Raw genomic sequence first — 72089 nt, forward strand, 5'->3', positions numbered from 1 at the left:
AGAAGACCTCTACAAGAGCTTCCTCATCCTTCAGAAAAGCAATCAGTATTGAACATCTTTTACTTTGTCGATGATTGATACTTCCTCATTTCCCATTACTCATAGAAAAAAAGACATTTGTTTTGTGTGTATTTTAAGAGATGATAGAGGCTGACTATGGATGTCTGAGATATTCATGAAAACTTCATGGCTGCTCCTTATCCAGCTTTGACAGCAGCCTCAAGGAATTGGAATGCCCAAAGAATAAAACCCTGTGGTAGACAAGGAAAATGATCTCTTAGATGAGCGCTTCTGTTGCCATGTAACACAGAATTTTGAGGATACTCTGCCTGTAGAATTTGCTTCTTCAAATCCAGGTTACTTTTAGGAGACTATCAGTTAAATAAGGAAACTTTCTTCAGGATCTTTTTTTTGTTTTGTTTTTAATGTTAGATTTCTTACCATAGATCTGGACTGGTATTCTCACTGCTGAAATCAGTGGGATTTCCAGATGACTGTCATGTTGGAATGGGCATTAATCCCACAGGTATAAAATAAATAGCAATCCTTAAATTTTATCTGTTTGAAAATACTACATATGTTCTCTATCCATATCTAGATGCATATCTAGATATATATGGGTCCAGTAAGATGATCTGTGACACTTGGTGCAGTTACTTTATAACTTCAGGAGTTTTACAACAGATTTTTAATCCAGAATGTGACCGGAGTCAGCAGAATACTCCTCAGTATTGTCAAGCCATTTCAGAGCCTTTAGAAAATGGTGAAAAATGCAATCACTGTGTCATAGGAAGAGAAGGAGACTGCAACAATATCAGGAATTCTCCCTATTGGGATCAGAGTTCCCAAGAAATTCCAAGAGGTGAATGATACCTTTTCTCTTCAAAAGGAAGAGAAGGCCTTTGTGTGTTTAACTGCTTTTCTGACTTGAGGGGAAATTCTCTTTCCATCTGAATGTAGCAATAAGAAAGATAATGAATTAGAATAAGCAGCCTGCTTTTATTGATCTGCATCAGGGATGTTATTCTGTTCTCAGCAGCGTTTTTCCTTCTACACTTATTTCTTCTAAGTATAATAATGTTAAATTGGAAAGTGTACAGCATTGTGGGATGTTCAATTAGTTCCGTGGAGTGTCTGAGCAAGTTAATGCAGTTTGACGAAAGCAGAACTTGAGCTCTCATCTCAGATTTGTGTTCGGTTTTGTTAATTCTGACAGATCGTAGCAGATGTCTGAAAAGACTAATTTAAAATTAAATGGCATGGAAAAAAAAGTTTTCATTCACTTACAATGGTTGAAGAAAGAGATGAAACCATCTTCGTGTTTGCTCGCTTTGGAGTATTTCTGTAATACTTTAGATTGGTTTCAGTGTGTCCCCTCTGCTCAATTCACCATAGAACGTGCAGATTCTAGGCAAGTATATTTTCACTGCAAAGGTTCCTTTTTAATTAAGCACACATTCTAGGTTAAACGTACGTTTGAAGAACATGGTGCTGTTGAATAATCAAAGGAATTGAGTAAAAGGAGTCACAAGATACTGTGCTGGTCCTGTGTGGGCACCATCATGGGTACTGGTTGTTGGATGCATCTGCCATTTCATGTTTTGAAGGAAAATATCTGTTGTTGTTCCAAACACTTGTGCTGCATCTTGAAAATCTATTTTTATGTGATGTTTGGCTGTCAAAAGTGGACTCTGACATGCTAATGACAGCCCATATGCTTTCAAATGTTGTACAAGGAAAATGTTGAAAGTTCCTTGTAAATAGGCTCAATCCTACTGCTGCCAGGAGGTTTGTTAAAGGTTTTCCATAATCTGAGTGTGGCCTCCTCAAAATACTGCTTGTGTTTTCCATCCAACAGTCAAAACTCTTGAACTGTTGAGATTTTCTTCCCTTTGTAATCTCTGGATCATTCATCAAGCAGAATCAACTGGGAGGTTGGACTTGATAATCCCCAGAGGTCCCTTCCAATTCGTAGTGTTTTGTGATTGCTCTATGATCTCAATATATTGGAGGGAATATTAAAGAAATATCTGTAACACCTAAGGCTACAAACATAATATATGCAATTAAATATTAGGTAATAACTACTTAAACTTGCCTTTAATTTAAAAATGAGTTTCCAATTTAAATGGAATTTTATCCAATATAGCATTTAATTTATTAAGGAAGTTCCCTTGCATTTCTTTACTGTGGCAGGTGCACATCTGAGCTCTTGTTTCATACCACTTGTATCAGCATGGTGCCATTTTCTGATTTCTTCATGGGCTGCTGAAGGGATAGGATGCAGTGAGGCTCTGTTCTTCGCATTAGTAGCTTCCTGTGCTGATGCAGAAGGGGCAATGGTACAAAGCCTTTGCTGCTCTCAGCTCTTTGCTGTGCCTCTGGTTTGCTACTGGTCTTATCTCCCCTTTTCTGGATAACTGATGTTGCTGTGCTAACTCTCCATCCATGAAGTTCTGCTGGTAGATGAGGTCATCCCCTGTAAAGGATCTGAAAGAAAACAACGGTGTTGTCCTGGGAAGCACAAATCAATACAGAAGTTGCACTATTCAATATCTGTTGCTTTCTCAGAGACTTAGAGAAATGAAGTTCTAATTGCAAGTAACTTCCAAGATATGTGAAAGGTCAGAACGTGCATTTGTATTTTAAATGGGTTTGTTTCCGTCTGGTTGATTGAGCTATCACTCTTGAGGCTGGTGGAGGTGCCCATGTTTGTCATTTGGGAGCAAGCAGCAGCATGGCTTGAATTGGCTCAAATACTGTGAGCTTAATAGGGTGAGCATACTTTCTGTAATAGAGAATAATGGAGCAGCTTAGATCTACTAACACATTTGTTACTTTATCCAGTAGAGCATAGCATGCTCTGTGTGTGGCAACCAATTAGCCTTGGTTAATTTTAGCATTTAATACAGATGGCATTTTCTTGGAAAGATAAAGTTATGCATCAACTCTACAAACTTCTTGTCATGCTTACAAAGAAATGAGCTCGTGGACCAGGAGCAGCAGGCAAAGGCTGAATTCAAGGAGGATGGAAGTGATGCTGATCAGAAAGGCCAAGTGCTCTTCTTTCAGATGGATTCTGCCACGGCTGTCCAACAAGTTGTCTTCAGCCCGCATGGCTGGCACTCCAAGTTACCAGATGTAATTTGCTCCTGTCATGCTGCATTGCCAAGCTGGGGTGCATGGGACGCGTAAACATGTCTGAAGAGAAATTTAGCTATTCGATTAGCATTTTCATAATGCTTTGAAGTAATTTTCTATCACCAGTGGTGAGGGACGTAGCACATCCCTCCTTGAGCACATTGTATCTGAGGCAATAATAAAATGCATGGGGGAACATAAACTGGGAAATGCAGCTGATTGTACTATAGGATGAAACGAGCACTGCTACTCCTAGCCCTGGGAGTACCTGCAGTTATGCGCTATGGGGCTTAGTCAGCTGATTCCAGCCAGGCCAGGAATAGGACTTTAAGCATGAATGGCTACATGGAAATATGGGGTAAATATTCCTCATACCTGCTTTCCCTCTGCTCCCCCTCCTGAAGGAGTAAGGCATAGAAGCTGAAGTGGACCCTGAAGTCCCTAATAAATACCAGTTTTTATGCTGTAGGACAACTCTTACCTGTACAAGGCAGATATATGGCAGCAATAGTCATTATTTTTAATTTGCATTTCAGTAACCAGGTTATTGCATGTATAAAACTTCAATTATAATTTTAAAAGGCTGTTTGGATGTGTTCCAGTGTGCACATTACTATGTGTGCTGTAAAAGAAGAAATATCCATTGACCCCAAACTATCAGACCCTCAGCAGTAGATGAAGTTTGGTGCAGATGGTATTTTGGTATCAGATGTGGCTTATAGAAAAACAGCACAGCCACCAGGAGGGGATTTACACTTCTCCAAAACAGAGTTGTTTACTAGCAGGGTGATGGAAGGAGATGACTTTCTGATGTTACCCTCAGGATAGACTATATAGTTTTATGTATTCACCCAAGTCATTTGTTACCAAGTGGTCTATTTTTGACATTACGGAAACTCCTATTCATGCTTTATCTCTGTTAGAATTGGATTGTGATTTCAGATGACTGGATAGCACTAAGACCACCTTCCTCTTAAGGCTTAGGGAATATGTAAGGAACTGCTGTTTTCCAGCATGTCTTCCAACTCACCTGATGGACAGCAGAACACAGAGGGCAAGTTGAAAGACACAGGGATACAGGGACGTGGAAGTGCCTTCCAGTGACTGCTCAGGCACCGAAGACTGATATTCAATAAAAGAACAGGTTTGTGGTTGAAACCCTTTGTACCACAGGGAGTACTATCACAACGTTAAACACTCATATATCATTGTAAAACCTGAGATAAGGAAAATAAGTAAATTAACTGCTGCTAATCAGGATCTCATTATCCATATTTCCAGGTGTTTGTCATGGGCTTCAGAAAATTTATGCTGTAGTTAAAGCAAAAGAAAAACACACTTCAAGCATTCCTACCTTGCTGTAAGTACCACCATTAATAAGCTTTTCATGGAATAAATATTGGGCAATTTAAGCCCATTAAGATTTTTCATCAGGTATTTTTGGGCAAGGCAAAAATAGAACTTGAGCTTCAAAGGTTGAGAAATTTGAGATGTTGTGCAAGAAATAACCAAACTTATAAGATTTTGTTGTAAACCAAAGGCTGGAAAGAAGCTGTAAGCAGCAAATCTTCCATTTTTGCCTCCAGCAGAAAACTACAAAGGGTGCATGAAGTAGCACAAGAAGGAGGAGAAGGAAGATTGGCTGTCAAGTATTGCTGTTTTACCTTTAACAAAGTGCATGGAAATGGCTGTAGACAAAGGGCATAATGTGTTGATATCTGCTAAGTTATGTATCCACTGAACCCAGTTACCTTCCTTGCTGGTACAGGAGCACCACCTTGTCCTTTAGGCCACTGCTGCACCAAGCTCTGTTGCTTTCATCTCTGCCTCCCAGCCCAGGGAGAGCAGAGCTCGACATACTGGCTACAGGAGGAGCCTGCTCTCACCTGCAGTCTGTCAGTAGCTTTTCAGGATGGAAAACTCCACTTATCATATCATTCTTCAGTAATTTCTTTGTTGACTTGAAGCACAAACTCCTTTTGCTGTCGCTGCTTTGTGATTAGCATCTCTGCAGGGGAAACGTTGCCAGCAGGTGTGTGTTCACCTTGCGTCTCTGACAGCTCTTGCCATAGCAGCCTTCTTACTCTAAGAGCTCCCCAGAGGGGCTGCATCTCCCTCCCTTAATTTTGACAATTTGGGGGCTCTGGGGGCTGTCTCAGCTATTCATAGGTGTGAAGGGAGGAAAGAAGTGTGTTTCTGCAATCTTACACACGCTTGATTTCTGTTCCAATAACTTGCAGACTGTGTAGGAACAAAAAAAAAATCCAGCCTTGCTTGATTGTTCTTTAATTTTAAACCATATATTATAGAGTACCTCAGTGAATCTCATAATGTAGAATCATATTTTGGAATATTTTAGTTTAAAAGTGTACTTAAGAACTGTCAAACTACTAAAAGTAGGCACTAGAAACTACCAAAACGTGTGAAGTATAAAAAGAGAACACCAATATGGCTATTTCACTTTTGTCTGTCATTACTAGCAAGTCACACAAAGATCATATCCTGACATGAAACTCGGGTTGCTGGTTACCCGTTAGGAATTCATACAGTTGTTTAGATCCTTATCCCAACTGAAAACAGTCATAGTTTGGTGATTGTTCCTCTGTTATAGAGAATGCTTTATTTTCTTTGACATTTTAAAGTAGTCAGAAACCCGAGACAAAGAAAATCCACTAAGGACATACACAAGTTTTGCTTAACATTCAGTGTCGTGTCTGTATGTACCACGTGCACTCCTACCCGAGTTCATCTCTTATAACTGCCAGCTCTAATCTTTGGGCTGGCCAAGTGATAGGTTCATCTGCAAAGCACCCGCTAACTTAACCAGACATGCATCTGCAAGTTTTATACTGAAAGGCTTACATCTCTATTATTGGCATCATCATCATGAGTTTCCAGACCAGTACCAATCCATGCAGATGTTCAGGAAGATATGTTGGAGTTTTATTTGAAATACATCTATTTTCTAAAGGAGTTTTGCTTAGTAATAATGGAATGTTTTTCCATCGGAAGATGTTTGTGTACTCAGACATCTACAAGTAAGGAGTAATATGGTAATGTATGACTCATTCATCCAAATCCAGGCTTTTTTCAGTCACCTTTGAACTATCCGTATATGCCTGGAGGGGGGTGCAAACTGTAGGTGTCACTCAATGCCTGAACTTCTAGCACCAAAATCACAAGCCTGAAAATTCCTCTTTTGATCATTTAATGGAATTGTAGCAGATGGGGAAACTTTTTTGAGTTGTGCTGTTTAAGACATCCATGTGAAATGTGCTTCTTTCTCTGTATTGCTTTTTTTGTTTTCCCTACAGATAATCAGCAAAATGGGCTTATAAAACCCAAACCGCCATCACTTCTGTTTATGAATGTAACAGCAAGCCTTAAAGTGAATGTAATCAGAGTTTTCACAGGTGTCTTTCCTGAAGGGCAATAATAATAGCAGATTTTGAGCAACTTTCATACCTGGGAGCTTAAAATGTCCTTGCTGAAAATCTCCTCAGCTCTGCCGCATGTTTTGCAGCACCTCTGCCAAAAGATAAGCATAAAAGAAAAAGATAGGAACACAAAGAGTTTTGCTCAGTACGTTCACACATGTAGAGAATATTAGTCCCCATACATTTGTGGCCAAATTGACTCCCTGCAGCTTATCCCACCCACCACCTTACTGCAGCTTGTGGTCCTCAGCCCATGTTTGGGCTGTGCTAATAGCAGCAGGGAGCCTGCACCTTTTGAAGAAGGCTTCTTTATGCTGTGTTCTAAATTGTGTCCAAATCGCCACCTTCTGCTTAGCTTAATTAAAATCAGTTGAGATTTTTTAGGGCAAGTGAGATAACAGGGACCTCTTTCCTATCTTCATTTTTTAAAGGCTGTTCCTTCTCCAAACCACCATAGGGGAAAATAAACAACACCTAAGATGCTTTGAACGTGCATTTGCTAGGGCTGATACATTTGGCATGTACAATAATTACCTTCTTTCCACTTGCTCTAAAGGAGCAAGCCAACAATATCCAGGTTTTTTTCTACTCTCATAATTTCAGAGGCAATCCAATTACTAATAAATACCCTCAGCACAAAGCACAGCAATTTTGTGCTGGAGTGACTGCTCTCACCTACCCCCAGGCTGAGTCTCTGTGCTCTTCCAAAACTGAGGTAGTTGGCAAGAAAGCTGTTGTGTTTTTTTTGCTGGAATTACGCAAGTGCAGATGGTAATGGGAGTCCATTATATAACAGTACAAATGTTGGGCATTCTAAAGGATGTTTTCCGCTGATCCTAATCTGTTTGAGAACAAGCAGCACCTATAAGGAAACATTATCTGAGAAAATGGGAGTTTGGGAGAGCTTGGGATATGGTCCTATCCCAGAGTTCCTTTTATGGTGTATTTGAACTAAAAAAGAAGTGTTTGAGTTAACAGCTGTAAAAGGACTATGGAGAGTGGTACTAGAAGATGATACACAAACATGTATGTCTGTAGGAAAACTGTCTTACTCACATATCAAAAAAAATAATAATAAAAAATAATAAATAATAATAAAAAATAATAATAATAATATAAATGGTAACAAAGTTATCTATGTTTTCCTTGTGTTGACTGTGATCTCTCTGTAGGGTTTCTTCATAGAAGCTGAGTTTGCTGTAAGTCCTAGTCTTTAATGTTCACTTCCCATAGTAATTTTACAGTTACAAGAGCTGCCTTGAAAACGATTGTGTTTTAAGTATATTTAGTGCTTTGGAAAGTCAGTCTGTTTTAGCACGTAAATCTGCTAGAGTGTCAGCAGGATCCTTTGTTGGCTAAGGGTTAAATTTTGTTGGAGAAAGCAGCTGAAGCAAGCTCTCCTTCGACAGCTTTAGGACATTTTGTTTCAGTTACAGCTCCTCCATCTGCCTTCAGATCTCAGGCTGCCATCCTTGCTTCTTCCACTAAAGTGTGTGGAACTGGATGGGAGTTAGTGGGTTAGTGGATGCTCAGCTCACACATAGGACAGAAATAGCCTGTGGTTGGTTGGCTGTAGCACTGTGACACACAGCTGGCAGCTCATTTTGCCTTGTCACCTGGCAACATTGGGCTGGAGAGATGCTGATGTACTGTTTGTAGTATAATTGGCTGGTGTCTGCCTTGCCAATGCCTAATAATGAGGAAAAAGTTAAACTGTGGTTTTTGGTTTTTTTTTCGTATGGGAAAGGATTGCTTCAATTCCTTCGGTCTCTAAATGAGCAACTGGTCATGTAAATTAGCTTTTGATTTTAGGGAAAGAAACATATTGGGGGTGTAGAGATGGAAGCTTACAATGAGATGATTTCAAGTCTGGAAGTCTGTGCAGATGGTGCCTCTGTGCATGGGACTAGGGCCATCCTGAGCTGTTCATGGAGGACATCTCTCTTAGTGTGGGTTGATCTGTAGCTCATCTCTTCTATGAAGGAAAAGAAATTTGAGTGTTGAACTCCACTAGATCACAGTGAGTAACGTGTGTGTAGGTGTGAGTGAATGTTACGTGTTTCTGCCCATGTCAGTAGGAAGGTAGAAGATGTTTGATAGTGTTGGCCTGCAATCTCATCACAATTCTTAGTGCGTTTTGCTTAGCTTTCTAAATAGGGAGGCAAAGTGGTTGTTGAACCAGGAAGCAAAGTGGCTGTTGAACCTCAGAGAAGCTGTCAAGCTTAGGGGTGATGGCTTTTCTAAATCCATCCTCATATCAGTGTCTGCTTGTTGTGCTGAGAGGAAGATACGCTGCACCTATCTGGAGCATGAAGGCACGGGTATTTCAGAGAGCTCTGCCTCTGTTCAAAGGAGATGGATCTTCAGAAGTGCTCAGGTCATGAGAGCTCACCCTGTTGAAATCAACAGTGCTTTTTTTTCCATTCAGATGCTTGGATTTTGTGTCATAAGCATCTGGGAGATGGAGCAAGCACTTAATGGTATTAAATTTATTGCCACAACTCAAAATGCATTAGAGATTCAAAGCACACGTAACTCCAGGGTGAGCAATGTTGCAGATTAGCTTTTACCTCTGCCAAGCTGTCATTTTTTGAAGTGTGTGAGGTAAGGAGAGAGGTGGTCAGGACTTAAAATCACTGCCTATTGTCAATCTTATCATCTGGTACATCACACTGCATCCAGTTAGCTTAATGTGATATGACTCATGTATGCATGCATTTAAGCACAGACATACAGCAGAGCTGAACCCATTAAGCGAGGACAGGTGAGCACCCACGAAGAGTACAGACCATAACCCACCTATCCAAACTGCTCAGCATGCACAAAACCCTTAGAAAACATCCTCGTTTCTTAAGAACTGAATATATTTACATTGTCTCATATATTTCATACAACATGAAATTTGTTTTCTGCCTGACTAAAGCACCTGTTGGGAACAGAAATCATTTGAGTGTCCATGCAGTCAATGTATTTCCTCCAGTATTACAAGGCTGCCGTTTCCATGGGGAAGCCCCAGCTTCCTGAAGCTGTTTTATGTATTGTAGCGAGGAAAGGTGAACTTCATGTTGATGTTTCTAGAAGTCTGAAACTGGGAACTGCTGAGAATCTTACCATTTAAAATGAACTTAGCTGGGATAAAATGAATATCAGTTCACCACTGTTTAGTGGTGAGACAGGATGCTAAAAAAAAAAAATCACAGATCAAGAAGTGGGAGTTATTTTCCTTGTATGTGAAGAGCAAAATGACTTAGTAATAAATATTAAATGATTTTTCTAGGTAGGTGATGATTTGTATTCCTAACTGTATTTTCTATATGAATGAAAGAGATAAGAGTTAGCATCCTATGGAGGTATTTTACGTATGTGTTCTTGTTTGCAAACTTGATAAGCAGCAGAAATAAAATTCTCAAACGTGTAAAATCTCCTCTTCATGAATCCATCTTTTAGTCTTATTTTGCAAGAATTTCATTATTTAAGAAAACAGAGGAAAAAAATCCTTGAAATGAATCTCAATTTCAGAATTAGAATTTTTAGTTGGTTTTGTTTTGTTTTTAAATGTGCTCTAAAGAGCAGAAAGAAAATGTGACGTGCCATGAGAATCATAAGAAATTCATATTGCAGAGAGATAAAGAAAGCCTCTGTCAGGTGGGGGTCTGCTCTGCCTCCCTTGGTCCCTGCAGACCGTCTGCTGACCTCTGTGGGCTTAACCCTGCTTTAGATTGTTGGAATTGAGAATCAAATAAACCCCACTGAGTGCTGTGGAGAAAGCTGCGTTAAATGGAAGGAGCTGGATTTTGCATTCCTGCCTGTATGTGGATGTGTTTCAAAGGACATCTTTGTGTATATTGCTTTTGCCTGATGGTGACAATATTCATCCCTAAGTTCAGGGAAATCCTGGGGATTATTGCTCACAGCACAGCTGAATGAATGCTTCTGGCCCCATCTCTGCAGCACATTTGTGTTGCTGCTGCTGGTGTTTCTGCAAACACTTTTGCTCACCTGTGCTTGAGGGAGGTGATTCTGCTTGACCTTTTTTGTGCTGTGTGAGCTGTGCGTACTGAAACCAGCCATGTACAAATGGCTGCAAGAGGACACAGACCTTCTCACTGCTGCTCCTCACTGGCAGCAGCAACAGCTTCACCTATTGTGCTGGTTCTGTATGCTGGGGGTATGCATGGAGAGTATTTGGGGGACTGTTTGTTGCAGTGGTCTACAGAACAGACTGTCTGACACTGAGTACAGCCAGTCTGCTTGCAAAGAGCTCTGCAGATGACTTCTGCACCTTTAGGTTGTGTGGGCAAGCCTGGAGAATTTCCTTGGCTTTAGAGAAGGCCTGGAGCTCAGCTGGCCCAATTATTTTTTGCAGGTGGCACGTTTTCCAAGATATCATACAAGTGGGTGACTGCACACATCTGCCAGCACTTCTGGGATGGTTGGCAGCTTTCCCTTTCAGATGATGTTCTTTGGCTTCATAGCCCCAGGTGAGGATGTGCACAAGCTGCTGGGAAGCTGGCCTGGAACTAGTGGCATTGATTTGGGATTACTTGGGAGATGTTGATTGGTTTTGAACCACTGATCATCTGGAATCCATTTAATTCCTGCCAGGGAGAGGGAGAACAGAGTGCTCCAATTAGTTGATGTTCATTTTCAGCCATGTCAGCTAATTAGTCCAAGACCGACCAGATGGGAAAAGATTGATCATAGTGCTTTCAGAGGCCCAGGACTGGAGGCTGCCCAGCTCACGCATTTGGGAATTAATTCTTTTTCTTCCAGGAGGAGGAAGGCAGGCGGGGAAGGTGGACTCCCAATTCTTTGTTCTCTTATGGGCAGGGTTAGGTGCTCATTAGGCTCAGTTTGCAGCACACTTGCTGTAACCCAGCTGACTTTGCCACCTAGAAGTGGCTCTCATGAAAGAGACAGCTCTGTCTCACAATGGATGTGAGCAAGAAATGAATTCAGTCCTGCAGGCACAGAGGTGTGTTTGCTGGGGAACTTTTGCCTTCCAGGCTGCTGCAATGAACTCACAGCCAGCAGGGCAGGAGCAAGGAGCCGAGCCCTGCCTGGCAAGCTCATAAAGGGGAGCCAGCAGGGTTTTCTGAGGCACATCTGTGAGAAAGGTGCTCACGGTGTAGGCAGCACAGGGATGTGATTTGTGAGTGCAGACAGCCTTTGTTAAGGCACAAAACTTAACAGCCTTTTCTATTCTAGTACAGCCTTCAACTATCTCAGAGAGGGAGCAGTGGGTGCACAGTTGTGTTATGTCCTGGACAATGATCACATACAAATCAGAAGGTCTCATTTTTGAAGTGTCTTCTGTTCAGACAGGAGCATCTGCCCCTGACAGTGCTGCTCATGTCTTGCCTCCCATGGTGGAGGGACTCACCATGTAGTTTCCCCCATCCTTTAATTTTTAGAGAATTTGGTTTGCTATGAGTGGTTTCTGCCCTGCTTATCCTGACGCCTCTCTGGATCCTTCTGCCCAGGCTCTTCCAGGTTGCTCATTTTCTCCAACGTTTTCTGTATTGCTCTCTTGCTCACTACCTCATGCTAACACGGTAGAACAGCAGCATCTTTTTGCAGCATTCATTTTTAATTAGTTTACCTTCCCTGGATCACTGTTTGCTCATCGGTGTTGTGCAGATGCATGTTTTACATTCTGTGGTTCCCCCCACTCACTGTGTGTTAATATAGCACCCACCCCAGCAGCTCATGGGGTTTGTTTGCTGCTCAGGTCGCTGTCCATGTTTCCTCCTCAGCATGTAGAATATTTCTATGTTGGACGATGAAAATTACTGGCGATTCGTAAAGAACATTTTTAATGATGAGAGAGGGGAAAGATGAAGGTGGACAATTTCAAAGCTACTTCTGTGCCTTCAGTACTCTGAGCCCATTTCTTCAAAGGGAGATCAGCATCTGACTCCCATAGATGACTGTCAGGGAGTCTTTCCTTCTAAACATGTTAAGACTGGAAATGGAGAAACTATAAGGCAAATAAGGAAGAGGATGCCACAGTGTAAGCAAGCTTGTTTTTCCTTGTTCTGCTATACCTACATTGAGTAATTTGAGCACCTACTGGGAACAAAGTTGTATTAATTGTGCTCCAGAAGCCTGCAGATCTGCTCTCTGAATCTTTCATGTTATTATACTCCTGTGCAGTGTCTTTGATAATTTCGGTGTCATGTGTTTAGCGGGTAGGGTCCATAAACCTTGACTAATTATTTTTACATTCCACATCTTCTCATTACAGCATGTTTACCTGAAGCCCTGTGCCCGTGCTGTTCACAGCAAGTTTTGTGAAACATATCAAACCATCAGCAGTTTTCCTTCTTGAATTTGTGGAGAATCTAAAACCCGGCAATTCTTTCTCAGTTTGCTTTTTAACACCTGGTACTTTGACTTTGCTTATGTGAGCTGCATCTTTGCCCATTTAATTAGCCTTTTGTTTGTATGCTGGATCTGACAAATTAAGGGTAACCAAAGTGTGTAGTAGAACAGCGGTTGTTTGTAGTTCTGTATGTGACCTGTGTGAACCCAGCAGCCCCTGATCAATGCAGGAGGTTCTGTTTCAGTGGGACAAAACAATGGAAACATTTCAGATTTTCAAAGGGCATCTGCTTGGAATGGATAAGAGAAAGGGCACCCCATGTTCTTTTCTGGCCTTGAAAAATCACCTCTTGTTCCACTCATGCACGTTCAAAATATTTCAGTAATGAATATCCAGTTTCCCTAATCCCAGCACTTCCCACCCCCCTCCAGTGTTCTCCCATTAGCTCTTCTTTGTGCCACAGCAAACATAAGCTACTTGTTCTCATTTTCATGACCTCTCCTCGCTCGATTCTCTCTCAATTCATTACTAGGATGTTGGCTTCATGGCCCAATAACACCAGGAGGCATTGCTCATCTATTACACATCCAGGCTGCTGCATGCATCTCCATTTCCACTGCTTTGCCACTGCTCCTGCAGAGAGCAGCAGCTCATCTTGGGGGTAGTGCTGGGGATAAATATTATGAAAAAAGCATTATGCTATTCATATACACATCTGCTAATATTCTGAGTGCCATAAGCCCTCCAGTTTTGCTTCCCTTTTTCTGGTCTTTGTCCATAACCTTTCTATGGATGGGGAAACTCATATGCCAGCAGCACAGGTCTGTGTCTGCTAACTGGCTCCTGCTGCATGTGGCTTGGTTGGTTTTATTCTTTCATTTACTCGTTTAATGAGCTGGGAAATCATTCCTGTGCTCTTCATGCAACCAGAGAAGAAAGTGATTCTTTTGTAATTAGCTAATGCATCTATTTACGTGTTTCTTTTAACACGTTACTGTTAATCAATTAGCATTGTGGGAGTTGGTAGAGATGCTCCGTGGTGCTAAGCATTGTATATTGATATCAGCTTAAACTGTTTCCCTCCACTCAGCCATTTATTGCAGCGTTAGCCTGCCATGCTGCAACAGGGCGATTACGGCGTGATTCATTGTAATATTTTCTAGCTCCAAATTCCCATTGATTTCAGAAGGATTTGGGAAACAATGAGGGGAGGTTATAACTTAATTTCATGCGTGAATGTCCATACTGGGCCAGCTGACTGGAGAGTGTGTGAGGAGGCCATAGCTTGAATTATTCCTAATGGTTTAAGAAGAAAGCAACAGCAGATCATAAACTGTGCTCTACTGAACTATTTTCTTCATCAAGGTAAATAACATATTGAGGTCCTAGGAATAAGGCAGTCTTGCTTTATTTCAGTTTGATTCAAGTTTTGCTGTTCTTTTCTTGCCCAGTGATGTCAAACATCTTCTTTTCTTGTGTTACTTCCACGAAGAGCAGATGTGAAACCAAAACCTGAGATTGTAATTTTTTGGTTATTTGCTGCTGCTTCTCACAGCAATATTCATCACTTCACTTATTATCCTTATAAGAATGAAGCCTGGAGAGGCACAGCAGCAGTGGTAGCAACAGTCAGAAGGCAAAAATGCCTTCTTCATATGTTGGACAAGAGACAGCACTGGGTTGCTCCTGGGATTGGTCCTCCTCTCCTTGCAGGAGGCAACACAATCCTTATTTAGGTGCAGGATGGACATACCATGGTCCAAAATGGAGCAAACTGAGAAAGGCGTTTTGTTCTTCAGTGTGGTTTTATTTCCTTGCGATGAACCACACTGCATTTTTGTTTATACCATACGTGAGCAATGAATGTGGATTATGTTGGTGCCTAAGGAAGTGCTGTTTCTCCATGAGAGACTGAAAGGCTCAGGAGGATCAGCACGTACCCCTGCTCTTTAAGACATTGTGTTTTTTGAACGTACACTTTCTTGGCAAGTTAATAGCATCAGATATATGAATTGCATTAACTACTGATATATTATCAGAGGAAAGAATGTGCTTTGGGCTGGACTGGGATGTACAGGAAGGTCATAAGATTTGTTAGAAAATGCAATTCTTACATCCTAATGTCTGAAACTTAATTATGCCAGAAACCCCCCTCACTGATAGCAGCAGGATGACTTGCCTGGCTGGCATGAAGGTGGCTTTATCTTAAGCTGTGTTTTTGGTACACTTTAATAGAGTTCAGAATAGAAAAGACTGCAAGAAGACAAGGAATTAAACAGTTGTCTCATTAAGCCTTCAGCATTTGCAAATAGTGCTGTGGTACAGTCTGACTTCCCGGTGGTAACCACTCTGTATCATTTTGGTCATTAAATTACGTACTAAACCTTTCACAGAGCTTTTCTTTAGTGTTTCTCCTTTTATCAACAGCTGTCACATAAACTGGATATAATGCTTTCTCATCACACAGTTAGCCCTCCAGTACCTAAATTAAGAAGTAGAAAGTGCAGTGGTTAATTATGAACCTGGAAAAACTGTGTAGAACTTCCTCCTAACACACATGCAGTGATCTTTGTGGCATGTGATTTACGCAAATCAAATCAGTCCTTAAATCCAGAGGCAGCTCAACCTTTCCAGCTTAGCTCAACAATCGTTTTTGTTGTAGATAATCTATCATTCAAAAACCTTGTAAGCAGAAATTAGTTCACAATAGCCTGCCCACAGTCCAAAGCAGCTCTGTGGCTTTTAAAAGTATACTGAATAGGCTCCTCTGAGAAAATGAATGGGCTTTTAACCATTGCAGTGATGAGGATCAATGGATTTATCTTTGCGGCAGCATCCACCCACTGTTTTCTTTATTCAGACAATTAAAAAAAATGTTGCTAGGACCAAAGATAAGAGAAACAGCTCGTGCTCCAGCAACTCTTCATTAGTAAGTACAGCTGGAATTGGTCTGTGATGCTATGATGTGACTGCTGTGCTGATGTCCTGCTGGTGAGGCCAGAGCACCCCAGCCAACTCTACAGGCAAAGGTGAGGGAAGGGCTTTGGGGCATCACCTGCTGTCTTCACAAAGGCATTTTTAGAGCTTATATTCTGAGCTGTACAGCAAGCAGAAAAGTAATACGTGTAATAAGTAAAGAAATATTATGTACTTGAATTTTTAATTAAGTTTTATTTATGATGTTGTCATCCGTGTTGAAACATTGAGAATAGCTCTACCTTTAATGCAGGAAGGATTTCCTTTATCTACAAATTTTACAATAAAAAAGGAAAAGGAACGTGGCTATTTTTACATTGCAAGTGCCTTTATGTCAAATATAAGCTAGATTTTATTTTTTAATGAAACTTAAATTAGCCTAGTTAAGAAACCAATAACCATATTTCCTAATTCAGTTTATTAAAGTAATAAACACAGCTATTCCAGGAAATGAAAACATTTCTGAATATGAAATAGAGTTCTCTGCAGAAGATATTCAAGTGTGGTTCTCTGACATTAAGCAGTAAAACAGTATATTTGGGTATAAAACAGGCTTCTATATAGTTATGTGTTCTGGGCACCATCCAGCCTGATTGATATCTGTGCGTAATGCAGATTCTTAGCACTTCTGACAGCTTGGTTTGTTTTATTTGGATGTTTAAGTTGAATTTAGATGTCTAAATTTAAGCAGCAAGATAATCCCATGCTTGTACCTTGTTTTTGAATGTGAAGATAGCTTCAGCCTGAAATGACAGGACCAGAACTGATATTTAATAATACACCATACTGTAAGAATACTGCATTTCAACACAGTTATTAAGAAATGCCATTAGTCAGAGGCAGAAGTGTTTGTTATCTATTGCTTAATGCCTTGAAGTTTCAATTTAAGAAAAGTGAAAAGTACAAAAACAGATCCATTGCCATTAGACTAATGTGGAAGTAACTGGGTTGGTTCTTGACAAGCTCCCATTGTTTTATATTGAATGTTTTGCTTCTTGTCTCTGGAGAAGTGCAGCCAGGTTTTGCCTGGCCTGGGGTCCTGGAGCTGCACTGCAGGAGGACTCCATGCTGGCCCAGGAGATGGGTGCCACTGCCTGACACAAGGATAATTTACTCTACTAGGATCTTAGGTAAAGGATTATAATCGAGCACAACCTTTTTTGCACCTATGAAAATGCTTGTTTAGAAACGTGGAAAGTTTTAACAACCTTTGTTGTACATCAACACACAAACAAAGAGTTGAATTTTAAAGCTGTGGAGATTTCAGGAGAGTATTTATGGATAAATGAAGGTTTTGGAACATCGATCCAAAATCAGCCAGTTCTTTCTATTTCCACCTGTTTTTCTGGTATGTCAGTCTCCTTAGTCTGTGAAGTTGCCCCTTCTTTGTTAGTCTTGTAAAATTATTCAGAGAAGTTAAATAGTAATAATATTGTCAATGGTTTCTCATATGTGCTCAGCAGAGACCTTGAGAGGTCACACACCCCCTGTGCTGCAGGACAGAAGCTCCTTGGGCACCTCAAAACCCATCGCATCCACTGGGTCCTAAGGAAATCCTGATCTCCCAGTTTTTTTTCTATGTACTGGATATCTCTATCACTTCCTCTCAGAATTCTCTCAGAATAGTGGTTGGTTTCCCTTAAATAAGAGTAGAGGAAAAGGAGGTGAGCAGCTCTCTAAATGAGGCAGCCAGTGCTGGGTGGTAACACTGGAAACCTCATCTGCACTGAGAAAAATATTTAGCACAGCTATGGAGTCTACCAAGAGGTACCAGTTATTTCCAGAACCCAGTAAAAAACCAGTATGAATCTGCTGGAGATATTTAAAGTTTCAGCAACTTTCAGTCACCCTCCAGGCAGAGCAGATCTGTTGAGCATGCTTAGCAGGAGCTCTCAGAGCAAAATGGGAACAAAGGCAGCCATGAGAAGCAGCCACTTGGAGCAATGCCTCTGAGATGGCTCCCATAAAAAATTATCACTTATCAGCAGCTGTTGAATGACACAGCACCGCTGCCAAAGCACCCCTCTGCAGCACCTGCTCTCTGCAAACTGCTGCTTTTGGCAGTGAGCTGGGAAATGTGGTGCTCATCCCTGTGGCTCCTGGAGCAGCAGCTCCTGGTATCAATACCTTAGGGGTGGGGAAGATGTGTGCTGCTCACAGGAGCACTGCTTTGCCTTTGTTTGTGCTAACCACAGAATATCACTTGGATCCATTTGCATTAATCTGTGTGCAAACTGTCTGTCTGCTGAGCTATGGCTCTTAACCCAGAAACTTTCTAAACCTCTACAGTGAGGTCACTCCTTGTTCGTACTTCAGAGCAATGTTTGCTGTGTTTTATGTTCTAAGAAAAAACATCAACATGTTGTAATACATTTGAATAAAAGTGTTTATTTCCTGCTGGAATTTCATGCTGCTTGTGGATTTATGAATTGGATTTCCAAGGGATAGTACTGAGCTCAAAGCAATTTTCAAAGGGGCAGGCAGAAAGTCATTAGCAATGCTTTGAAAATAAATTCTTCCTATTCTGCATCAGTGAGATTTGTGATCCCCTTTACATATATTTTATTATGATTACTCACCAGTTATCTTTTCGGTACTATTAAAGTAATCTGGAAAAAAATATATTGCATATTGTGTGTATCACTTAGTATTATACCAGCCAGCTAAGGAGGAGCACAGGAACACTGAAAGAGAAACAGAAGTGGGAACAGATCTCCTGGGTTGGCATATCCTGTCTCCTGCTAGCACATCACCTAATTCCTTTCATAAACAGAAGTAATCTAAACCTCTGAGTCCTGTTAAATTCGAAAGAAAAATGTTATTCTAGTATATCTGGAGATGATTAAAGTAAGCCAATAATGAACATAATTACAGTGAATTATAATAGATTACATGGAGATTTTATCCCTACTTATCTTGAGGTTTTGGGGAAGAGTTTGTTTGGTTGTGTTTAGCTGTGATTTGCTTCCTTGAGCGTGTTTTGTTGAGGAAATAGAAATAATTTTGATCGTTTTCTCTTCCATAGCCTCACACAGGAGCAAGGCTGTGGCAGCAGTGTCAGTGCATGGTGTAGGTATCCAGCAGTATGTGCCACTGGCCTCTGGCCCATTGCACACAGCATCATCTGATTCTCTATCAGTTGCACTGGGAACCTGTAGAGCTACTGCGTAAGTTTTCCACTCTCACTCATTTTAGATGCAAGTTAAAGTGCCTATACTGGGTGTCCACTGGAAGATGAGCACATCTATGTGTTCCAGCTGCACACTGAGTGCACAGGTGATGGAAACAGCAAGGTGTAGCAGTTGGGAAGATCAATATGCTGGGTAGGTGTTACAGCAGAGGTGTGATGATGGAAGGACTGGCACAATAGAGGCTATAAAGGAACGGAAGATGATTGTTCATCCCTATCAGAACTGTCAGGATATTCCAGGTTCACAGTGGAAAGCTTCACCAAGGAAGGTTCTCCAGAAAAAGATCCTTCCCCAGTGGCAGTCAGCCCTTAAGTAAGGTCTAAAAGGTGTGGAATCTGGCTTCACCTGTGCTCCCAGGGCTTGACTGGGTCTTTTCCCCAGGTGCAATCCACTATCAGTGGTTCAGGCTGTGACTCAGCAGTTCCCATACATGTGGTCAGCAGGTCCTCAGGACAAGTTTGCTCTGAGATCTCTTCCTGAGCTTGCTGCCATAGGTAACAAACCACATGTCAGATAGGACAGACACCGTGTCCGCTTGTTCCAACAGCGTCATCTTCAATTCTCATCTTACCATATAAATGAGTTCCTGTGTTCTCACGGAGCCTGAAAAATAGACTTCTCACAACCGCACAGAGCAAATAAGATTTGCTGCTATGTATCTCAAGTATGGGATTTATTTTAGGATACAACAAGGATTTCATCTAAAAATATTTTCCACAAAGTAGAGAGATGCAGCAGAAAAAGAAAGTTAATTCCTCATCGCCTCGCCTGCAGCATTTGTTTTCTTCCAGCAGAACCCAGTGGAATTTAACAGCACAGTGGCTGAAGAGCTCTTTCAAATTATGGAGAGAGCAAAATAGCTCCTGTAGTGTTTTTTCCTGGCTTGCTTTAGCTGTTTCTTTCCGGTTGAGACTGCCTGAAGTGAGACTAATCAGCTATTCCTCCAGAGAGAAAGCAAGGCGACTGGAAATAAAAATAATAAATCATAGCATTTTACTATAAAGAAACAGTATACATCAAGGGAGTGACTTTTACAACATTATATTGCTGTCTTCCACAAAAACAAACTAGTGGAATGAGAAGTTAATTTAAGTAGAATGTTCGTAGCCAGTTTTCACACGAGTGCTGTGCCATGTCTATGTGTGTATTTTCCACTTCAAATTGAAAGAAAAGTTCAGTTTGAGGAAGGGCTTTGTCTTTCTTTTGTCCTGCTTTCTTAACCTTAATTAAGGGAGATTGTTTTCTTATACAGAAGAGCACTGCAACGAACTCAGCTTATTATTAACAAATGGGCATCTTTTGCAATGGAGAGTTAGAGATACCAGTCATGTTAATTTCCACTTTAGTTTGCAGTGTACCAAAGAGTACATTTCATTTTAGATCAAGTTCTTTTCATTTGGATTTCTTTAAACTCAGCTTAGATGATTGAATATTCAATAATGTGAATAATTTGGCTCCACTTTCTACTCAGCTGCAGGAGTTTTAGATCAGTGGATTTCTTATGACTTACCTACATGACCTAAGCAAGAAATCTTGGTATTTCTTATGTCTGTGGATTCTGTATCACAGTGGAACCCAACATCCAGATGTTCAGCTTGGAAGAGGAGCACAGAGCTTCCTAAAGGGAACTGGTGGTGTAAGGAATGTGCAGTGCTGCACTGTGGTTTTACACAAGCAGCACACGATTGTAAAACTGAAAGACTGCAGTGCAGATGCGTGAAAGGTAATGTGAATGCTAAATTTGTTCTTACAGGGTATAGCATCAACTCATGGCTTTTTGCAAACCTGATGCATTCTTCACAATCTGTCCCAAAATAGAAATAGCAATAGGAATCAGTGAAGTTGTCAGTAAGGTTTCTTGGAGGAATACCAGCATGTTTCTCCTGCAGGAAAATGTTTCTACAACAAATATTTCTACAGCAAATTTAAACTTTCCACTGCTATTAAAAAAACAAAATCTTACATATATGTATATTTTTACATATCATTGTAGAAGAACCCAATAGCTTACCCTTAGAGCAGCCGTTGTTGAATGATTCAAATCCAACTGCAGAAGGCATCAGGTGATTATGGTTTACTGAAAATGTGAGTTGAATTAAAACGTTGTCACCCAACATTAACTCCAGTTGCTGAATAGCAATTTGAAAGTAAGTTTCTAAACAGCAAAATGCTCAAGCACCTTTCAACGCATGAATAATTCTGTTAGTTTCAGTAAGGAAACTAATTAGGGATTCCAAAGTCCGCCGCTTAACAAGGTGAAGCAGTAGTGATTGTTACTGGGTTATCATTACTCAACTGAGTTACAGATATTCCTCTGGTGACCTTCGGGAGGAGATGGGTGAAGGCAGAAAATGCCAGGTGCATGTTGGCCTAAAATGAGAGAGTGATTCACGCTGCTCCCAAGAAACGCGTTTGGTTACCCATAGCTGCCAGGTGTGCTGGAGGCCACCAGTGTCTGGAAAAAAATCCAAACCCACCTCTTTGCTGAAGTTCCATTTCGAAAGAAGTCAAATGGAAGTCAAATTTCACTTCTGTCACCTTCCTGTGCTGTTGGGATGCTCTGTCCTGGATGCTCCTTCCCTGCTGTGCCAGGCAGCCCACCCGCTGAGCATCTCACAGCAGGATGGGTCCATGCTGCACTACATATTGCCTGCAGCCATGCTGCTCTGCTGCCATTATTCAGCTAGTGCTCTCCTGCGTGATGACATGCCTTTAAGTCAAATACTAATTATGTGAGCAGTGTGTTTTGTTCCAGACTTTGTAGTACCCAGCTTCAGAGGTTGTCAGGACCAAAGCAGCTGTGGAATGTGTCGTCATTCCTGATTAGGCACTTCTGATGTTGGAAGCACATTCAGACTCCTAATCTGAAGAAACTCAGGTAAAGTATAAAGCAATGGTAGTTTGTTAATATATTTAAATGAAATGCAGGATAAATTTCCCAGCTGGAAGGAAGAATCAAACAACTTCTTTTTGATAGCGTTATGAAAAATACTTTATGATCCTTTTCCAGCAGCTACCTTTTAATTGCAAACAATTCAACACAGTTGTTCACATCAAAAACCATTTAGGATTGTTCTTGAATCTAATAAAGTGAGTGAAAATGTTGCGTTTTTACTGCAGGAGCTCCAACTTTAAACTGTTTTAATCATTTGATTGTTAACCTTGACATAAAAAGTGACAGGAGCTTTTAATTGCTTGATGGCTCACAGGAGCACTGGCTTTTGAATGGAGTTCATAAATGTGGCTTAAAATTGATATACTGATGTTCAGACCAGTCAATGTGATATCCTTGAAGGGTAAGGAAAAATTGCTTAAATCAGAGGATTCTCTGTAGAAATGAAATTTTGCTTAGGATTATTTATGTAATCACACCTCCAGATGTGCTGCTTTTTACAGCTGATGTATTCCAGAATGATGCTTAATTATTTTGGCATTCTGTTCTATCAGAGGACACAGGGCAGCCTTCTGCCATTAGAAAAAATATATGCGTGTGTGTGTGTACATGTGTGTGTGCAGTCAGAACTCTAAGTCAAGAAGAAAGAATGTTATGCATCTGTATGCAGCTAAATTATGCATCCTCTGGATTGTTTGTGGATGTTACTGCTGTCAGTCCCATGGAGCTGGCAGCACACTCATTGGGGAGGTACTTCATTTTATGTGTCTCTCTCTTTGCTTTATGATACAAGTGATTTTATGCACGTATTCTTTGCAGCTTCTTCCCTTTGGCACTTTGCACTGGTAAAATGGACCACATTCCTTGTAGTCCAGCTGCTGCTTATACTGAATTCACAGCATTCATCCCCATTTATCTCTTCTCTCTAAGTTCTACAGAATACAACTTTCTGGGATGGCTTTTATTATCCTCATGCTGATCATGTTGTTCTCTCCAGCCTTGTGCATTCATTTCATGTCACATCTTTCAAGGCTCCTTCTAGTGTTGAACCAGTTGATGGTTGCAATGTTTGAATAATAAACGTAATTTGTCAGTTCAGGTAAATAACCCCATCCCTATTTTTTCATGTTACTGTTCTTTTGCTCAGTCTAATGATCTTGATCTTTATAACTTTGTCAACAAATGGAGTGGCCAAGCAGCCTCTCACTGTAATACATTTCTCCAAAGAGAGCAGTGCTTTGTGCTTATTTGCTTCCCACTTGGTTCAATTTGTTACAGTGCACTCTCAGTCTTTTAAAGTTTCAGTGTCAGTTGCAGCACTACAACAGTTCTTCTTTATTCCCCCTTCCACTCCCCCCCTTTTTTCTTTTCTGTAATATATGATGTATTGAAAAGAAGTCACAATGATAACGTACATACAGCCCTTTAATTTTCCTTTTGACATACTGATAGCAGCCTATTTTCTTTCTTTTTCACTGAAAACATTTTTAACCTTCATTTGCTAAAAACTTCTATTTCTTTTGGTAATTTGCTGGGTTTGAGTCAGTCTATATTTTCTATCTCTTTTTAGGTGTATATGCGCATATTTACATGCATTCATATTTATCTGTGTGCACACAGGGAATTTTGCGTTGCTGTGTCAGCGAGATCCTGCGCTTCATCACCTGTCCAAGAAGATAACAGCAAAGCTGAGCAAGGTCAGAAAACTGAGCCATCCAAGGAAGGTCCTTGCAGTTCTGCAGAGACAGAGATGAAGCTGGACCAACAAGCAAGGCAGTCACTCTGTAGGTTCGTGCTGAAGAAGACCCAGGAAGGTGTAAGTCATTGCATTTGACATTCACGTCTCACATCACCACTGGCTGTGTCTGTATTGGCCTAGTAAAAGAGAATAAATTCTAGAACTTTGTAGACAAATTCTTTTTTTCAGATTCTGTCGTTTCATTCTATTCTATCCTTGCAAAATGGTCAGCTTAAAGCTTATAAGTGAATATATAAAGTTGTGGTGCTGCATAATGGGGTGCCAGGAGAAAAAGCTGAAGCAGCCAATAGGGAATTTAGAGAAATGGGAACGTGAGGAACAGCAGTGTTCATTTTCCACCCCTAGGAAAAAACAAATATATTATTCTATGGGTTGTAAAGATTCAATAATGCCACTTTCCCTCTCCAAAGTGTTCAGAAAACAAGTCTGTGGAAGTCAATGGATGTTTTGCCACTGCCTTCCTTGATTGGGCCCCAGATAAATCGTGATTCATGGAGCCACTTACATGGTAAATGTAAAAAATGAAAATGACCTATCCATTAACTTAATCATCATTCCATCCCTTCTCTAAGGCAAATAAAGTGCTAGATGGAGGCAGATGTTGTTGTAATTGAGGTCTTTTTTCTTATTTGAAGAGACCAATTTCTAAAGGTCATTGATGGAACTTGATGGAAATAAGCCTTTAAAGTGTGAATATTGATGGGTGAATAAAGTGAGTCTTCCAGGAGGAAGACTGCAAAAAACTATAACTATTTTTTAAAAAATTATGGGTCAAATTCTTCTTCCATTCAGGGCGCTGTAAATCTGAAGTCATCTGAAGAAATCATTGACTTCTGTGTAAATGAGGGCATGGCCTTCCTCAGTGGAATGAGCTGAAGATTTTTATTCTCATGGAGGAGAACAGAAGAAAATTTACTATGATTTTGTCACAGCCCTGACGGAAGGGGAAAGGAGTGATTATGACTGTCAGACATCCTTAAGGAAGTTCCTTTTTTCTCCCCTTGGATGTGCCTTGCTTCAGTAACCCATGTTGTGCCTGGCAGGCACGTGCCCCAGCACAGCTGCAGTTCAGAAGCACTTTTAAGACACTATCTTTAATGTTCTTCTGGAAAGAGGATTAGGCAGAGCTGAGCTTCTGTTTTAAGTTTGAGGAGAAGCTGTATCTTCAAAGGTATGGAAGAATGCAGATCTCAAAATAAGTATATTGTGTATCATTCCAGTAACGCTTTTGTAAAAGAGAAAATCTACCACAGAAATAATAGTAATCTATGTCTATTGTTTATTTTGTAGTTTTGTTGCTTCTATCAGACACTGATAATATTTTGATATTATAATATTTTATATGCCCATAATTGTAAGTATTTATGTAAATAACATAGACTTAAAAAGATAAAAATCCTATTTTAGCAAAATCTACAGATTTGTAGAACAAATGGCTGCTAGAAACCTTTGATGGATGCCATTTTTAATGCTACTCTGACACAGTCTTAACTGTCATAGCACAAACAGCCCTACTAAAATTCATCTTCTTTGGACAGCTGCTGTGGTGTGATACCTAGCAGATAAATGAAATCAAGGAGAAGAAGCAGGATAGCATGGAATACAGGCATGAGATATAAAACATCACAAGGAACAGTTTCTCTTTCAGCCAGAAAATAAGAGGGGGAGGTCAAACAAGTTCATCCTTCTGAGAATAACACATAGCTCAACTACACAGCCCCTCCCCAGGCAAGTGGAAGATAAACTTACTGATATCCTAGGGAAAAAAAGGATGGATCAATGATGAGAATTATGCTGCATGATAGCAAACTCAAGTGCCGTGGAAATGGAGAGCAGAGCAATAGAGACGCTTCGAGTGGGAAAAACAGGGGGAAGCTGGCATGAGAAGGGATTGTCACCACAACAAGGGGTGACAGTAGGGAGGATGCAACTGCAGCTTGGCCTGCTTGAGAAATGCAGAGTCAAAATTAGCTAGGCAGGGAGATGTGCACAAAAGAACAAGATTGCAAAGGAAATGAAGTGTGTCAGGGATTAGAGATAGTCCAGCAAGCAAAACAAATGCAGATGAAGTTAAAAAACACACAAAAAACCACCAACAGAATTTTAAAGGTGTGTGTAGCTTTCAAGGTGTTCATATCACAGAAAAAAATGGAATTGGCTTTAACTGATTTATGGGAACTCCTCAAAGACAAAAAAAGTAATTGTTGTTTTCAATAACATTTACTACAGGATACTGCAGCCTGATTCCGGTTTGATTCCTAGAAGAACTGCTTGTCTTTCAAGTAGCTGCAATCAACTCCCAAGGCTTTATATAATGCAACAGTAAGTAGCAAAGACTACTTCTTTATTAGCACTCCTGAGTCAGCCCATTACCATAATATCTACAGTGCATATAGCTACTAATTCCAATTGTATTACTGCTATACAAGAAACTATACAGTACAAAAGCACTTGTGTTGGGCTTTTTGCAAGCTAAAAAGTCAAAAAGTAAAATCTTCCATCATTTCTTGGGTAACAACCGCTTTGCAGACATTCTTGTTTTCTAATCATAAATGCCATTTCAGATGACAGGAATAAATGCTGTTTACATTATTGATAGAATTAAGTAAGAATGATTTTACTAAATGATGTTTTGGTAGACTTTTACATCTAACTACTTCCTGAAGTGGTGGCTTTTCAATGGTCTATGGTGGATAGGTTTATGTCTTTTTCCTCACAGAACTGTAAAAGCGAGATTCTGAAAAACAAGTAATGCCTTCCAGTAGCTGTAAGCACTTCAGAATATAGGGCCATCAACAAATACACATGCACATTAATTCAGTCTGCTATGCTAGCATTTTGGTATGAGATGCTTGGCCTTAGCAAGGTGGGCACAGCGCAAATGCCACAAGGGCTGGAGTTTTCCATCTTGCTTTTAATTTTTGTCTAGAATAATCCCTGAAATCAGTCTCTCTAGCTTTAAAAATCTATTTGATCAAGGTTTCCCAAAGCTACGTAGAAGACCATTTCATGAGGCTTTAAGTTGCTGAGTATTTTCTCAGTTGGGCACCAGCCATTACTCTAAAATGAAGACGCTTATTTTGGCTGTTCCTGAGGCTTCAGTTACCATCTTCGGAATGAATACCTGCTGACAAAACTAACAGGCTCCTGCAAAAAAGTTCATCTTTAGTACATCCATCACGTTTTCTAGCAGGATCTGTTCAAAGAGCACCTTCAGAATCCCTACATTCTTATTCATAGTTCATAGGAAATTTGATTCTTATTGCACAAAGTGATCTTTTGTCCATTTGTGTGCACAAATTTCTTTATTTTGTAGCTGCAAGGTATCTTTCAAGCTTGCTTGGAGTCCAAAATATAGGAAAGTCATAACATAACAGAAAATTGGATTCCAGGGTAGATTTAGTAGCGTCATAATCTTAATCTGGTCATCGTTTGAAGCTCATCGTTACTTAAGCAACAACAACAACAACAACAACAACAAAACATTATTTGAGTTGATCTTTCTATGATCAGAAGGAGTGCATTTTGGTCATGATTTTGGTATATAATGACCAAAACTTGAACAGAATTCACGCAGCAGCACTACAGTTAATAGAGGAACAAGAAGTGGCAGCTGGCAAACATTTGTTAATTCATTAGGACATTACTAAAACTGTTTTTTAGGCACCTGCAAATATTGGCAACATGGTTTTGCTACAATTCTGAATATATCTGTTTGAATTCAGGCCATTTAGTGAACATGTATGACTTGGTGTAGAAGTGCCTGGGTTGTAAGTCAAATGATATCTGCAGTTTGAACAGAATTTGTATCGTCTCCAACGCCTGTGAAGCATGAATTGTCTTTATTATTATAATCAGCCTTTATTGCTGGACATTTTCCACTGACACGTTTATATAAATGCAAATACAAAAGTGTGAAGTGTTTAACCTTCTATTCAATGCCCGCAATTCACTCAGTGTGTGCAAAAATCCTGAGAGTTGTCCATTGCATCCTCAACTCTTCCAAATTTCCTTCCTGTCCTTCACACCTACGCCATCTGTTTGTCATTTCTTGGCACCCTCCATACCTCTTTCACAAACAAACCATCTGCTCAGTGCCTTTAAACTTCTCTTTACCATACATACTCTTTTATCTACTTTACAATTCTTTGCATATGTCAAAATTTTAATTACATAGTCGCATATTAGGATGGCGTCAGCTTAAGGGCTTTTTCTAACAACAGTGTCTGTGATGGGCTAGAAGGCATTTGAAATGTGTTGTATCGCTTGCTGATATATGATATTTATGAAAAGTGCAACAAATTTTGAAGGGAAGAAGCAGATGATGCATGAAGTCAGTAATTGTTCCAAGACACCCCCGAGTGATTGATGTCTACATAATTCCGTAAATGCTATTGCTTTATTAAAATACAATAACAGTATTAATTTCTATGAAAATTCAGTTTGGCTAACAACTAATGCATTTAAATTTCATGTAATCTAATGCAGTCCAAACTCCTGTTAGATTGGAAAGGAGAAGCTTACTAGAATTTTACTACATACCTCAGGTCTTACAAAATGTGAGAAGATATGAGAGATTTTTATAAATGCCATAAATATGATTAAGTGATTTTGAAGAAAGAGAGCAAAACTGATTTTCCTAAATGCAAAATAGCTAAGAAAATTAAAAAGTAACGGTCATGGTACAAGTTCTGTACATACATAATGCATACAGACACACACAGTGTTTGTTCGTTGCATTCAGATGGGGTTTCATTCACCCAGAGGAAACACTTCTCATTCCAACTGCTGTAGAATGTTACCTGCTCTTTCCGGGTGAGTTTGCCTTGTTATACCATTTTAGGATGGTGCACAGTTTGTGTGATGGTCAGGATAAGATGAAGTTTTAGAAGAGAAAGAAGTGGCCAATCTCTTCCCACGTGATCTGCAATATAAAAGAAAGAGGAATTAATGAGCATTAGCAGAATGAGATTCCCTTTTGCTGGACTTCAGGGGCTTTGCCTGCATCTATCCAGTCTCCTCTGAAGTCATGAGGGTTGGTCAACTTATCTGTGAAAGGGAAGCATATACAGCAGTGCAAAGTACACTGGTAAGGAACTGTTTGGAAAAAAAGCAACAGCCTTGAGATACAGGTTCAGCACTAGTAAAGTAAGGGCTCCCATGGAAGCATGTGTGAGATGAGTCTGGTTGCACCAGGGCTGATCCCAGTTGAAGGGGTGAATTGAGAGTCACTGAGAGTCACTTGCAGTGACTGCATTTGGCTTCTTACGCAACCAGTGTATGCCACAGAGGCCTTTGCTTTCCCATCTGCTTGCAGGGAGGACTGAGAGCTATGCAGAAATCCTATGTAGTAGGTCCTAATCAAAACAACATTGATTAAGTACAGAAACACTTCCCCATATCTAAATAAAAAAAAAAAAGTTGAAATAGCTTAATTTACTGTAACTACAATTCTAGGAAGACAGTTGTTGAAATTCAGCTGCTTATGGCAACTGCATCTCTCACTGAGCACTGAACCACTCCAAACCACTTGACAGTAAATTGATCTGTGTATGTGTTGCAGGTGGCTTCTCCAGGGCAGACATGCAAACAAGCATGTCTGAAAACCAATAGAAGACCAGTGGGATCATAAAGATGACTTTTCCACAGGCATTACAGACACAATACTAGAGTTAAATCAGTACCCAAATAAACCCAGTTCAGTCTTAAATTGTCCCATCTTTAGGACTCCATTCCTAGACATATACATGCCCCATAGACCATTTTGTTTATCGTTTCCTTCAGGACAGCTGAGAGATGGGATCCCATAGGGAATGTCAAAGACAACTAAATTCCAACAGGGCAACTTCATCTCTTTCCTTTTGTTTTGTCGCTTGGCACTTCACTATGCTCAAAAGATGTTGTGTGGTACCAAACACCCCAGTACTTCTGAGAGCAGGGGTTGTATGAGATAAATCACATATTTGTTACTTCCTTGCTTCTTAGTTCTGTGTGCTGAATGATGTGTTTCGTTGTGAAATTTTATTAGCTTGACTAGAGTGAGCAGCTGCCCTAAGTCTAAAATTACACAGTGTTGGAATGATACCAAAAGAGCTATTCTAAGCATGTAAATTGGGGAGACAAGCCCACCTTTTTTAATTGATTAAGGTAAATAACTAAAGCCTGCAAGAGCTCTAGAGGAGCCATTATACTTTATATGTGAATTATCCCCTTCACCTTTTAATTATGCCTGTCTATTTAAATAATGTAGCTTTTGATATCATAGACACAACCTGGTAGAAATTTGAATATCTCCATCTAATACTATTGTGTGCATACTCGCAATTATGGCTTCTTTAAAGAAATTAAAGAATCCCAGTTCCTCATTTTATTTTACAAATTCTTTAAGAGATTGGCTGTCATGATCCCTCAGTTTACCATCTGATGTTCTGCTTCCTAACCAGGGCTGCACAAATTGATGGTAACTGATTTCAGTCATATTCAGGCAGTGCAATTTCTTTCCTCCAACTATTCAAACAGTAGGGATTATACTCATAAAGCAGATCGATAGATACTACCTGACTTAATACCCTATTTTCAGTTGCTTTTCAAATCCTCAAATTTAATCATGCAGCTTGAAGATTCAGCTGCTTTGTTTTGGAGAAATTTCAATTGGAAAGGAAAAAAAAGAAAATAAAAGAAAGCCATTCATTTTAGAAATGGGATTAAGGAAAAAAAAAAAAAAGATATCATATTCTTTACATAAAAGTTCTTATAAATTTTCAACTGAAATGCTTTAATGTTTCTTTGATTTAAATGAGTGGCTTGAAATGCCTTTTATGTTCAGCAGAAGTTGATAAAGGATACTAGACAACAGAAAGTATTTCTTTCAATATCAAATTGTCTAAGTTACAGATCTAAGCAGAGAAAACTCATTAGATAAGAACCCTTTCTGGGATGTCGACATTGGTTAAATCAATGCTTTCTGTACTGTTTCTGTACCAGTGAAACAAGAGTTTAGAATCGATTGATCTGTATTTTCTCATGAAATATGACATAAAAATATGAACTTCTGTAATATATCTGTTCTTTTCTTATTGCATATATACAGTGGATTCATACATATTTTATGAAAACCTTTCACCAAAAACTCTTGCAGTCTTATAGAAATACCTGCTTGTTGTGATTTTTGAGACATAGGAAGATTGATAAGATGATGGACTACAAAAGTAACTTTGGATTTTCTGACCTGCTTCATTACTGTGTCATGCTGTAAAATCAGGGCAGCTGGGAAATGCATCAAGTGAATGTCTCAGAGATATTTGAAGTCCAACTGTTTGATTAGCTGCCAAAACTTGTTGGAAGAACCATCCCTAGGTCTGAAAAGAGATCCAACCCCCCAGTCCTGGTGAGAGAGGGCATCCTCCTCAGCCTAAAAACAAGGGATAAATCTGTGCTGTGAAGTGCCTGTTTCTTGCTTTTTGACTGTTCCTATCATAATTAAACCTTTTTCCTCTTTCCAGCACTCTGTCATCACAGGGAGGCACTTGCATCATTTGTTGTTAATGTTTTTTCCATCCATTCTGGTTGCTACAATAGCTGCATCATCAAGAGGTTTGAAGTATGAACAATTAGATCATGATTTTCTTTAAGCATGCACAAGACATCACAAAAATCCAGCTGTGTGAACAAAGTAAAGAATCATCTTTGAGAGCAAATGCTGTTTGCAATCTTAGAATTTGCAGACTAAAACTTAAATGACTATTTTTATCCTCTTTTTTTCTGCCAGACACTAACTAAATTTGTCATAGTAAGCATGCTTAGGATTAAAATTTTATTGATTTTTTTTTATTTTTTTAAAGGCAAACTTAAAATACCATGCATAAAGTTTTCATAGCTGCTTTAGATTGTGGAAGGCATTCTGACCCAGATTCCAGTTCCTGTCATCTCCAGTTCTGCTGCTGAGAGCTCCCAACCTCCATCCCGGTGACAGGTATAGACCCACCATGGCAACCTCGCTCATGATCTGGACCACCAAACTCAGGTGTAGAGGGATTCTTGAGGGATGGAAAAGTATGAGAGAGGGAGATTGGGAGAATCTCTGTGGGAAAGGAGTCGCCCAGTGGTGGGCATCACCCACAGGTTAGTGGGGCTGGTCATCAGCCTGGGAGCGGGATATGGTCTTGACAGGGAATGGGGTTTTTTTAGTGTTTGATATAAAAGGCTGCTGTTGGTATATGTTGTATGCTTCAGTATTACTTGAATTCGTATGTTTTAAATATAACTTAAGGTTCTTGTTTTTTAATTTTCATTGGTTTTGCCTTTCATTTCTGTGTGTTGTCTTCTATTCCCTTCTTAGTATGCACCATATACAAAGTGGGTTTTTTAAGGTAAGATGAAAAGCAGCAATATTTTAAGAACTAGTGTTTTCTGAGCCCCTTGGTAAGCTGCTTTCCAGGGAGGTTACCCACCAACTTTCTGTGAGATTCTAATCTTGTTCTCTTGAATTGAAGTGGGTCCTGTGGTTTTCAGTAGAGTAGACAGTATTGAACCCCCAACTGTAGTAAGATGAAAAGTAATCAGTTTATGATGTCGTTACTTAAAGATGAGATATTGTAATGCAATCCAGAAAGATGCACCAACCTACAGCAGCCAGTGAGACATCAGGTCCACAGCAAAGGCTGCTCCAGAGCTCTCACAGAAACACATCAAACAGGTCCAAAACATTGGCACTTGCAGTAGTTCCTCTCACTCAGGAAAATTACCTAACTACGAGGAGATACTAAGAGGCAGTGGATTAAAGAGACCTGAAGGAAATTAGCAAGTCCTATGCAACTTCATACAGAAGAGGAGTTTCTAACAATGAAGGCAAATAACTATTAGAAAGTACTTTATTATGTAAAATTTGAAAACCAAATTGATGTATCATCATCCTGAAGCAATCAGGATTTTTCATATTTCTATTATGAACTGAAAGCAAGATGCCCAGCAGCATCCTGAGCCTCAAATACCTTAATCTCTTAAGTGTGATCTGTGGTGCCAGCTAAACTGGGGAGGGTAAGAAATTTCCCATAAAAGATTCCCAATGTCAGTTAAAAATTCTGCATATTTGCTTCTTAGTTTATCTGAAACTGAAGAAGGCGTCTCTCTCTTGCAGTCAAAACATGTCATATGCATATTCGCACACAGAAAGCAGTGGAGGTTCTAAAGCCTATCCTAGAGTGTGTTTGATTTCCTGGCTGCCTTATTTGTTTACAACAATGCTCTTAAAATTGTCCCTACCATCTGTGTGGTTTCTAGTTGTTTGAATGAGAATGAGATATTAAAATGCCATCCAGATGTCTCGTTGCATATCAGCATTAACATATTATGCAAATTGTCACAAGGATAGGTTTTTTTTCTTCTTAAACAAAACAATATTTTTAGATGGAATGGAGAGAAATAAATCTGTGAAGGATGACAAGGGAAAAAATGCACTGAGCATATTCAGCTGAACTTTTCAATCATTTTTTATGAAAGGGTTAGGTACAAAGTGTCCTTAGGTTTGTTTTTGCCATAAATCTCTAGAACAATTGGGTGAAAATACAATAATAAACCAACGAAGTACCTCTAAACCCAAATATCTCATAAAATGAATTCAACAAAGTGAAACACAAAACTTGCCTCTGTGTATTTATCTCACAAGAACAGGACTTTGTGAAGAATGATAACAAATACCTGCTGGCTACTAAGCATCCAATTTAAAGAAACCTTTGTCTCTTATTCTGCAGATATTTACATTTGGAGACAAGTCCACAAAATCAACAGTGCAAGGCCAGACCTGTGCCCTCGTTGTTCTCAAAAATAAGAAGAGATGTCTGGAAATTAAAGCAAGTGTCTGAGATTATACTGTTTTCTTGCATCTTGATTCTTACAGCTAAGAACAAACGTGATGATGTTTCCTCTGTCTTCCTTAGAACCACATAATGGCATGAGTTGGAAGGGACCTCAATGAACATCCAGTTCCACTCCCGCTCCATGGGCAGGGTTGCCACCTTATTTAGGCATCTTTATGGGCACAGAGCAGCATGTGGTTGGTCTGTAATTCCTCATCTTTTAAACACATTGCTGTTTTATTGTTGTTTTTGGTTCTTACTGTTCTTATTTTGTTTGCTACCAGTGGCATATAATCTTCACAAAGAGAGTGCATTGTGTGTATGCTGGGGGCTTAATCCGCAGATAAAAGGAGAGGGGATTGAACATGAGCTGCTATTACTGCTGTGTAAGGACAGCGGTCCCAATATGCAGCAGATCAATGATAACACAAGAATTGGTTATTAATAAGTAGGCTGAGGGTAGCACTAAGTGCTGTATACATTACAGCAGAATGTATGCACTGTCCCCCCCTGAGAGTGATGAAGAGACTTGTAATAATCATTTTCAAATGTCAATCTAATGTCACAAGAGAGGGTTAAAAAAAAAAAAAAAAAAAAAGACACAAAACTGTACTTTTTAGTTCCTTCATTCATTAAAGCAGAAATCACAGCCTGGTTGAAAAAGCTATTGCTTCTCAGAGGATAGCTAACTATTCAGAGAATAAATCTGTTTGCAGATTATTAACTGCAAAGTAAAAGCCTATTTCCTGCCTATGAACAATAGCTGCTTTTTATATTGGTGTGTTTGGACTTTCTGCAGCTAGAGATGCGAACATTTGTAAACAATCCATGCATACATCTTCATTCAGACTTCCTGAGAGTTACGAAGTGATGCCAAGAGGATAATCAATCAGCCACCATTTTTTTAAGGCTGCTCTTTGCTTGGCATGCAGGGAGTTTTAGTGATGCTTCTAAAAGCAACAAGGTTTTGTCTGTTATGCTGCAGGAACTGAAAGACAAGAGCTCATTCCAGGTTTCCACGTGGAAGTTTTAATTCATGCTTTTGCCAAGTGGAAAGAATGAATGACTCCAATGATTCATTGTTGTCTCTCTTCCACTTTTCTCTTCCTCTCCCTGTGCTGGTCAGCCTGGATTTACGTGGGCATAAGCACTGGCTGTCCTCTCAAACACATATGCAAGAGTGTTTTAGTGTGAAATATTTTGACACTTCCAAGAATGGCTAATTATGCACATGAGAAGTCTATTTCAAGGCCTTACGCAGAACATATTGATCTTCCATTGACTCTCATTGCCCTTAATAGACTGGTGGGCAGTCGGGCTCTTTCTGCCTCATTTGATCTCTGCTACTTACCAGAAAGGCAATTTCTTTTCGAGTGGAGATCTAGACACATTTTCATTTCGTGTCTTCTCACATTACCTCAGTAGTTGTTGTTTTTCCCCTCTGTTTGAACCTCCTACACAGAGTGCTTCAAGGGAAATAACGGAACTGCATTGATGGAAATAAAAGATTTGATGTGATCCTGAGACATGTTTTAGTTAAACACAGGCGATTTGTCTGAGAGCAGTTCAATATTGGGATGAAAGTGTATGGCCTTTGTATACATGAGATGGAATCATCTATCCTAGAAAGCTATGAAACTGTTAATTAGAGCAGATCAAGCAGTAATTTTACTGGCATGCAAAGAAATAATTAGTTTTTATTTCAGCTTCTGCCCTTCACGATGACTTTTTTCAAGTACTTGGTAAGTGAGCTTCAGTTGCACAAACTATTTTTAACACAGTCATTTTAACTGTGAATATTTGCTTTGAAGTAACTTCTTAAATGCTTTTCAGTTAGCACATGCAGAAGTAATATGAGCCTTTCCTAATTTACAGTATGACTTGTTTTTTGTACCTATTATCTGCAGGTACGGTATCTGTTACTGTGTTCTCAAGCACCAGTAGTCTTTGAAAGAAATACTTTTATATCTACTCAGAAATGTTTCACAGAGTGAAAGTGCTGAAATTAGATTAATGCATTATTAATGATGAGTGATTTGCTCTGCCCCGTGAACAATAAAGGAACGATTTTAACCCATTCAGTCAATGCCCTGTGAAGGGAGGTGAAAGCCCATTGTGTTCCTCACCATCTTCACATTATGGAAGAATGTCTTAATTAGTTCTTAGGCCTTAACTTCACAATTTATCACATACCAGCTGTCACTGAAGAGCTGGACCTGGATGGATGAGGAAACCACTGCAATATGCCATCAAGTGCAGGAGGGATGCTGCTTAAAACTTTATATCTCTGTTTTGAAGTGCAGTTGGGCACTGATGCAGCTGTGCTCTGCAAGGTGCCCTGATAGCATCAGAGTCCTTTGACCAGGCTGACCTGTCCGAACCTCTCTCCTTTTTTAGCTGTAATGTCTGTACTCTCTGCTTTAGGTTTTGCACAGCATGGCTTCTTAAGGAGCATTCTTCTTCCCCCTTTAGCTGTCCTTATATATTACTTCTAGTAAAGGTAGTGCAACTAGGGAAGAAATGCAGTGCAGAATGGAAAATAAATTCATGTTAGTCATACATTTCACTGGATAATTAATGGCATATCTCAGTGCCTGCATGCAAGGCTTCAAAACTGATTAGCTGGCAGCTTTCACTGCTGTCCCACTGTATAAGAAAGTATGGCTATAAAAGAGAATGCAGCTTCACAGCATCATATACACTTAAAATTCATTGATAGTAACAACGTGAACAAGAAAATGTGAGGTATGGGGGGAAAAAAAGCATAAGAAAACAATTCTTCATACCTAAAAATAAAAAAGGAACACAGAACAACCACCTACCAACCAATGTAAGAAATCGAGGTTGCAAGAGAAAACACTCCAATCCCACAAGAAGCAATTAGAAGATCTTGTGGAAATAGTGCATCAAGAAGATGAGTCTCCAGAGGAACAAACTGCTTTTTCCTTATACATTTTTTTTTTTTTTATTGTTCACATGGAACTCATCTGACTGTATTTTCTCTCCACAGCATTTGAATGTTGTTTTCCCCTTTCTGGATGATTATCTGTCCTCTGCTGTAAGGAGGTATGAATAAGCAAAAGCTTTCAAGGTTGCTGGAAAGGATGAAGTACTTTTTTTTTATATCTCTGCGTAGAACACAATGCTTGTAGGGGGGAAATAGCAAAATATTGTTCTTCTCCATCATGCTTTGGAGAAGTGCTTGGTTTATTGACTCATGTCCCACCTGAAACACCCCGCAGATTCATTTAAATAAATAAGCTTGCACCGCACGGTAGGTTTTTATGTGTGTGGAGCAGGGTAAAGAGAGTAATGGAAATTTTCCCTTGTGCAGGATGGATTAGTTGATTATGAGGCAATTTTTACCCACCCCCTACATGGTTTTACTGCTTACCCTGTGAAGTTGGTTTGAGCTGAAAGATTCTGGGTCTCTTCTAATCCAGGGCACTTAGTCCTTGGGTTTAGGCACTTTATAATCTTCTAGACCACAAGTGGTTTAAAACGTGTCATTGTAATTCTCTAGTCAGTCGCCTGGAAGCTGAAAAGACCTCCATGTCCCTGAATTTGATACCAGCTCCAAAACTGCTGCTCTTTCTCAAAGGTAACCGGAGGCACATTTCAATCTGGTTTAATAGGTTTTATGATCAATCAACACAAAGGCACATACCTGTCCTATTAATAACATGGTCGGAATATTGAGCTATGACTAGCTTATGCACAAATATTCACCACTTATACATTCATGAAAGCTGAGAAAAATCTTAATTAGCTTTGATGCTCCTGTCTGGATTGTTGAGTAAAAGGTAGTTTTACCAAGGCCTGATTGAATTGATTGTTGTGACCCCATGCTGTGCACTGTGTTTCCACAACAGAATTGATCTTTTTCCTGGATGAAGACATATGCCACTCTGAACCACATCTGAGTGTGTTTCCTAAGCTTGGTGAGGTAAGTAAATAATCAAAATGGGAGCTTGAGAGTTTTACACTGCTCAAGAGTTTTTTTCCCCAACACCACACAGCTTACTGTCAATGTCATATTATTCCTCTGACATCAGAAAGTGCCTTTTCATTTGTAGCACTTCACTAACAGTGTCAGTTGTCCATTTAAGTGTGCCCTGGTGGTGCAGTGGTAGGAATGCCATGTTGCAACACCGGAGGGCCCAGGTTCGATTCCCCCCTGTGGCGCAAGTGGTAGAAGTGCCGCTCTGCTACACAGAGGCTCGAATCCCGGGGGCTGGACTCGATGATCTCTAAGGTTCCTTCCTACCCACACAAGACTATTACCTATTATTACCGATTAACTATTATCTCTTCTAATTTTCTTTGGACAATTGTAAGAAGCGTAAGCAGAACTGTTAGGATGCTGGAGCACTGAGGGATAAAATAAGAAAAAGAGCACGTCAAGATTACATTGGGTCACTGCAACTTACAGCAATATTTCTTTCAAGAAATTTGAAGGTCTAAGAGTCAACTGTTAAAAATAAGGCAGAAGAAAACCTGCTAATATCTATTCAAAAATCAATAGAAATATCCAGTTTGACATGAACTTTTATAGAAATTTCTAGGGAAAATGCTTACTTTATGATATGACAGGCATCATTATTATATAGGTTAAATGAGGCAGCAAAGGGAAAAATATTGCTAGTATATTTGAACATAGCACGAGAACTGAAGAGCAAATATATATCCAAGCACAAAGATAAGAAAGTAAAAAAAAACACAACCAACCAAACAAAAAAAAACACCAAACGCAATTGAAATTGATGTTTACAGTGCAAAGCTGATGTTTGGAGAAAGGAGCATTCTCGTTGATCAAAAGGCATCATTTATCTGACTAATGTTTCCAAGAACTTTGAAAGAAATAGAAACAACATTTGTGAAATTATTACAGGTTGTGAGTAAAGCAATTTTGCTTTAGTCTGCTTTACCTTGGCTAACCACAGCAGGAGATTCCTTATAACCTTAGCTGATTATGAATAGAAATCATCAGGTTTATATACACATGGTTCAAAATTCATTTTTGATAGCAATGAATGGGGGCGGTGAAGAATTGTAAATCATAATACGTACGTGAACAATGTCCTGTTGTGTCATGATAAAAGGGTAGAAATGTGTGAATGACAGTTGTGGGAATTATTTATTGTTCTTATTTCCTGTCTTTCAGAATTTAAACTAATATGTGGGTGTTCCATGAGATGACAGACAGTGGTCAGAATTGGATTGGTTGCATGTAGCAAACAAGTAAGATATAGGCATCTTTATAAATCAAATCTACAGCCAGAGCACTGACAGATTAACAGGTGGTGAAACAACAGATGACACACACAATGCTAATGGAGAATAAATATGGCCAGGTTGGATAGTTTGGATGACCTTTAATTCAACATAAAACACTTTTAAAATAGATAGCTTTTAAAATACTAAGGAATGATTTTGCTCTGCCCACATTGCTTGCTGGCCCATGGCACTAGAAATTAATCCAGAGCTGTTGTTCAGAACGAGCACTAAAGCTGAGCAGTTTCTTATATTCACTTTGCACCATGTTGTTCTCCTGCTCAACTTCTCAGGCTGTGGCTGAAATCAGTGACCGCTGATGGTCATTTAGAGTTGCCCTGACTACACCATTCAGTATTTCCACAGTTCTTGATGCCACTAGATGAGAATTTACACTATTGCAAAGGCCAGGATTCCTTGTCCTGCAAAGGTTCTCACTGCCTCGGTGGGGGTGGGGAGGCGTGAAGGGTATCGCTGAATCCCTTGTGGATGAGACCAAAAACAAATGTTAGCCTTGGAGTAAATTAAAGGCAAGTAAACAGAGCAGCAGAAATATCAGTCATAATAATGAAGGTGGAAGTAGATGGATTTTCCAGATTGGTAACCTTCATCAAACAAATGCAGGGTGAGATCATTTGAACACAGCCTGGAAGAATTATGGAATGAAAAATAAGTTGAGTAAATCAACAAGCATGTCAGGTGATACTCTGCAGCGAAGATGGAGGTTTCTTTTTTAATCTACTGAAAAGGCACATTCTATTCTCGCAGGGATGAAGCTATAAGGACTCATTGCCAGGAAATGCTGGTGGATACACACCTTCACCCTCTCTTGCAGAGAACTATTGATGGGCTCTCGTGGCTGAGATATTTATGAAGAAACTTTTTGTACATGGTATGTGTGTATGTGCATGTGTGCTGTTGCATTTAGTGCTAAAATAATTGCCTGAGGTGCAGAACAGACAAAATCAAAAGAGAGGAATGGAATAAATGAAACTTGTCAGGTCTGTACCTCTTTATACTTTTACATAGTCAGAATTCGCCTTCTGTGAGAAACTTCCTTGCCTGCTCCCCAGGCTGTTAGCAGGAAGGATTTGAGGCCTTAACCTGTGCAATTCCAGCTGGGATGCTCAGATGATGCAGGGAGTACATGAATGGTTGTTGAAAATAATAATATGCCATCACTGATGGGACTACGTAATTATAGGAAGAAAGAAGGGTTGTGATTTATATTGTATGTCATGCCAGTGTAAAAGATCTGCTGAAGCACCCGCTTGTTTCTCTTGAGAACAGCACTGTCAGCTCAAAATTGTGCTCCAAGGTGTGTTTTGACCAAGGGAAAATAAAATAGTCATATAGACAGGTGGGTGCCTCTAATCCCCAATAATGACAGCAGCATGACCATACCAGACCAGGCTGTTAATCTTTCTGGGCTTTTATATTCATGTCTACTTCACATGCTCAAATTTTGCCCCTTAGGTTTTGAAGCCTGTTCTGACTAATACACAATTTAAATTTTCAATTTAGATATCACTAATATTTTTTAAATATTGTTTATCTGCTGCCTAGATTCTTGACACTGAAGTCTTCCAAAATATCTGCACCATCTGTCACGGTCTAAGAATTACCATTCTAATTATCACTAATAAAGGGATGAAGTCATTTGTTACAAAATTTATGCATTGCACCAGTCACCCATTCACCCAATATACAATTGAATCTACCACTGGGGGATTTTGGATAACTCGCAAGTCAAAGACTGGGTTAATTGTATGCATAGAGGGCTAAGAAGAGTGTATTGGAATTGTGTAGATAGTTTGAAAGGGTGAGTATGAATGACCATATGTGAGATAGAGCAAGGATGGGCTTTTAATTGGTGATGGTAAAATGAGGTTGTTTTGAAGTGTAGTGTCAGATGAGGGAGACAGGAGTTTATTCCAAGCAGTGGATTCCACAGTAGCTATATTGAGTTTGTGTTTTCCAAGAGTACAAGTGCAAGGAATGATTTAGTGCTCTGTGGTAAGTGTGGTTATAGTGACTACAGGTTAAAGCACACACACTGGGAAAGGAAAGCAGCTGCTTTCTAAGCCCTGTTCCAATGAGTTTGTGGAGACATCGTGGCAGTTGAATTTATACAAGCTAAACAGCTTCAAAAGAAATGCTGAGTGGTCTTTAATGCTGCACAACTGATGGCCAAGTCCAGGGAGCACATTCAAAGGCAGGAATCCAACCCTTCCCAAACCAGATCATGGGATTCAGCCTCAGTCTGCCTCTTCCCGGCTCAGCAATGCAATTGCCTTCTGGGTGGGAAGAACACAAAGGACTGTGTTCTGCATGAGGTCCAGACCATAACATCCATCACATTGTGTCCTTCAGGAGTGACAGCTGGGAATCATGATCAGCTGTGATGCAGACTCATCTGCTCAGCCAACAAAACAGCCAATAACTCCAGGGTTTGGTGACATCTGAGTTGAGGTTTTGAGGGCATTCTTTTAAGCATTCAATCCAAAATCACTTCTACAGTGTTTGGAATACTCTAGTGAGTCTAGCACATAACATTTGAACAATATAAAACCTTTGTTGTGATGCAAAAAAAACCCAAAAACCAGTATAACAAAAACTGCTTTTAGAACATCTAAGTGCATTCAATGCCATTATTATCTTAAGTAAGACTAAAAGCAGTAGGCATATATTTTCCACAATCTGCTAATTGTTAATTAATATCCAAGATAACAAAATAAACCCACTCAATCACTCAGACTGAATGATCTTGTGCTGGAAAATGTTCCAAATTGCCCTTCTTTGAAATACTTAGCTCACCAGAATATTCCCCTTATGTCTTTTAGTTTCTTCTACACTGAAGTGTACTCTGAAATTTTCACCTTTTCCTTTCAGGTGTTTAGACAGGAGATAACCTCTGATAGCATGAACAACTTTTACTGTTCCTTCAGCTTGGAGTTCATAATGCTGTTTGGACATTATAAGCCCTTAAGTACTGTTACAAAGTGAACGTTCAGCTCCAGAAATTTCAAATCCAGGCAAAAAGTGAACTTGCTGATTAACTCTGTGAATGAAACTCATAGTTTAGTAGAGGCTCTGATGACAGCAAATGAAAATCTGTCTTAAACTGCAGTAAAACCTGCAGGAAATACAAGGCACCTGCTGTGAAATCGGCTTTCTCTTTAGCTATTACGTTTAATCTCTTTGACTCTTGTCTGGTTCTTCTAGGGTAGTGAGAACATGCGTATGGATTTTACAGTGCTGTCATCACCAGTGAAATGCTCGTATTAATCTAGATTTGTATGCTATATGGCTGTTGGCAATGAGGACAGTTAACATTCCAGTATCAATTTCCCTTCAAGGATACTGAAGAGCATTGGAAACATTAAGCTTTTGAGGCTGGTAATTTACTAATGAGAACACTGATTCAAAGAGAAATTAGAACCTTAATCTCTCACTCACTGAAGCCAATAGAAATCATTTTGTGATTTCCTTGGGCAGACTCTGTGTAGCTTGTAAAAGGTCACTGAAGAAATCACAGAAAAATTAGACTGAAGTCCAATAACTTTTTGCATGCCCAGTCAGAGAATAGCTGTGCCTGTGCGACACCTGTATCCTTTAGAGCTGAATCCCTTTTCCTATGTGCAGTTGAAAAATATTCCAGTAAATCTTGATTTGCTGGGATCTCACTCCTGTGTCACCACCAGCTGTGTGCTGTAGTAGAGGAGATGTGGAACAACAGTGTAATAGCTTTGGAGCTCTATTGTTTTTCATTCAGGCTGAGCACTGCAGGTCTTCTTCCTGGCACCCTGTGGTGGAGGCTGATGCTCTAAGCAGATTTTGGAAGCAAAGATCTCTTGGGCAAGTTTCCTACAGAAGCAGAAATCCAGCCCCACCAAACTGAAGAACCAAAGCCTTGCCACTGTGTTTACATGCTCACAGTGACGTAAAGTCCTTTAGTACAACTCAGGGCCGTGCCCGTCTTCATAGAAATGGAATTTCCCGTTCTTTGAAGCAGTTAAAGTTTAACAAAAAGCTGTACTGCACTGCTGAGACTTTTCATTGAACTAAAGCATCTGGTTTTCAGAGTGACACTGTGACATTGAGGAAATCACAATTAAGTTCTTCAAACGTGTTATTTTATAGGTAAGGCCTGATCCAAAGCAGCATGTACTCAGAAGGAACCATTCCACCACAGGGCTCACTCAATGTTTGCCAGCATGCTCTGTCTCTAGTAATATTTCAAGCAGTTTATTACAGAATTTCATAATGCAATATGCATTGCTCCTGTGTCTAGAAACCCTTATATCAACAGTCTAGATAAATGCCAGCGCTGCTATCATAATACACTTCAACAGAGGTAAGAAATATAGTGATGTGTTTACAAATTTGATCCATTCAGGGCCCTGGGCTGTAGTAACTTATATATAGAAGCATTTATGCACAAAACCGCTGGAGCATACACATGATTGTTTATCAAGATGCTGAATGTATTGTGTTGGTATTATGCATTAGCACCTACTTGATATAACAGGAATAAACACTTCATGAAAGAACACAAAGGACACCAAAAAGGTATATCACAAACATATTTTTATAATGAACCCACAGTGTATTTATGCTGTAGGTTCCACATAAAGTGCATGTGAGCTGGCCAAGTACAGCCCTCCCAAAACCAGGTAAGCAGTACAGTTTTATAATGGTGATATAACTAAAAGAGCCTTCGTTGACTTTAAGTACAAACCTTATGTTTGCTAATGTTCCTTCAACTTACTTGTCACATAAAGGTCATTCCATAGCACAGTAGAAGGAATAGATGTATATCTACGATACGCACAGCAGATTTAAGCACTTGTACTCATTTGGGTTTAGCCAACTATGGTGTGCAGTGAGTGGCAAATATATTATTCTGTTGTCCCGTATAAAGTATTATTTCAGATGTTTGAAATGAAGCATATTGTTAAAGGTTATGGCAGAATAACGTTAAAGAAATTCACTGTTTCTTGGCCTGATGGTAGTGTGGATGATAAAAAGGAGAAGGTTATTACAGCCTTGAAGCATTACAGTTATTTTGCTATGATAATAGTCCTCAAATTTTGTTATAGCCCTAATATGTCACCTGAAAGTTAAAACCCAATTCACAGGTCTGTGATCACTTATTGTCTAGAATGTAATTTCGAAAAGAAAATGAGTGGTGATCTTGAGGATAAATCCTGGTTTCTTTAAACTTTTTTTGTCTATTTTTTTTTTCCTTAAGAGGAGGTTTATTCTTCAGAGAATGAATCAATCCAAGACCGTCACTTCTAGATTGAAGTATGCCAAGATAAATCTCTCCTACTCCATGCTGTTATCACTCTTTTTTACCAGGTAATTATGGACTACAGGTAGCAAGTGCTTCTGGACTTACAGCAATACACCAAAGCTGTCAAGTGACCAGGACCTTCCAACCAGACCCTGCATGATTCAAGTGGCCCAATGGATTGTTTTGGTTCTACTTGTGAGATATTTTGAAGTATTATAGTGTCCATAACTGCATTAAGGACAGTGAAGTGCTAATACTGCAGTTTAATCCATCAGTTTTAGAGTCCCAAACCAAGGACTCACTGCCAGTAGTCACCGCTACCGATGCAATGTGCACTGTCAGATTGCAGCCTTGGCCATAACAAGGTCATGGAATAAAGCACATGACAGAGGAAGGACTGTAATAACAATTATTTCCATTGTGTATAATAAATACTATAATAAAGCTTAGTTGTAAGCATTAGAAGAGCCGTGAAAGTCAAGGCAGTTCTTTTGTGTTTCTGATTGTCTGTGTACAGAAATAAAACGAAGAAAAAAGGAAAAGAATCGGAAGAATGTTCCAGCTAAAGCAGAGCTGGTTCCAGACAAGCTGAGAAAGAAGTGAGATGGTGTCTCAACTATGACAATGCAGAATAGAAACTTAATATTTGTTCTGCAGTTTGTGTTCTGTGTTAGTTTACTTCAAGGGACTGGGAAATGTTTGATTAAAAAAGGACTCCTGTTCCCAGAATGTATCGCTCATCCAGATTTCCCTTTGTAACTCAGGGTGCTCAAAGAAGTCCTTTCTTCCACCAAAATCTGTCTGATGTCTCCATCTTTCTGGAGCTTCACATGTGTGATTGGAAATCAAACATTCAAGGCAAATACTGCAGTTAAGTATTAAACCTGACAGATTTATATGTCTAGTACAATAATTGATTCCATGTTATGCTAACCTACTCCACAGGTTAAAGCAGTGAGGGACGGCTCCATCTCATACAGGAGTCCCTGAATTATTATTTTTAAGGTATTTAAAAGCACCAAGGCAATTTAAATTTCTGTTTTCTTTTATAAGCACTTACTTATACAGTTGAATAATAGAATACAGGGAGCACTTGCACAGTCTAAAGGAGAAACTCAACCCTGAAGTTTCCTCTTAAAAGAGAAAACATAGTTAAAAAAAAAAAAAAAAAGTAAAACATTAAAAATTGTGTTGGGTTGTGTTTTTTAGAAGGAGAGCTTGTATGTCCATTCTTTCTTTCTCTGTTCTGCTCTGTTTATTGCCTGCTTGTGGGTTGTCAGAGGGTCTCCTTCCCACCTCTTCAAGCCAGGGAGTGATGGCACAGGATGAGCAATTTCTGGCATTTCAGAGTTCATAAACGAAGCAAATGAATGCTCTTTTGCACATTCTCCTACCAAAGATACATGACTGTAATGTCAGCGATGACAAATTGTGGATTCACTCACTCTCTTCTTGATGGGAAGTTTCCAAGAAGAGCAGCTACTTCCCCAGCCTGGTAGAACCTGCAGGTCAGGAGGTATCTCAGAACTCTGTTCTGCCAGGAGTTTCCATTCCACCCAACTCTGTGTTACACCTGAAAAGAGAGGCTGCTTCTGCAGGCAGCTGCTTGGGGCACCAGATTAATACAGTACACCCAGATTCACCCCCTGCTCTCACTCACCAACCATTTACGCTGTGCCAAGTGGAAAACCATTAACTAAGGATTAATGCATGAAACAATGTCTTTTTATCTACTGTTACCAGTAATTGCTGTGACCCAGTGCCTGTTGAAGTAACAGAATTTCTGCTTCAATAAGGACCAAATCAGGCTGTACTTGGTCAGACCACTTCTTTTTACAGGTAGTTTTCAGTGTGTATTTATGGTGAGAAATGAGTGCCGCTTTCTTTTTGCGCATTAGAAGTGCTGGGCTGAAGAAAATGGGTATAACTTTTCTTTTAATTCTATAATCTTATTACCCTGGCTCCAATAAAAACTGATAATGAAATCTGAGGATATTGAGAACTTGGATTTTTTCCATTAAGTTTAACTTTGTATTTTTTTCAAGCAATGTGGTACTTGCTAGAGTCCAACTCTTTTTAAGGCTATCCAGGGAAACATAAACCCTTGCAGCGAGCCATTTTCTGTCAAAATTACATCTGACCTGCATATTTTTGCAATTCTCCGATGCATTATGCAGTCAGATCAGGTTGTTCCTTGACCAGTTGTTCACCCCTATCAATTGCATTAGCATTTAACCTGTCAGTTTAAATTACAAAGGTAACAAAGGTTTAGGAAGGTTACAATAGATCCAATCTTATACAGAAGTGTGGAAGAATAATCTTAAATCATCCTTCAATGCAAGTGTTATTTTTTCTCCTGACATACATATACTCACCTTCTAGAAACATCACTGTAACTGTGAGCAGCTTTTTATGGAGGAGGAGTACATGAGATCAGCAAAGCCTGTGAAATAAGAGAAGTACCAGCAGTAAGACAAACACATAGATTTTGTTTGATCTTAGATTGCATCACCTTTTCTCATTTTCTCTTCTGTTCTTCATCCTTTTCTAGTGTTACATTTCCTCTTCTTTGCTCTCCAGGGACTTTATTCCACATTGTGCCTGATTACTAATTTAGGCCCTATTCTGCAGTGTCATAAGCACTTTGTCAGGGGCTGGAGTCCATCATATCCTGCTAAATCTTGATCCTTTAGACCTGAAAATACCACAGCTCTTAGAACCCAGCCTCTCCTTGAACTGTGGTTGGCCTCTGCCGCACACTTACAGCCCGACTGCATCAGTTTGTCTTCGTGAGGCTTCATTGGTGTAGGTATTCCTGTAGGGTTGTTCCAAGGCATAAGCAAGTTGTGCAAAATGCCCTCTTCCAGCCCTGCTTTGCCTGCATCAGAAAAGCAGGAGACCACAAGGTGTGCCTGTGAACAGTAATGTTGGGAGTGCCACTGTAGGTTGCCTGAATACAAAATATGACATAATTCCCACTGCAGAAACCCTGCCAAGCTCTTTGTACCCCTCCCAAAATCAACACAGGCACTCCAAAGCCTTTCACAAAGCTAAACCAGCATATGCTGAGCCCCAAATGCCACTGACTCAAGCAACAGAAGAAAAAAAAAAAGCAACCAAAAAAGCAAATTCCTAATTCTGTTAACCTATAAATGCCGTGATATTTCCTTCATGTTTTGCTCCCTTTCTTGCTAAAGGTGAAACAAATAGCTTCTGCCAATAATATTCACGTGCACAAAGTTCACATTAAAGTCATTCTCTTTTGTCTGCAGAGAAACTACATCATTAAGATAATAACAAAGCAATACCAGAAGTGGCTGTTGCTGAGCACGTGCTCTTAGTTGCGTATTTCTTTTAATATCTGTAGACATTTAAAACATTATAAAAAGAGAATGTTCCCAGTGTGTCCAGAATGCATGGCAAAAAATGCTCTAAAAATAGCAGTGCCAGCCAGTGTATTAATTTTAGCAATAGGCAAATGCTAAAAGCAATGTCTTTGGAGAAATAGTTTGGGTATACATGTTGGTATGCTTGCACAAATACCAGCTTCACCACGTGCTGCACCAGCTGTGCCACAATGAATGCTGTTTAATAAGCAGACGAGAGGAGGTGGCAGTGTTTGAGCAGTGCTGCAGTCAGGATGTGTGGGTCCCAGCACCCCCAGCTGCCCCACAACATGCAGAAGCATGTGAGGCTCCCAGCATGGCATCTGAGAGCTGTAACCATCCAGAAATGGATATATGTAAATGCATAACTTATTTAAGAATGTCATGAAAACCTACTGAGTATTCAAATAGATAGAAAATAGATCTCAGTGCCTCCATGCCACGAATTGCCAGTGAGCCTTTAGAGCCATACAGGCATCAAAAAGACAGTCCTCACTGTGACAAGAATGACTCAGACCTTGTTGATGTTATCCACAGCGCTGAGCAAAGACAGGTGGATTGCTCTACTGATCCATGCCAGGTTTTATTAGAGCACATTGGGAACTGTCAAATTTCTGAAGGCTGCCACACTATCGATGCACTCAGAGGGCTCTTAGGGCCTTCTCCCATTGACTCGCCCTGTTCTCAATGCCTATGGAATAATATTAAGGAGCAACACAAAAGGTGAAGTGATTTCCATTGTCAGTGCAATGTTCACTACTCTGCTAACACAACTGTAGGCTCTAGTCTTCCTTACAGAGCTTGGATTTTGGTAGTTTTTGGCCCCAGCTCACCTGCTGTTTGTATCTTCAGCCTCCCTTACCTGACCAGCTGGGGCTGTTCCTACATAAGAGGTTCCTCCACCAGGCTCATCCTTCACTGAAATCTGCAGTGTGTACAGTGGGGACAGTCAGGCTGCAGCTGTGGAGCTGATTGACTCAGCATGCAGATATTGGAACAGATTTCCAGGTGCTAAAAGCTCCATGGAATAAGAAAAAAGCTATGGAAAGTGGACTGGCTCCGGATTTATTTCATTGTTGCTTCACTGTTCTTTCCTCTTTCCTGAAAGAAGCAGTCTTCATTCTGGAACAGAAAATCCGCTGCCCTCAAGTGTCCTCAGGGACTCAGCTGGGATGTAAAGTTCAATTAAGGAGACAAAGACATGAACAAAGAACAGAAAACCACAGCCCTTCAATTGGCACCAGTGTTCACGTCCCTGCAGCTACGCTCAAGCAGCCAAACTTGGAATTAACTAAACCTTGGTTCTAATCCATGTCTTCCTCCCATGAAAAATGAAAGTTAAAATAACAGGCTTTTCCATGAGTTCATATATTGAATTTTCTGGGGCACAGACCATGTGCTGCTTGGATTGTGTATGTGGATTGGCAGGCACAGAGTTAGGGTGAGGGCACTGCTCTGTCTCCCAGCCCTTACTCCTGTGAATATATGAAGCACACCATGGCCTCTCTGTTGGACAATTGATGTGGTTAGTGCTTTAAGTTTCATCACTTACATACGTCTGCTCCTCGCTGCTGGGCAGTATGAAGTTCTCAGTGCCCAGTCCTCCATTCAGTGATCCCCAAATGCTATCAGATTTCTCACTGGTTGAATGCTGGCATTTGTTGTACTGGTATTTAAAAACACAGAGAAGATATTAGTGGGGAAACGATGAATACAGCAAATCACATCATGTGGGTGCCCAGCTGCTACATTGGTCCCCACTGCACAGAATGAATTTTCATTTATCTGGATAGATATCTGGATAGAATAGCAAAACCATTCTATACCCAGTGCAATGGAGAGCCCTGAAAGACTTTTGAAGGTACAAGGGCCACAAATCCAGGTAAGGAAATGTGAAAAGCAGAGTGAGAGAAAAACCACCATTGCAACGACAACTTCATTTCAGCAAACAAAAAGCAAAAAGAAGATTCGGAACAGCCATACATTTTCAAATGAGACACCAATTCTGAAGGAAACACTAATTTTCAGCTCAAAAATTAGTGTTCTAAACAGTTTTAAAAGATTACAGATGTGTTACATAGCCATTGCTGTCATATTTCTTATCCCAGATGCATTCACAACATCAATGAACTTAGGCCATGTATTCAGTGCGGCACACATGCTCTATTTATGGTTTGCAATCAAGCTGTGGAATTCAGTGCCCCTCTCTATCATGAAGTCAGACTCCGAGGCTAAATGACTTCATATCCTTAAATTCTGTCCCCACCATATATTCCTGTTTTGGAGAGCGAATGCCTGAGCTGAAGGCTCCAAAGTAATTTGTTTGGAGTGCTGACCTTCCTTTGAGGTATTAGCACTGTTTGTCACTCTCCTTTTCATGATAGTGGTTGAGACTTACTTACCAGTCCTTAATGCCCGTGTTATCAGCTTGCTTAACTTAGATATTTAAAATGGAAAACAATTTTCTGTTTTATCAATCTGAAGTAATTCAGTGATAGAAGCTTTGTAGCACCTGGGAGCTCCCTGGGACTCCTGCTGCAGTCCTGCTGTGTTAATGTCGAGCAGGTGAGTGCCACCTGGGTTCACTACATTCAATCTCTGATTAACAACAGGAACAGAAGGAGAGCTAAACACCCTTTATATATGCTGTTTAAAGCAGCAGCTACTTTGTTTTCTTTCTAACTATGACCTTTCCATTTACTGGGTCAAGGATATAATCTGACCATGGTGCTGGAAGTGAAATAATTCCCAACACTTTACATTTGATTTCTTCTAGGTGGCAGCTCTTGCCCTCGGCTGCTAATCCATGCCTTGAAGAATTCTTTATTCTTATATTTTTGCTAAAGAAAATACATAATCATATATTTTCCTCAAACTGTAAGGGGATATATATATATATATATAAAAATCTCTTTCTACTCATCCATTTGTTCCTACAACAAATACAGTGTGCTGCTCAACCTAACCTAAATGCAATCACTCTGCTAAAAACATAATCTTTAGAGCAATTATAGTCACAAACGTCTCAGGCAGTTTTCCTGCAGAGTACAGCAGTAATCTGTATAGGAAAGTACAGTCAAGGAAAAACAATAGCTCAGTTACTTCATCTATTATTAACATTGTGGCTCTACTGAGAAATTTAATGACAAGATCACAATGAAATGCTGACATACATGTCACAATAATGTTGTCATAGCAGGTGCATGTACCAAACGTAACTTCTGAGCAATCTCTGCTACACAAAGCGAGGGTACTCCTGTTGGAACAGCTCTGCCATTAGATAAGCGTGTCTAATTTGGATGTGCTTATCCAGGATGAAGGAGAAGAGACAAGTTTGGAGAAGTGGCTTTTGCTTCTGAACCCCCTGTCATGGTTTTGTAATTTTGTAATTTTGCTATCAGTATTCCACATCATAACATCATGTCAAGTATGGATACTTCTGTTGAATGTGCAGTCCACAGAAGAAGACTACATATCCCAGAGAACAACAGGAGTAACAATAAGTCACGGGACCAGGACTCTATATAATCTCGTTCCCAGGCTGGAGTGCCCTCATTCTTCTCTCGAACTTCTCGGAGAGTGGGAAGCGTTCCAGCCGTGTCGCCTAGAGTTCACAGTAGGCCTCTCGGTTTTCGGAGACTCTCTCTCTCTGTTTCGTTCGATTTTGTTAGCCTTAATTATATTATATTGTGTTATCTTGTATTTCGATATCATATTTAGTAAAATAAGTTTTTCCTCCTTAGATTGTCGCTGTTTTATCCCACTCCCCTTTTCCCCCTCCTTTCCGGGCCCCGGGGGGGGGGGCGTGGGGTGGCTTCCCCTGTCACGGGCATAGGTAAATCTAAGTAACCCGTGACACCCCCTCTGCCTGTCGATGCCTCCTATGCCAAGATCTATTGGTGCTCTCTATTGGTAGCAGATTTTTAAGGTGTGTTTAGATACGAGGCACTGTGTAAGTTGTAAAGGCACATAAATATCTTGCTGCACTTACAGAACGTCACCCTGAAAACTATTCCCCTTGGTCCGTCAGACCTAGGGCTCTCTGGTGCTTGATGGCATTGATTTCTGTGTAATGCACTGTCACCTCAGAGAGCAGATGCTTCACTCTCCTCTGAAAGGTAAATTACAAAGGAGCGAAGGAAAAACAGAGGGAAACTTGTGAGAAGGGGTGGAGGAGGTGAGGCAATAACTTCAGCAAAGGTGAAGCTGTTCTCTTGAATCTGGTTCTCTCAGGCAGAACTGAAGCAGATAAAACACACATTGGCATCTTAGTGCTTAGATTTTCTTTCTTCCCTTTATCATAAAATGAAGGAAAGTATTTCCTCGCTCATCTTAGATCTCCCCATCAGTCAGTAGATCTGTAAAGCTATGTCAAAAAAAGAAGTGTGTTCCCAAAGCGATAGAAATTCTTGAAGTTTGCTTGATAAATTATTTCTTCATTTCTATATTCAAACAAAGCACGTGTATTTTCATGCACCACTGAACAGAAAAATACTGTGAATTTGTGTAGAAAGCTGCATTTACTTGGAGAAGTCATTTGCTAGGCTTCTGAAGGCACAGTAAAACACTCTGCTATCCTTCCTGCACCCTACTGAGTGTAAGTGCAAATAAATTTTTTTTAATGTTATTAATTGGATAGTTTCAGGTTTTACTTAAAGTAATTCAAGTGTTTTCTCTGTGTTTTTCAATCTAATGTGACAGGAACCTGATATTACGGTAATGTCCTTCTCAAAGAAAGCCATCGTTAGACATGCATTAATATCAGTTAATTGCAAAAATGTGCAGTTCAGAGGACTGAGACAAAGAGGAGATGCTCTGCAGAGCAAAGCAGGACCACAGAAGGGCTGTTGTGAGCTGTGCCTGGGTCCAGAGAGTCCCCGGGCCTCCGGGAAGGAGGCTGATAGGTCAATATACATGTAAGTTTAATAATTAAATGAGACAGAACAGACTTACTCATCATTATTACAGTACAGAGTTGAATGAATTCCTAGATGATATCATGGCATCCAGTTGTGTGACTGGAATCACACAAGATGCCAGCCAGAATTGAAGAAGGGAGGAGTGAGCCTTTGGGGTTACTTGGGCTTGCTTGTGCCCTGGGAGCTCAACTGAACATCAACCAGAAGATGGAAGAAGAAGAAGGAGGAGAAGTGACCGTTAATGGCTTCTAGATGGAGATGCAGATTTTCTTCCTCGGTTTCTCAACTGAGCAGAGGTTGAGGAGCCTGGCGCACATTGGGAAATTTCCCAGCACAGATGGAAGAAAAATGTCATTCAGGATGCAAGAGTGTAAATCTCACGTTTCCAGTCATCTTCTCCCCACCACCAACTTTTGTCAGCTCAGTCAAATTAAATGGTTTCAACTTTTAAATTATTATTTTTTTAAGCTATAAATTCATTAAAATTTGGAAAAATTGCCATTACAAGAAAAAACTCAGTCTTCAGTTAACAGTGTCAACCTGCTGTTGCACTGGCTTCTTTTTCTCCTTAATAGGATACATCGAATCAAATTTTGCTTGGCACACAGTCTTTATCTTGGCAAATCAGCTTTTTTATTATTATTATTTTTGTCTTTTTGTTTTTTGTTTTTTTGTAAAAAATTGTCAAGAAATTCCCAACCACCTTGTATTATTTTCCAGATGTGGTGGTAGCATAATGAAGTCATAGCTGATTTCAGGCTGCATTCTTGTACCTTTTAGGGCTTCCTGAGGTACTGAGGGACAATCAGTTACCTTGCACACTCAACAAACTAGGAGATGATACTGCAGGAATCAATGTAGCTATGTAAAGATTGGGGATGTGTGACTATGTTGGAGAGAGCAGTAAATAAAAATACAGCTCTACTGGAATTTAATGTAACCATACAACAAGTGAGTACTTGTACATGTGTGCTTATATAAATAAGCCAAAGGAAAGGAAAAAATGTGAACTTAGTAAGTATCGATTAATGTACAAAATGTAAGGCCAACACTATAAAGTTATCCTCAGCTATATGCTAATCCTGCAACCATTTCCGTGCAGACTCTTTCTGATTAGAAGCTAATAATGTCTGTTTCTCCGTTCTATCAAGAAAAATCAATCTGGGGACATAATAGCATAAATCAATATTTTCCTATTATATTACCTGTGTTTCTTGCATATACCAAGCCCCATCCCTTGCACAGGCAAATTTGTGTTTCCAAAGCTAACAGAGGGTGTCACTGTACTGTGCTTATGCAGAAAGTATTAAGAATAATGTTGTGTCAATATTGCACTAACACTAATAGCAGCAACATTTTTAAGGAGTCTTAGACTACTCACTATTAGCATTTCAAGCATTATGAAAATAGACAAAGCCATTGCTTTATCTTCAATAAAGTCAATGGAATTGCTGGAGATATAGCAAGAGTGTTACACACATAATTACCACCGTGGTAATTTATTCAATAAAGCTCCTGTTTAATTACAGGGCCCTATTGCACTGAGTGATGTGTTTAGTGTGATTTATATCTCAGATGTAAATATTCAGAGACACCCAAGATGAATGGAGCTCCTGGCTCCTCTCTGTCTGCATTTCGCTTGGGGTGCTCATACAAGGATGCATAGCAGCAGGTCCCACTGGGTGGTCAGTGTGTCTATAGGAGGTGGCTCAAGGACTGCAGCCTACAGCCCACCTGCTGTGATCAGCCCTGCATGGCAAGTGCGAGAAACCACCACTCAAGGTGGTGACCATTCTGAAAACAGTCAGTGCCAGCTGTTGGGAATATGAATGATACAGTGGCACAGAGGACATGGGATGGGAAAGAGCAGAGCCAGCAGGATGAAGGCTGAATAAGGTCCATAGGCTCAAAAGCCCTATTGAATACTCTGGCCAGACATCTCTTTCTGTCAGATACACGTTTGGAGCAACTCCTTGCTCCAGCAAGTGTTTGCTCAGGGAAAGATTAACCATTATTTGATGATGATTCCCTGCAACAACTGCTGTCCTCTGCCACCAGAGGCATACATAAGCCAGTGGCGATCTGTGGCATACAATCTATGATATGTCCTCTTACAACATTTTGCTCATCATCAAACACCAGGAAAGCAGAAATGGTTAAAAAAAAAATATTCTTTAAGTCTCTTTGTGCATGCAACAACAGACCGTGTATTTGAAATAATACATTAGGAATATGTACCGATGTACATTAAGTTCAGAATACAGAGGATTTTTGTTCATGGTGTGGAAAATTAAATATTGTTTCCTACCAGCATGACATTGCAGTGTGCTCACAGCTGCCTGAGTTCTCGCCACCCTTGTTCCTCTCTGCTGGTGCCCTTGGGGCATCTGAAGGCCATGGTGACTGCACAGAGTTCCTGAACTCCAGAGCTTTAAAAGAGAAAGATATTTAGTGTAGTAATAAGTCTCTGTATGAGATGAACGTGCACTGTTTTAGTACCAAAAAAATTGTTGAATCACTCCATTACTTCAGGTTTGTCTTCGACAGATCTCAGAACTCAGAAAAAAAAGCACAGCAGAATGAATGAAAACATTGCCATTTGAACTGAGTCCAATTTTCAGCACCCATCCCTCAGAAGATGCTCGCTTCTCTTATCACAGATTTAAGCAACAGCAAAAACCTCAAACCCATTCAGACCCAACCATGTCAAACCTGACAGGAAATGACGATGCTTATAAAAGCCTCAGCTTTCTACAGGGACATCTTGCTTGTGAAAGGTGTTACCAATTGATAACACAAGTAATAGTCAGCATTCTGCATCTATGCTGATACTCAAAGCTGCTGTCAGAGCTGCTTTTTATTGACATTGTCACAAATACTTTGCTCCTTAGGTAAAGACGTTATTGTCAGAAACAGGCTGGCAACGTTCTGTTGCCAGAAGACATTTCTCAGCTTAACTATGTTAAAAGTCCATTTTTAGAGACCCTCTTCACAACAGCCATTTGTGAGTTTACCTAAAGGCTCACTTAGGGTCTTCAAAGAGCATTTTAACTTGAAACAAAAACAGGGTCTGTGTCACTACAGCTGTGGGCAAGGAGCTGATGTCCTATGAACTCACCTGGTGAGGGGCTGTACCAGCCCAGAGAAGTTCTACACATCACCCCTGCTACACCATGAAAGATTGATGATGACCAGGTAGAAATTGCTCAATGCCACAACACATGCTGATTCTGCTTTATCATTGTGTATTTGTATTTTCAAACCTTGCCCTTGACGAGCTTTTAATGATGAGGAAACTCCTCGAGAATCGATGCTCAAGAGGTTGTAATAAGAAAGCCACTCTGGCCTCATTGGAAACATTGCAGAACTCCAGGGATGCTTCATTGCAGCATGACAAAAGTTAGGAGCAACGCTGTGGAGAGATGGGGATCTGTGGAGGAACAAAGCAAGAATTTCTGTGCCCATTGCTGTGTTCTCCTTCAACACACACTGAAAATAATGGTGGAAGTAAAAAGAATAAACCATTTTGGTGCTGACCTTATTTAACCTCACTTTAATGTAACACATAAGGCAAGCCACTGAACACCAAATATACTGGAAGAAGTTTGCATCCAGTGGAGTCAAAAGCTGCAGGTGCTGGCTCAGGACCTCGTGGCTCAGTCCTGCTGTGGTCTCACCCCTCTGGTGATCAGAGCTCAGTGCCATTTCACCCCACTTGGCTCTTAGTTCCAACCTAATTTGATTGAGTTGGAGAAACCTCACACTCTCCAGAGACTGATTTTCCTCAAACACAGGACACAAATATTTTAAAAGCCATATAAATGAATTACTTTCCATTTTTCTCTGTTGCATTTGCTGCATGAACAAAATGCTGGTACCAACCTGTAGCAGTCAGGTCCTATGCCAGGGGTCAGCAGGCACAGCTCCCCATGTGCCAGCCTCTGTCCATCCCTCCTCTTCCTTGGGCTCCCTCCTAGGTTCCAAAAATGACATTTGCACTATTGTGGTTAGTTTTTGACATCGTTTTAACTCCTGTTCTGCTGTAAAAGTTGATTATTAAAGATATGTAATTGCCCATTTGTCCCAGAAAACACATTCCTGAGGTCCTATGCATCAGTGGTCTCCAGTGAACTCTCTCTTAGTAAAAAACTGTGCACCGAAACTACTGATGTGTGAAACCTTGAGCAGGAAGAAAACTCTCCATGTGGTTACACCCTTTAGCACTTAGTGGTCAGTAGCTAATATGGTGTGCCTTGAAAGTGGCTACATGGAATTAACACTTGACACATCAGGACCCCACTGCAATAACCCTATGCTTTTGACTTCAAAGTCGACAGAAGAGTAATGTTGAGATCAAAGACTTCCAGCACAATTACAGGTTTTGAAGTCTGCAGGCCATAGAAATGGAAGGCATTTTCCTTGAATTGCTCTTGTAGTTTTGTGAACTCCCAAGATCTTTCAGTCACCGTTCCAACTTTCGATGAAAACTAATATTTGATGCACGAGGATCTGAAGAGGTGAAGGAATTCCAGATCAATCTGTGCTGACAGCAGATGCTCTTTAACTTCCCATTGATTGCTTAGATAAAGTGTAAGGTTTTTCTCTGGAAAAAAAAGTAGAAAAAATCTCCCTTACCACCTTAACCAAGGAACTCCTCCAGTCCAACTTCCTCTTACAACTGAGATGCCACTAGTAGTTGGACACTCAGAATCATGCAATTTCCTGATGCTGTGACAGATACATGGTTGGGTTGTCCATTTTTTATGGTACATATGTTTATCAAATCCCTTTATCCTTCTCTGTATATGAGCAATCTTTTCCTTCTGCTCATCTATTTGCTTTTATCAATATTGGTTGCCTCGCTTCCTCTGCCAAAAGTTATCTTTCTCCATGAAGCTCCATGATGGATCATTTCAAATAGATGTAATCAATTGTGTTGATTGTGAAATTCAGCATTTTGTGGGGAAGTATTTTTAACTTCTTCCCGGACAGCCACTTGTAATCAGGACATCAAAAGCAAGAGGAATGCGCTGTCCCTTTTACTGCTTTTGAATGGAAGAGCAGATGCTGGTTTAAGGTTCATCTATGATATGGTCTAGATTTATACAAGAAATAATTGCTCAATTACCATGACAACATGCCTGTGCTCAATATTCTGAATGAGCTATAAAACCTCAATAGGAAACGATTAACTCAGGCCTTGCAATCCATTTCAGACAGCGCTGCAAGTAAAACCTGGCCAGTTTGCATTGCACCCTAAGCACCTGCAAAAGCTGGAGAGGACAAAAAGCACCACAAGAGATAACCCGCTGCACTTCGGACAACAAGGAAGTGCCAATGCTGCCAGCACTGCTGTGTGGGGACTCCTGAAAGTTGCATTGCACTACTGCTTCAATGTGGAAACTCAATTGCTTATCCTTTACAAGAGATAATCTTTGAATGTAGCAGTGTACCACATTAACCCCAGTTGTCCACAAGACAGTCCTGGGCAGTTAACGTGTTTATAAATCCCGTGTCTATCTAGAGGGCTGCAGTTGGGTGACATCCTCTTTCTGCACTACAGAGTCCTTGTAAAACAGGCTTAATATAGCAATAAACCTGTTTATTTTTGTTATGGTTCTTCCATCACTCCCTTACTGCTTCTGTTTTCTTTTTGAAAGCACTTCATTGTACCATTCTCTGTCTGTTTTCAGCATCATAAAATGAAATTCACCTCATTGATCAAACGATGACCTCTATCCAGTGCCTCTTAGATTAGAGATAACAGCAGGCTGCTGTCTAACTGAGAAATAATTCCTTCAGCTCCTTCAGCTCTCTTTATTATGATTGCTTCCTAAAATATCACTTAAAACCGGGTTGGAAACAAATGAGAATGTCTTCTTTCAATGCTTGTGTTTTGACTCACCAACACACACACACACACACACGGCAGTGTGCATTGTTTTAGAATAATTCATTTTTCCCCTAGAAGATGAAGAAAATGTTTAACTCCACATAACTGATGGGAAGAAAGGAGTGAAAGCGGATTGACATAATGCCTACCTTTTGCCTGAAAGACTTCAAAACGGGGGAAAAATGGTAGCTGTACATTCATGTAAAACTTAAATTGTGCTATTCAGGAACAGGTTTTTAAATATCAGCATTAAAGATCGCATTAGAATACATTATCACATTCTGTGCTGTAGCATGTGTTATGTATTTGTAACAAGGGAAGCATGAAAGACTAACCGTGCACTGGGAATAATGACATGTTTTCATGGTAAGATTTGCAAGGCATTATCCCAGACATTCCCTTCTGGTGGGGCAGGAAAAGGGAGATGCTGTTTTGCACTGCTGCTCAGCATCTACTGCTGGATGGGGTGCTGTGAAGGTGATAGGTCTGTGGTGACATTAATTTGTCACCAAATAAATAGGCATAAATATGTGCATTATTTCAGCTATTTCAGTCTTATCGATGAGCTGCAGGAGATCACAGAATCATGGAATCATTAAGGTTTGGCAAAGACCAATGAGACCCTCAAGTCCAGCCCCAACCCATCCCCACCATACCCACTGACCATGTCCCTCAGTGCCACATCAGTTCTAGAGCACCTCCAAGGACACAGACTGCCCCCAGTGCCCTAGGCCCTACCTACAACCCTGGCTAAGCAGTGGGATTTCAAGGGGACTTGTCTGCCTCTATAAAGTTGAGAGGCTTCTCAGCATCAGGTTGACTGTCCTTCACTTCTTCATATTGAATAATAGTGTTGGTTTTTTTTTCCAGGAATAAAATGAACCTTCCCCCCAAAAAACATTGAGTGCCTCAGACACTGGAATGGGTTTCTGACAACTGATCTTATTTTATCAAGTAGTATGTCATCAAAGCAACACAACTGTAATAGTGTCTTACACCAGTACAGATGACATGTTACACAAATGTACTGACACAGCAATGCTGGCTTGATGACCCCTTTGCAATAACATAAGTTACCCAGCAGAAGCCTTTTCCAGCATACTGGTATTTTCATGCTTTTTTTAAATACACATAATACGGAGAAAATGATTTTCTTTGTGGCTGTAGTGTTTACCACTGACTCTTCCAGGTGATGCAAATAACTGTGACTGAAGTAGTTTGAGAGCATTAATAGGCTAAGAAACTTAATGCTGCCTTCTTCGCCTTAACCAAGACCACTCTGCAGAATTCTGCCCCAGCAAACAAAAGACAGACTTTAGAGTCTGCACAAAGATATTTGCCATGGACTCTATGTTCTCCAGTGGCCAATTGTGAAGTCTAAACAGAAATTGACACACCCAGGCTTGAAAACTCAGAGTGCTCCCAAGAGAATAGTGCAGCAATTTCTCAAGGCCTATCTGTCACAGAGCTATGGAATAAAGACAGCCTGAACAGCCCCTAGCTGGGAAAATATCATCTGGGAATCATCTCCATGTTCTTGAGAAGAAAGTCCTTGGGGCGCAGAATCTGCTCTGAGTACACATGGTCCTTGACACTGTACTGAAATAACACAAGCATTATTCATTCTAAAAACTTGTTCTGCACAAAACTATCTTGCATGCTCCAGATTTCTCTGTATCGTGCACTGCCCCCTTTAATAACCAACCAACCAAACCAAACAAAAAACAACCAGGGACACAGCATAGTGGCCCCACTGTTCCCCCATAGGTGCAAGGAACTACATATTCAGTTGGTCACAGTTTGGGGGTAATACCAGAAAACACTCATTGCATGGCACATATTGCTCTGAGAACCTGCCAGTGCTTCAGACAACTCGATCCATTCTGGGATTTTCGAAACTAGTAAAAGCACACAGATAAGTTGACAGATACATTTGCTGTGTAATATTGGCTCTGCAATGCTAATACTGGCTGTTGCCTGACATTCTATATAGCAACATTTATATAACCAAAGTCCCTATCACTTCTAAGTTATCTGATGCACCATGAAATTTCAAGGCAGTGATTCCATTTTCTTCACTGATCAACTTAAAGCTCATGATGAATCAAGTAATATCAAAGAAGATAAATTATGCAGCTGTTTATTTACAGTTTACATCCCTGCAGTCGATATACCTCATGCAGAAATTGACCTTTGGAAGAACTATAGCAGCACATTATTTTTGCAGCAGTAAAATTGATGGAAATTGATGGTGCCTGAAAAACACACAATTATAGTGTCTTGATTAAAAATGGAGCACATTTCAATGAACTTTTTCCCTTCTTTGTATGATTATGATACACAAGTACTAACATTAATGGTATTTTTTTATATAATGAACCATAAAATTACAGTTGGCAGTCAAGAGCACTCTAGCAGATAAGTAAGGCAATTTTCCTCATCATTTTTCCCTTTGTTGTCAATCTTGTTGCATAGCCCATTGCCTTTTCAATGAGCTGTAATGTGAATATTCAAGATCTTGCTTTTCCCCGGTGTATATATTCCAGCTGAAATAATTCAGTTTCATGCCACCCCTTTTAATAGGTTTTATTAAGTAAACTTAATATTTTTAGGTTTTCCACTACTACTAGAATTTGTCTGCATGCTGACAAAAAGAATAATGGCACCTAAATCATACAGGTTTTATGGTTGGCAAAGATGCTTACGGAGCTTACTGCACAAACAAGCTAAAAGGTCTGTTTGTGGCTTTCCACTAATACTGTCCTTCTCTCCCGACAGGTTTATTAAGTTCAGGCATATTTGTATACATACCTTCCTTATCCAATCAACTATCACTTCAGAGTGAACCGAGTTAACAGGAAACATACATTATAGCTACTAGCTCTCATATTAAAGCATTTTAGGAAGCATTTACTTTGTGCTATTTTCAATTGTCTGGCAATTTACTGCTCAATGTAAATTACAGTTACTGGAGAATGGGAAATGTGTAAAATGTTGCATGCGCTCATCTCTGTTTTGCATGGATTAAAATGGTAATAGAGATTAATATGTTATTTTGAGTTAGAGAAAAGATGTGAAACATTCTTCAGGGGAATTTCCATCCTTACCTCCCACTGCAGGTGCACTAATGGCTGTCAGATAATCACGGTTTTCTTCTGCTATGGAACAGGATGAAGAAACTTGTTGGTGAACCCCATCTCCTCCACAGCTTGCAGTGATGGATGAGAAAGATTCTCCCTGAAACAAGCCTAAAAACCTTAGTTTTGTCCCTCGGTTGCAGTGTTTGCTCTGAGAGCTTAGCGGTCGAGGAAGATGATGTAGATAGCTCACGCTGGATAAGGATCAACACGTTATCATCACAGTCAGTGCAGAGCCATGAGAAACTCATCTTGCAGACATGAGCAGGCCTTTCTGGCATCTGAAAGTCAATAGGATTTTAGGCTTCTGTAAACTGCAATCATTTCCTGACTCACCCAAATCTTTCCTGATCATCCTAGTAACCTTCCCTTATTATTTCCCACAAAAGATGTTATCCAAACAAGATATCACAATGCTGGTGGGTTTCTAGATGGCAACCAGCAGTGCCTAAGAATAGCAATAAGCAAAAAATGTGTTCACTCCATGTTCGTATGCAGGAGCCTCAATTAGAAAAGGCTGTAATCCCTTACGCTCATCACTCAGCCCAGCTGTCAAGCAGGAGATCCTGGCTCCTTTCTAGAAGTTATTCCTAGCTCACAATTAATTATACACACTAATTCCAAAAGTAACTTTCAATAAATGGTCATATAGTTTTACTTCTGCTCCATAAACTCTGAATCAAATAATATTGTCACTGTCAGCAAATGAAAGTAAAACCAACAACTCAAGTACTGGGTAATGCTGCTGAAATCGTAGAATCCTAACATCATCTAGATTGGAAAACACCTTCAAAAACAAGGGGAAATGCTTTGTGGGAAAGTTCTAGTTCAGCTCATAACCTTTGCCAACAGAATTCTAGTCATAAGGTGATTCTAAAATACTTTGGTTTTTCACAAACCAACTTAACTTTCTTTTCTAGTAGTAGCGCTTAGATTTACTGAATTTAAATTGACTATCAGATAAATTTCCAGCACACACAAAGACGAGCTTACACACTAGTATTAGCTCCAGATTTGCAAGCCTGATTACTAAGACTTAAGCTCCAATAACTGCAATTCTCTCCTAAGACCAAGTCTGAATCTAAAGTTGACCAATCCCATTTTTTAGAGGAAACCACCATCGTACCACACATGGGCTAGTTCTGATCACTGAATAGCATGAACTCACTGCTAATTTCAAGCATAGGATGGTTTGTTGTGTAACAGCTCTTACTAAGGCAGACAAAGCCTATAACATAAATCAGAGTTTAAACAAATAGCAATTAGATTTAGTTATGAGCTGTGAACAGTAAGATGTATTTCTGTTGTAGGACACAAGCTGGTGAATAAAGGTTCCTGTGTGAAAAAGCAAACACTGTATGTCAGCTTTTGATACATGCCCATATATCTTTCACATAAACAGTGGTGGCTAATCTTGACTCAGAGAGCTCAGAAAAGAATCTACAGCTGAGAAATGAAGAGTGTCAGGTTTGCAATGAGCTAATGTGGCGGGAGGTCAAGGCTGACAAATCAGCACCAGCCTAATGCCTTGAATATTTCCACTGCAGTGTTAGACTACGAAAGATAAATGAAGAAACTGTCAGCCATCTCCAGTCTAAACAATGGGACAATTTAAAGTGGAGGGAATCATAATATGAAGCAATTTGTTTCATACTGTACAATTGTGATAAGACTTTTTTTTTTTTTTTTTTTTTTTTCCCTATCAAATTGGGGTGTAAAAAGGAGTTTCAGCTGAAAAAATATTTTCATTGGAATACAAGGCACATTTCAAGGTACCCTTAATGATCAGAGCCCAGTTTTAACTTCAGTGGCATAGCAAATGTGGGAAAACTATTTGGGTTTGGTCATGCAGCAGCCAGTGAAGTGCTGCCATTAGTGCTGCCCATTTGGAGATGCAGGAAGACAGGTGCTGACACTCATGCAATGTGGTGCTTAGCATCAGGTCAGAGGAGCTCTCTGAGAAACAGACTAGCACACACCCTTTGATGAGGCAAACCATACTTGCAGGTTATTTCTAGAAGGAGGAGGTGGGTGTTCACCTCATAAAAGGCTCTTCCACATTAGGTCTTTAAGGTAACAAATTGAGAGGAGCATGCAAGAATCAATACTCCAACAGAGATTTACTGGTATTTGGTCTTTTGTTCTATCAATGGCATTGTGAGGGTCTTCACCGTCAGCCATGCAAGCAGAGCACCCTGAGAAAAGAATGGTGAGGAAATGGGTTGTAATGTGTATGTTTCACTACATAAAAGTGGTACAGTAACAGTTAGTATGCGTTAAGCCCACAGAGTGAAAGAAATTGAAACTTAAGACTCTCAGTGATGTGCTCTGTAACTTCACACTTCAGTTATGGGCTTTTATTTCAGCTTTTTCATGAGTCTCTGAGCTTACAATTCTCCTTCCCATTTTCCAGATTTTAATGAGTCTATCAAGACATTTGTATAGTGCTGAGAAGAAGGTTATGCAAAGTCTGAAGGAAATTCAAATTGCTTTTGAGTACAAGGCAATTTGGCTTAATATGCATCTCCCTCTACTCAAAATGGCTCGTTACTACCATCTCACTCTTCCAAACTCACAGTGGTTGTATTTAAATAAAACAAGTTCCTATTATCATGTGCTGTTAATAATTCAAGGCCTGATCCTGTTGCCATTAATGGAAGCTCCAAAGGGAAGAGGTGTGAATGTGACACGTGTATCATCAGAAACATACCAATAGATAACTTAGGAGTTCAGAGAGATGATAGTCTGCAGAAACCTTACTTCAGGTAAACACGGTGAGTGTATCCTTTAAGGTATAATTTTATGGTTGCAGTTTTCTCAAAGGTAATTATTCCCCATGCACTACTTAGTCCCGGTGATGCTTTTCACACACTGAGAGATGAATAGTTGGCCTCACCAAGTTTGTCTGAAGTGATGCTCAGACGCAAAGTTTCTTTCTTTTGAGAAAGGGCTGCTTTGCCGTTTCCTCCTCTGATTCTCCTCCATTGCTTTCAGGCTGAAATGGCGTGAAGTAGTTCCACACTGGCAGCAAATTCACCAGCAAAACAGCATGAGCTGAAGCAACAACAACAAAAATGAAAACAAAAGGAGGAAGACTAAAGAGACAGCTCTAAGATTAGTCTGTGCTTTTAGGAGGTGTCTCACAAAATGATTTTCAGATGAAGCTGGTGTAAACCAACCAATGCTATTGACAGGTATTGACTTGATGTGTAAGGATCCGGCCCATGCACCTCACATCTCTTTCACTGGAGCTTGAGCCCTCTGAGGTTACAGAGAATAGTTTCTATAAAACTAAACCTAAAGGTGTATTATTTCTCAGAGGACACAATTGTAACAGGCTTTTCCTGATGGCAAAAATCCAATTATTGCGGTAAAGGTTATGCTCAGCCTTTTCTTGCTTCATGTCAAAGCAGGCTGTAAAATGAGGTGCACGGGAACTCTGCTGCTCTACCTTTACAGATACAACAGCTTACCTTGTACATTTTTGCTGTTGTTAGTAAGACAACAGAAGAAAAAACTGAAGGCTAATGCCATCAACTACCAGCCAAGAGTGAGACGCATGGATTTTTTGTGTTTCTCAACAACTGCAAAGAGAAGTTTAGCATAGATTATATCAAAAATATTTTTTTCTTTGCTGACAGAAGCAAAGTTATCTTAATCTCCATTGAATTTTTCTTCTTCGATGGTAGTGTACATCAAACTACTACAAGTGCTGTTTCTATTTGCTTGACAGAGAAAAAGAAGAAACTCCACTCAAAACTAAAGGCTAAAGCAATTATTCCTAGCATTAAGTTTGGCTTCTGCAATATGGAAGTCAGGCTTGCAAGGAAAGCTAACTTTTATTTCCCAAGAATACAAGGATGAAGATGTTGGTGTATTTTCTGCACCTGTCAGTGGAAATGATAGATCCCATATCGCTGCCCTGGAACTCATGGCAGTGTAGCCTCAGAACAAAGACCTCTTCTTTGACTAAGTGCTCCCTGTTTTCCTAGCTTAGTGTCATTAGTGTAATGGTTCTATTTTATTTTAATTTCTGTTTTAGGCTACCTTTCAGATATTATGAACATGCAGAAGAAGGGCACTGCAAGAAATGCTCACTTGGGCTCACTGTCCCTCCTGTCCGCACCTGAAAAGCACAGCTTTTTGGGACACAGGTATTGTGACACATTTCAGCAGCCATTGTTTCTCTCTCATTAACACCACACACAACTATACTAAAGAGATGTCTTGCATTCCTTGCTCAGCAGGAACTGGGCCCTGCAGCAGGACATAGCTTGGGTAGAACTGGTACACAGCAGAGAATCAGGGCTGTATCCCTATGGCACAAGTAAGCTGAAGCACAGCCTAAAACCAGGGATTTCCCTGGGCAGATTGCTTTGATCTCCCTAAAACCTAATTCCATTTCAGAAATCCTTATGAGGCATTTGTTAAATAAGACTAAATCAAACAAATAAACCAGAAGGCCACCATAGATTAATACTGACCTGTGACATCCTGGTCTGAAATGACGCCAGATCCCTCTTCACATTCACCAGTATGAATGGGCTTTCTCTGCCAGGTGGGCAAATTTAATTAAGAACAAAATCTGGCCTTCTTCTGGGGCAAAGCAGCACTCATAAAGCACTGAGGGAAAGGCCAGAAAAATCTGACAACAAATTTAGTTTATAGAGTATTTGGAAAAGTGCTCAGCACTCACCAAGATGCATGATCTATTGATGGGGAAATACTATATACCCATCACTGAAATTATAGTCTCAGATTGATCAGGCTGAAGACTTTAATTGAGCACCTGCATCCAGGTGAGACAGCATTAATTTGGAATTGTTCTACTGAAGCTCACTATGAGGTTAGAGAGGCAGTGTCTCATTGAGGATTTCCCAGTAGTACAAACTGTATTCAGACAGGAGTTCTGCAGAACCAATACCAAACACAATGCCTACAGCATATACATGGGGGAGGGAGGGGTGACCCCCTTTCCAGCCATTCAAAATATTTTAATTATTGTATTGCATTGATCAGGAAAGAGAAAGAAGGGCTGTCCTCAATGCTCCCACCTTCATGTGTTCATTGGGGTCAGCAATCCCAGAGAGCAAAGTATCAGATCCTTTCTCTATTTTGCGGCCTTATGTCCAGTAAACATCTAAATCACACCTCCAGCAATTAGTTCCTCTCATTCAGAACTCTTCTAAAAACAGCACATTACCCAAATCTTAGGAAACATTGCAGGAGATAGCCATGTTTTCTATAATACTCTTAGTAACACTACTACATAAAAGGCAATAGGAATATGGTTTGCACGAACCCAGTACCATATGCAGGCTTGTGGTTGCTCATTCTGCCAAGCTTCAGACTGGGTTTATTTACCAGTTTTGCTGACAAGGGGTTTAAAGCATTTCTTAAACACGGCTTTGAGCACGTAGTTAAAAGCTAAACAAAGTGCTGCCTCCACCCGTGAGTAAAATGTACCTTTTGGAGGAAAATAAAACCAATGGAAGTTGACAGGTTTATCTGAAAGTAAACCGTGATAAATAAAATAACCTCCATGGAATATTCCACCAGTTTTTTATATTTAGGCTGCTTTAAATAGCGTGTAGGGTAAATTTGATATAGATGAGATTGCAACCTCTATTTATTTGCATGGATACATACAGCAGCAACACAAAATGTCTGGAGTTCATAGAGGAGTTTGTAGCAAATTCGCAAATAACCGTATCTACAGCAACAGTGCACGATGTACCAGGGTAATATAGTGGAAAAAGTTGTCACTTGTTTTGCAATTAACACTGATACAGGAGAAAAAACAAACGAGTGGATATTAGCAGATTAATCTTGGTCCCCGTTAGATTGCGCAGAAGATGACAACAGTTTCCCCTGTCTGCTGTCAGATCAGTGCCCTCTGCTGCTCACTGCCTGAATGAACTCTCCCAGCATAGCCAAAATATTCAGCTTCTTATCTAAATGGAGAAACTACACACGTACAGAATCCTCAACCCCACGTAGCAGCACTGCCCTGTGCTGATGAAGCACCTGGCCCCATATGAACAGCCCACACCATGGCACTTGGCCACTCGCTGGCGAAGCAAACACAGCAGGTGAGTAAATCACACAACTGAGCCCATGGATGCAAAAATATGAGTAAAAAACTTATGTGCACATCTTCTCATGCTGACAAAAGTATTGTATAAGTTGTCCTTCATATCTGTAATGGTACATGTGTTACAAGCTGATATCCTTGTTTAGATAATAATCAAAGTGCCTACATGGGACAGAACCTGAGAGAGTAGCCGGGTATCATTGCATCCAGCAGGTGCAGGAGGGAGGACTGCTTTGCCTCAGCTGGATGTGCAGCCACGCCTGGGGATGATGACAGACACAGGGTCGTACCCACAACCAAGGGAATGCCAAAGAGGTGCAAAGCTGCAGGAAAATAGGTTCCATCAGCTTAAAAAACTGAACTGTAGCTACAAGAAAACAGGGCAGTTATGAAAAGAGGAAAAATCCAATAGTTGGTAAATCTGACAGCAGCCCCAGCTAAGTGTTGCCTGCAGGAAGAAAGGGATTGTTTCACCAGAACAAAAAAAAAGGCACGTAGCAGTTTTTGGAGGCCTATCGATATTATTTACATTTAATTCCTACTTGGTGTCAGCCCAAACTTTCAGCTTATATGAATCAATAGGATTCAGCCAACTTTGAGAAAAAACACCAAAGCTTTCCCCATCTGGGAGCCCAGAGGAGCACCGTGCAGTGCATTACTGAGTGACAAACTCCACTCTGCTGTTCACCATTCCTATATTGTACAGGAATCAGAAAAGAAGCATGTTTTGGTACTCATTGTATGTGCCTATGCATGACCTGCAGCAGCTGGCAGGGGCAGGCTGGCTGTTCCATGCTGGCAGGTGTCCCTATGTCAACCCCTTCATTCCTCAGCCTCACGCAGCCCTGCGGCTGCACACACTTCTCCATATGTCTGTAACTTATTACAAGGGTCAAAGCAAGGTCCCTCGCATATGGGCTGCTGAATGTCTTTAGCTGTCCCTAGAGGCACTCTGCTTCAAAACACAGCCCTGAGATGGAGGGTCGGCACTTGTGTTGCTCACACGCATTTTGTAGTGCTTTGCCACCGTTCTTCTCTCTGTGCTGTGAAAATATGTGCATGCTCACATGGTGATGGGGTGTTTATGTTAGGGGGCAGTGAGAAAAATCCATAACCATTAGATTGAGAAGTGGAAATGAATGGGTGCTGAATCCTATACAGAAGCATGGAATGGCTTAGGTTGGAAGGGACCTGAAAGATCATCTAGTTTCACTATATAATGATAAAGCAGATATCTACAATAGAATTAGATCTATCATTTTAAAACTCATGAACTGGATGCTGCTATGGAGCAGGAAAGGACCCCATCTCAGTGCCTGCACCCCATTCAGCCCAGCCTGCTGCCCGCCTCATGCGTATCAGCACCAGGAAGGCTCACAAAAGTGCAGCTTAGTGGACAGATGGAGGCTGCAAACAGCAGATTTTGTGCTTGTGGATGCAACTGGGATCCCCACGCCAGGGTTCTGTGTGCCATGGTTTGTTAGTGGCACAACCCAAACAGTCACCAGCTCAGTTCTGGAGCATCACACCCAGACCATTTGTTGGGAAAGCTCAGGAAAACACAGGCAGTTACTTCCCACTGTGCTCTTGGGCAGGACATACAATTTAATTGGTGGGTTTTTTTGCTTTTCCATGTTAATTGAGCTCCTGAAGGTGCAGCTTCCTCACAAATCCTTTCCCTTCCCTAAGTGAAATGTCAGTATTAGCGCTGACTCAGTGGCACTAATGTCTGCAAGCACAGAGCTAACATTTAAGCACAACGGTACTGCTGGCAAGGTACTACTTGGCAGAATGAGAGCAAAAAGTTTGGCAACTATGGACCACCATGAGGAGCAGATGTTTTTAATGCCAGCTTCCCTCTAATTGTAAAGCAGTAGCAACAGCACAGCGTGAAAGGAGAATACCATAAATCTCCAACGTGGTGACTAGTCCATGAGCACATAAATTCTGCCACTTGTTAGCAGAATGTGCTGACAATCTGCATGCTCCACTTAAAAGAGCGTGGTGTGCAGCTCTGCTCAGCACCCTGTCGGTGGGCAGGACAAGCTGGGGCTGGGCTGCAGCTCCTGCACCACCACAATCACAGGGGCCAATATGAATCTTGCATATAGAAAAACCTTGGTGCCAAATGTCTTTGCTCAGTGGTGGAATACGAGCACATATAATTAAACTTCTCTGTTTTTCAGGCTGCACTGGCAGTAACTCCCCCTCACCTGTAGATAACGCAGCCCATGCTTGAACAAGCTGTATGGGTCAATACTTTGATAAGGTTTTCACCCTCATGGTGAGGCGAATTTTGACTTTGTGCTCTCCCTTCTAAATGCAGCCATGCACCGCCTGTTTTCCTCTGTGGCACTGTAAAAATGTCAGTGCTTTCGTCCCCTCCCTTAGAGACAGCAGAGCTGAGTCAGTATCCACTGCTCTGCCCCAGCTGCTAAACCTTATAAACATGTGCTCAGAGCCTTCAGTCCCAACTATCTACACTGCTTTCACTGAATAGCAAGGGTTAGACCATAAACATAGGAATCATGCCTTCGACCTGACCTGGAAAGCAATGTTTTATGAAACATTTATTCACTGTTTTGACACCTAAAGGGAGACTTAGGTCATGGAAGTTTCTGATTGGAACGTGCTGCCCATGCACCTTCTAACCCACAACTAGCTTTTGAAGGAGAGGAAGCCAATTCTTAAGGCTTGGAAAGCAAACTGCTAATCAGACAGGAAGAAAATCTTGTATAATCATAAAACTAAAATGAGAAAAGTATTCACATAAACCTTGCAGAGGAATCTGAACTCAATTAATTGATCACTGGACTATTGATAGGGAAGCCTGTTGGCAAGCTGGTTGCTAAGGGTGTACTCACCCCACACACCTGGCCACTTTTTTGAACAATTAAGGACAGGCTGCCAGCCAACTTAAAGCCAGGAAGCACCATCCTAATCAGTACAGCTGAGCTGCTCAGGCTACAGACTGTCTGTTTTTTTATATCCTTCATTATAAAATTAGAGAATACTGACTTGACATACGATGGCCAGTGACACTGCAAGAAGTTTGCTCATCTTTGTTCCTTGGTAGGCAGTGTACACCTCAGCTCCTATACATGTGATCTGAAAACTGGAAGGGTATTTGCAAAGGACAGAGTGAAAACTGCCAAAGAAGTCAAAACCCATACTTCTGCCTATTACAGTACTTCCCAAGACAGAATCCCCTGAAGGAAGAGGCTGTGAAAGCGGGAGCTGTTTCTCTGACAGAAAATGGATTGACAGATTCTGTATTTATTTTTAAAAAATGCCTAACTAAGCAGCATTAGTCACCCATCATCCATAGTCCTCTGTATAAATGAGAGCGCATGAAGTCTGCAATGAAACCAATCACAATACTGACTTCATCAGAATGGTAACTAGGAAAAAGAACAAAATAATCAGCTAGTTTAAGAAATTCCATTACTTTAGATCCTACTTCACCAACACTGAAAAACAGCAGTCACCTATATAAGCTTTAAGTGAGCTCCCTGGAAGGTACTATGGAGAGCAATGGTGGTGTAGGAAGGCATTTCAGCAGTAATCAATGTGCAAGCCTTCAGGTCTGTTGAACTGCAAGTTTGACTGTGAAATAGGCGAGATCCCTAAGATGGGTGAGCCAGGCACACAGGCAGCCCATCTGCATAGCTAGCTCTATTGGTATCTTTGCACTGAAAGTCAAAGAGCTACACTTTATGATCCCGACCTACCTGCCATGATCCTGTAATGCACAGCTGCGTGTTGCTCACAGCCTCAATGAAGCCCTGTGTGATCCTTACCTTGAAGCTTTCATGGATCCATACAGATCTTGGCTGGAGTGGGCCATGAGGGATCATCATTTCCCCTCTCATGGTCAGCCATGATTTTTTCAAGCAGTCTTGAAGGTCTTCAAGGATGGAAGTTGTGCAGTTTTCTGTGCTGCTGGCTCCAGCGCTGCTACGTGAAAACCTGAGAGGAAACTCCCCATCCCTTTTCAAAGTGAAGGCTTGAAAGAAATCTTGTGGCTCGCTCCAGCTTTGAAAGAATGTGGAGGGCAAAGTCACAGCATGACAGTTAGAAGTCCCACAGAGCTCTCTGGCTGTCTTCTCATCTTTGCTCATTGCTGGCAAGGTGAGGCCAGTAACCTCTACACTCAGCTCTACTGAATTGTGCCACCACTTCAACACCAACAAGAGCTTGTGCCCTAATTTAGATTTCAGGCCAAATTCTTCTGATGAAATGGCAACAATAGAATGATTGCCTGATCAGTTCATTTAATAATGAAATCCAATTGTATGCCAAAAACATTTCCCTTAAGAGCTGTTTTTCTTCACAGCATATAGCAGCACTATTGGAAATATGGTGGTCTTCCAGCCTCTGAGCAACATGAAGTATTTTATCCCACTTGCAAAGCTGCCAAAAACACATGGAAATTAGTTCCTGCAAACACCAACAAGATTGATGGGATGTTGTATTCTGTATTCTAATTGCACTGACTGGTTATGGTTTAG

General features: G+C 40.3%; 2 long non-coding RNA genes across 6 annotated transcripts; both read left to right on the top strand.

Annotated features, from left to right (window-relative positions):
• Window positions 1-24763: 24763 nt before the first annotated feature.
• Window positions 24764-33570, top strand: LOC146758340 (uncharacterized). The gene is made up of 4 exons (XR_014934553.1): window positions 24764-24893; window positions 25952-26044; window positions 31564-31694; window positions 33472-33570. It is a non-coding gene; the product is annotated as an uncharacterized LOC146758340 (long non-coding RNA).
• A 91-nt stretch (window positions 33571-33661) lies between these two features.
• Window positions 33662-44611, top strand: LOC146758341 (uncharacterized). 5 transcript variants are annotated; one of them, XR_014934548.1, is made up of 8 exons: window positions 33662-33777; window positions 35283-35318; window positions 36587-36642; window positions 37100-37177; window positions 37449-37522; window positions 38741-38817; window positions 39619-39742; window positions 44215-44351. It is a non-coding gene; the product is annotated as an uncharacterized LOC146758341 (long non-coding RNA). The 5 variants fall into 5 exon arrangements; XR_014934550.1 differs by lacking the exon at window positions 38741-38817 and having other exon boundaries at window positions 44215-44611; XR_014934549.1 differs by lacking the exon at window positions 37100-37177 and having other exon boundaries at window positions 44215-44611.
• The last annotated feature ends 27478 nt before the right edge of the window (window positions 44612-72089 follow it).

This window comes from Coturnix japonica, chromosome 15 (assembly GCF_054131305.1).
Source record: "Coturnix japonica strain WE chromosome 15, WE-NBRP24, whole genome shotgun sequence".
Lineage (NCBI taxonomy): Eukaryota > Metazoa > Chordata > Aves > Galliformes > Phasianidae > Coturnix > Coturnix japonica.